The 72,089-nt window shown below is 44.7% G+C and overlaps 2 protein-coding genes and 2 non-coding genes across 4 annotated transcripts; 2 read left to right on the forward strand and 2 right to left on the reverse strand.

Annotated features, from left to right (window-relative positions):
* Nucleotides 1-24,945: 24,945 nt before the first annotated feature.
* LOC123173124 (uncharacterized) lies at nt 24,946-26,067 on the reverse strand. Its single transcript, XM_044589890.1, has one exon. It carries the CDS (start codon nt 25,981-25,983, stop codon nt 25,102-25,104), a length of 882 nt encoding a protein of 293 aa, XP_044445825.1. The 5' UTR covers nt 25,984-26,067; the 3' UTR covers nt 24,946-25,101.
* A 7,109-nt stretch (nt 26,068-33,176) lies between these two features.
* TRNAK-CUU (transfer RNA lysine (anticodon CUU)) lies at nt 33,177-33,249 on the reverse strand. The gene has a single exon. It is a non-coding gene; the product is annotated as a tRNA-Lys (tRNA).
* Nucleotides 33,250-37,027: 3,778 nt separating this feature from the next.
* On the forward strand, nt 37,028-37,100 carry TRNAF-GAA (transfer RNA phenylalanine (anticodon GAA)). Its single transcript has one exon. It is a non-coding gene; the product is annotated as a tRNA-Phe (tRNA).
* A 5,552-nt stretch (nt 37,101-42,652) lies between these two features.
* Nucleotides 42,653-46,324, forward strand: LOC123182668 (BAHD acyltransferase DCR). Its single transcript, XM_044595316.1, has 2 exons — nt 42,653-43,201; nt 45,146-46,324. Exons 1-2 carry the CDS (start codon nt 42,746-42,748, stop codon nt 46,031-46,033), a joined length of 1,344 nt encoding a protein of 447 aa, XP_044451251.1. The 5' UTR covers nt 42,653-42,745; the 3' UTR covers nt 46,034-46,324.
* The last annotated feature ends 25,765 nt before the right edge of the window (nt 46,325-72,089 follow it).

Here is a 72,089-nt window from a genome sequence, read left to right on the forward strand (position 1 = left end):
CCGGTAGCTGTCCTGACAATGGAATTCCTAGGATTCGTTCTGATCCACTCCAAAGAAAACTGATCTTATTAGTTGTTCGTCCCAATCTCCTGTATCCGGGTCCATGAGTTCATCAACAGTATTTAGTAAAATGTTCCCTCTAGGTGTGATGATCTTCCTTGAGGGGCTCTGTGGGATCCAATGATCATTCCAAATATTGATCCTAGCACCAGACCCAACTCTCCATATATGACCTCTTTTAAAGGTTTGAAGACCAGCCACTATGCTTTGCCAAGTGAAAGATGCTCCCTTCTTGGGCCCAGCATTCAGCAAGTTCCCACCTGGATAGTATTTTGCTCTAAGCACTTGTGCACATAATGTCTCGGGATGGGTTATCAATCTCCAACTCTGCTTTGCCAGCATGGAAAGGTTGAAAGCATGTAGGTCTCTAAATCCCATACCACCCTTAGATTTTGGTAGGCACATCCTCCACCATGCAAACCAATGCATGCGTTTTTGCTCCTCAGTGTCTCCCCACCAAAAGCCTGACATTGCATCAGTAATCTCCTTACACACCTTTTTTGGAATTTTAAAAATTGCCATAGCAAAGGCTGGAATGGATTGGATTATTGCTTTCAACAAAATCTCCTTACCTCCCATAGACAGAATTTTTTCTTTCCACCCTTTCAGACGGTCAATGATTCTTTCAACAAGGTACTCAAAGCTTTCACTTTTATCTAACCCCACCATAGAAGGGAGGCCCAAGTATTTGTCAGAAATAGCTTCTGTCGTGATATTTAGCTCATTGCAAATCTCCGCTTTCAACTCAACTGCAACATTGGGACTGAAGAAGATACTACTCTTCCCCACGCTCACCATGTGCCCTGAACTAGCACAATATTCATCCAACACCTGTCTCAATGAGGTTGCATTAACCAAATCCGCTTTCATAAGGATAAGGGAATCATCAGCAAATAGTAAATGAGAAACTGATGGTGCATTTCTGCACACCCGAACACCTTCAATGCCACGGACCTCCTCTTTTTGAGCCAAAGCACTAGATAAACCCTCTGCACAGATCAAGAATAAATAAGGTGATAGTGGATCCCCTTGTCTGAGTCCCCTGCTAGGGATAAAACACTCAGTCTCTTGGTCATTAAATCTGATTTTATATTTAACTGAGTTAACACAAGCCATTAAAAGGTCAACAAACTCGGAATGAAAACCCAACTGTAGCATTATCTTTTCAAGAAACTTCCACTCCACCCTATCATAAGCTTTGTGCATGTCCAGCTTCACAGCACAATAACCAACCTTCCCTTTCTTTATGTTCTTTATTGCATGCAAACTTTCATAGGCCAGAAGAATATTATCAGTGATGAGTCTGCCTGGTACAAAAGCACTCTGAACTGGAGAGATAATATCATCAAGATGGATTTTTAATCTGACTGCTATCATCTTGGATATTATTTTGTAAAGAACATTGCAAAGACTAATTGGCCTATATTGGGTAATCTGCTCGGGTTCATCTACCTTGGGGATAAGTACAATTACTGTATCGTTCCACCCTTCTGGAATAACTTTATCATTGATAGCTTTAAGTACTTCTGCAGTCAGAGCATCGCCAATAATATGCCAACATTTTTTGAAGAAAATTGCATGGAAGCCATCCATACCTGGTGCCTTCATGTCGCCAATTGAGAAAAGAGCCTTCTTAACCTCCTCGGCTAAGTATGGCTTCATAAGCTCATCATTCATAGCCGAAGACACACGTGGCAGCACCTTATTAATAAGGTTCGGATCCGGCTCTCCAACTTCTGTAGTGAAAAGACCCGCAAAGTAATCAGATATGAGTGGGTTTAAATATGCAGTACCCTCACGCCAAACTCCTTGGTTATCTTTCAACCGTTTTATCCGATTTCTCAACCTACGGGTAGAGGCAAAGTAGTGAAAATATGAAGTGTTTTTGTCACCGTATTTCAACCATTGAATTCTGCTCCTCTGGGCCCAGTACATCTCCTCCTGTTCCAAGAGTTTCTCAATTTCTTCGGCAAGTTCCTTCTGACGAGCAACATTTGCTGGCGATAATACATCCTTACTGACTGACTCCATCTCTCTGTGTACTCGTTTCAACTTTTTTGAGGAGTTCCGGAGCACTGTTTTATCCCATAGGTGAAGAGCTTTATGCACATGTGCTAGCTTCCCCGCTAGACCATCATTTTGAATTTCCTGCCCAAGGCCATGCCAAACCTCTTCCACAACCTGCCTAAAATTGGCCTCCTTTAGCCACCGAGGCTCAAACTGGAGCACTGTCGGCCCAGTATGTTCATGAGCCACTTCCTCTACCAAATTGATCAGGAGTGGTCGATGATCAAACTTGTGGTAGTCCAGATGCTCAACCCTCGCTGCAGGAAACATGGAATTCCATGCATCATTTGAAACCGCTCGGTCGAGCCTCTCTCTTATCATTCCTCTATGCCAGGTAAACTTGTCTCCAAAGTAGCCTAGGTCCAATAGATTGCACTCATCTAGGGCGTCCCTGAATGCCGCCATGTACTGAGCTGGTCGGGGATTACCCCCTTCTTTTTCAAAGGAGGACATTATATCATTAAGATCACCAGCCACCATCCATGGCATATCACATACCGCTCTGAGCTCTCTAAGACGCTGCCAAGTCTTGTGTTTATCTGCCCACTTTGGTTCTCCGTAGAGACCCGTGAATCTCCAAAAATTCTCAGCTCCACTTCCCACAAAAACATCTATGAAGTTATTGTTCATGTCCCTTAGAGAGATTATTACCTCCTTCTTCCAAAACAACAATAAACCACCGCTCCGGCCATCACTCCGGATAACATACTTATGACCCATCTTCAATCTTCGACGTAGACATTCTGCTGGGTATTCATCCAAATGACTCTCCATCAAGAACATCACGTCAGGGCTCCTGCACTTTTGAACATGCAACAACGCCCTAACTGTCGCAGCCTGTTGTAGTCCACGGCAATTCCAGCTTAGAATTCTCATTGCGTTCCAGAACTAGCTGATTTAGCACACGAACAAACCTGCCGTAATCAGAATGATACAGAGGGACAGAAAACCGATCACAACACCTTGCAAGGCAACGGAGTTGCGCCGGGACAGACTACCGGCTACGCGAGACGCGCGCCGGGACAGACAATCAGCTTCACGAGACTAAGCAAGTGCCTGATCCTTCAAAACAACCATGTAGCAGACCGCAAGAAAAAACATCCAGGCTAAACCAGCTCTTCTTCTTCTCTCATGAGGCCATCACGTTCGCGATCAGTAGGGGCCCATAGCTCCGCGAGATCAGACGATGGGCAGATGGCCAGGCAAGCGGCACGCGAGGGCAAGCGCCGGGTTTCGCTTCAGCTACTCGCGAAGGCAGACGCCGGGCTGGCGGCCGCCGCCGGCGGCGGCGGCAGTCAAGCCCTAGAGCGCCTGCTAATCGCCCTCCAGGAGGAAAAACGCTGTTATTTCGTGAGGTAAGATCACCTTGGTCGTGAGTTCGATCCTCACCGGGGGCTCAAAATGTCCTTTTCATCTTTTCCTAGCTTTTTATTTAAGTTATTGTTTTTTTAAACTGCAGTTTTTTTGCTTCTTGCTCATTATTGCTCATGTCCCAACGGCGAAGTAATATTACCTTGTTGAAGTTTAGTGAATGTGAAGCATGAATCATAGTAATAATGCAGATGTCATTCCACAGCAATATGCATATATCAATATGGATCACAAAGATGTCTTCTATTAGTACTGGTTTTATCGGTGTTATCTGTATTAGTATTCATGCTTCACAATGTCATTAAGGGTGACGTGGACCTTTCCGTTGGTATTTTCTTCACGGTCTCTCTCCCCAATCAAACTTGAAAACCCCTGCCAATTCGATAGTAGCGTGGCAACACATTCCTCCAAGGTTGTAGTGCTCCCACTCCTCTTGTTCATCGTCCGCAAGATTGCCGTTCAGGTGCTCCTGCCTTTGATTTTGCCATCCCGTGGGATCCCATGAGGGCCTTCGCCAACTGGAATGCCTCTACCGCCCAGACACCTGATGCAAGTGTAGAGGACCATATGTACCTCTTGTGGTAAGTCAGACTGTCGAATCAAACAAGGAGCAGAAAGAATCGGTGCCTGAAAAATAGGTATGAATAACTACAAACCGCTTCCCACAAAAAGAACTACAAAATGCTAGATAGGCTGATAGTAATTTTTTGGCAATATGGATGATTGCAAGTAATTAAATAACAATAAAGTAAACATATTCCATGAATAACAAAATCATTAATTATGTTACGGACAAGCCAATGGTGATTCATATAAAGACTATAGATCATTCTTGAGGACGGCCGGATAGCTAATAGCTGACAAGTTCCATACTCATTTGTTTTTTCTTTACTTTCTGTTTGATCTTCGTCAATGGCTAGAGGCTGAGCTAAACTACTGCAAAAATCAATGGCTCATATGTTCTTATGATTAAACTACCAACAATCAAACCGTGTATTCGTTAAGCATTATTAAGGCAATACTTAACCATAGCTTAAGTTATGGAGTCCCCATCAATCGTGTATGCTACAAATTCTATACTAGGGCCTCCCGTCCTAAATTTGCCATGATTAATGGTCTCCTCTAGACCCATAAATGGCAAAGTAGCAGCAACCAACATTCACATACTACCACTAATGAATTACACACACCATATAATCACATAAACTGATCTTATTGCAAATCCATATTTTTTTGAGGGGTTAAACCAAATTTATTACTCAAAGTCCACATGGTGTGGGATACAAAACGGATCATGGGGTGCGCCAAACCAGACGTGACGCCCCTGATCTAAGGATTGAGCAAATTTGGCTAACCTATCGGCATCCTTGTTCGCGGATCTGCCTTCAAAAGTTATATTACAATTAAAAAGTAATAAACGTTGTCTAATCTCAATAATAATAGCTCCATGAGCTCCTTGGCTTGATTTCTTGATGTCATCTACCACCTGTTTAGAGTCAGAAGCCAGCACAAAGTTTTGTAGCATAAGATCTTGCGCCAGCGACAGTCCTTCGCGACATGCAATTGCCTCCAAGACTGTCGAGTCTGTTATTCCATGTATAACGAGCGCTGAACTTCCAACATAGTTACCAGAGCTGTCCCTACACACAGCAGCAGCTGCTCCCCGGTTATGTAGTTTGGAAACTGCAGCATCAACATGAATCTTTGAGAATCCCGATGGTGGTGCCTTGGGACGAAAAGGTCCTCCTCTGGGCTGGCGGGTAGCTATCTCCAATCTCTTCGGCAGAAGCTCCAGGTCAGCCAAATACCTGGCAATAAACTGATGTGTCGAAGAAGGGCTCTGGTAAATTGCCTAGTGGATTGCCTTGTGAGGAGCCCACCAAGTAGCCCATAAGGTGACTGCTAGACGAACAAACGCTGCATGGGATAGCGTATCGATCATCGAAAACAGCCATTGTTTCGCGCTAGGCTCCGTGGTTTCACATAAGTGTTCTGCCAGTTCTCCGTCCACCATGGCCCATATGCATCTAGACATCGAACACTCAAGCAAGGAGTGCCTCCAGGAGTCCTCTGCACCGCACAAACCACAAGTACTGGATGGCGCCATCTTCCTATGAGCACAAACATCTTCTGTAGGCAAGGAGTGTTTAGCAAGTCTCCATAGAAACATCCAAATCTTTCCCGGGACAGAAGTTTTCCAAAGCATTTTCCAAGAGTCAGCGTCACGTTCACTGCTCGAGGAACCTGCAGTGCCATCAATCCAAGCTTCCCTTCTGTACTTCTTGTCCAGCAGCATCCTATACGCTGATCTTACTGAAAAACAGCCATTTTTCTCGAAGAACCAAGCCCATGTATCCTGTATGTTTGTAGTACACAAAGGTATGTTTAGTATAGCTGGAATATCAATTGGGAGGCAGATTTCCTGTAATCTGTGCATATCCCAAACTGCTGCTGTTTGATCAATAAGGTCTGATACAAGAGCCGGCGGGTTGTTCTGGCGACTTCCATATGGTCTCAACATTTCCTTCCTCGGGATCCAATTGTCCGACCAGATGTTGGTGTTCTCTCCATTGCCTATTCTCCTTATTAGGCCTTGTTTTAGTAAATCACGTCCCTCAATGATCGCACGCCAAATTTGGCTCAGATGGCTCCCCAAGTCTGCATCAAGAATACAAATATTTGGAAAATAGACACTCTTGAGTATTCTAGCACTCAGAGAATCTGGAGATTGAAGAATCCTCCAAGCCTGCTTTGCTAGTAATGCCAGGTTAAATAACTCAAAGTCTTTAAAGCCCAAACCACCCATACTTTTAGGCTGGGTCATTGACTCCCATGACACCCAATTTGGTTTTCGATGACCATCCTTGCTGCCCCACCAAAATTTACGGATTAACATATTCAAATGCTCACACAATCCTCTAGGCAACTTGAAACAGGACATAGAGTAAACTGGTATTGCTTGGGCAACCGATTTGACTAACACTTCTTTACCTGCCGATGATAAAGTTTTCTCAATCCATCCCTGAACTTTGCTCCATAAATAATCCTTCAAATATTTGAAAGCCCCATTCTTTGAAGCCCCTACTTCTGTTGACATCCCAAGATACTTTGCACTCAAAGCCTCATTTGAAACATGCAGCAAGGTTTTTATCTCCTGTCTCACACTATCAGGACAACCCTTACTAAAAAATATTGACGACTTCTCATTGTTTATCCGTTGTCCCGATGCTTGACAATAAGTGTTCAACACCTGGTTGACCTCATTAGCCCCATTAGAGTTAGCCTTGAAAAACAGCAGGCTGTCATCTGCAAAAAGTAAATGGTTTACAGGCGGAGCTGTGTTAGCTACCTGTATCCCATTCAAGTTTGATGACTCATCGATAGATTTTAAAAGGCACGAAAGGCCCTCCGCTGCTATCAAGAATAAATATGGGGAAATTGGGTCTCCCTGACGTATTCCACGTGAAGGTTGGAACTCCTCTAACTTCTTACCATTAAATAACACAGAAAATTTGACTGTCCTCACCAGTCCCATAACAATGTCCACCCATCTTTCTGTGAAACCGAGCTTCAGCATTATAGCTTGTAGATAATCCCATTCGACTCTGTCAAAGGCTTTCATCATATCTAGTTCCAGCGCACAATACCTGTTTCTGGCAGCTTTATTCCTCTTCATAAAATGTAAGCACTCATATGCAGCTATTATGTTATTTGTGATGAGTCTGCCAGGAACAAAGGCTGATTGTTCCTCTATATCAGGTAGTATCACCTTCAATCTGTTGGATATGACCTTGGACGCAATTTTATATAAAACATTGCAGAGGAATATGGGCCTGAACTATGATAAAGAAGATGGGTTTTTTACCTTCGGGATTAGCACCAGCAATGTTTCATTTATGCACTCAGCCGACTCAGTGCCATCAATTATGCGAAGGACCGCAACCGTTACCTCCTGTCCACAAACGTCCCAGTGACGTTGAAAGAAATGGGCCGGGAAACCGTCAGGCCCCGGCGCCTTAGTCGGGAACATCTGAAAAAGAGCCACCTTGACCTCCTCATGTGTATAGGGAGCATTCAACAAATTGTTCATCGCTGGAGTTACTTTGACGGGCACAGTTTGGAGAACCTGATCAATGTTGGTTACACCCTCTGATGTATACAGGTTGCTGTAGAAGTTTGTAGCTAGTCCCTCCATCTCACTTGTATCTTCTGACAAACTCCCGTCTGGCCGCTGAAGCGATTTTATTTGGTTTTTCCGTCGCCGACGACTTGCTCGCAAGTGGAAAAAATAAGTATTTTTGTCGCCGTGGACCAGCCATTCAACTCGCGCTCGTTGCCGCCAGAGGATCTCCTCCCAATGGAACAGCTCGACTAGACAGTCAGCTACCTTAGTTTCCTCCCGGCTCGGTTCAGTTCTTCCTGGGATCTCCCGCAGAATCTTTAATTCATTTTTAAACGAGCTATCTCCCGCCGAACACTGCCGAACTGTGTGCGTTCCCAATGCGACAAGTCGGCCGACAGGCCCTGTAGCTTGGCGCGAACCGCCGGCAGCGAGTCACCATTTGTTTTCTCCCATCCTTCCCTGATCACTGGTGGCAATGATTGATCCCGCTCCCAGCACGCCTCATATTTAAATGGCTTTGGGGACCCACTGCATGCATGCAAACCATCCAAACGTAGGTGCAACGCTACGTGATCTGAGCTCGCCGATGCTTTGTGCTCCAGTTTAGCTGATGGGTAGGAAAACGCCCACTCTGGATTTGCTACACACCTGTCTAATCTCACTCTCGTGAACGTACCTCCAGCAACTTTTTTCTCAAATGTCCAGTCAGTCCATGTGTAACCAATGTCAGATAGACCACATGTATCAAGTGCATCACGGAATCCATCCATTTGCGCCTGGCTTCTGCTACCAACTCCGTCATGTTCGTATCCATGCAAGACCTCGTTGAAATCCCCTATCACCATCCAGGGATCGTTTCCTGTTCCCGCAATTCCTCGGAGCATGTCCCATGTTTTGTATTGTTCAGGGACTTGAGCTTCCCATATACAAAGGTAATGCGAGTTTTTGTGGGTGTTAATTCATTAACCATCACATCAATATGATACTCAGAATAACCAATAATCTCAAGCTTTATTTCCTCATTCCAAAAAATGCCTAATCCTCCGCTCCTACCAGAGCTTCCAACAGCAAAACTTTTATTGAAACCTAAAGTGCCAACCATGTTCTCAACACGAGATCCCTCTATTTGGGTTTCGAGAATGCAAACTATAGAGGGGGCAAGTTGCCTCGTGAAGTTACGAAGCTCACGAACTGTCGCGGGTTTGCCAGCCCCACGGCAGTTCCATACAAGCAGACTCATTGCGCTAGGCGCGACCCCCCTGGGAGGCCCGCCACACGCGCATCAGAGTTTTTGTTGAGGACTAGATTCTTCCCCGTACCACCTTCACTCGCAGTTGGACTTGGCTTGTTCCTCTTCTGTTCCTGTTTAGGCGGAGGACTAGACGGTGACTCCGAAGGGAGAAGCATCAAAGGCGTTGCAGCACCCGCTTTGGTTGGATCCTTCTGGACTTTCTTCGGATCTACTGCCACTACTGCCCCTCTCTTCATGTTCTGTTTTGCATCCTGCATGGGGACATCCTTCCCTGAAAATTCTGTATCTTCATGTTCCTGGCTGCTGTAGGGATTGAACAGCGTGCTACCACGGCCTCCTCCTCTTCTGTTACGGCCCCTGCCACGGCCTCCCCTAGATCCACTTCCTTCTCTAGGCCCTCTTCCCGGTCCTCTGAACCAGTTTGCCTTGAGATCCTTGAAAACCAGCGCCTTGGGAGGGTGGATCCCATCTCCGCACTCCTTGAACAGATGTCCTAAATTACCACATACAGCACACCAATTAGGTAACCTCTCATATTTCACCCTAAACATTACCCGTTCCATTGTGTCTTTCTTCCTGATCACAAGTGAAACAGCATTCTTGAGAGGCTTGGTTACATCAATCCTTACACGAACACGGACAAAATTCCCTTCAAAGTCTTGTAATTTCGGTTCAGCAAATATGAATTCACCCACCATTGCTGATAAGGCCTTAACTTTGGGGAAGAAACCATCAGGAAGATCATGAATTTGTATCCATATTTCAATTTTGTTTAACTCAATAAGGGTAGGCTTCGTGAAACCATCATACGGAGCCATTACCACTGCCTTCCCCTTAAAGGACCATGGTCCCTCCTCCATCACTCTTTCCCAATCACCGAGACATGAAAATTGCATCGAGTAGAGATTCTCCTCGAGCGGTCTGATCTTCACCTCCAGTGCCAAGTCCCAGGCCACTCTCATATTCCTATAGAACCAATACTGGCTATAGGGTTTTTCGGTGTGAACCCTAGCAATCGCCATCCACCGAGTTGCCTCCTCCGGCAGATCGCCTTCGTCCACCACCACATCCTGGAGTTCATCCTCTTTCAGCCCCAGTTCTGCCATCATTGCTTCCAGATCAGAATTGGCCATGCCTGAACTCGACGCAGTCTCCTCCATGATTCTCTTGCCCGAGGTTGTTTGAGCCGCGAGCGGTCTGATCCCTAACTCCGTTACTCAATTCCCACCAAAGCCGAGACCCCCGAGGAGGCCCAGCAATCGCCGGCGGTTTTGGAAGGGCAGGGTAGGTAAGATCTCTACGGGAAGGACGCCGCCATCACCGAGAGTAGAGAAACCCTAACGAGAGGGGAAGGTGGTGGTTGCAACCGTTATTGCAAATCCAGATGAAATATTTCAAATAAATTTATTCATCTTCCAACCCATATGTGTTTCGGCCCACCAAAGGCCTACTAACTTTTATCGAGCCAGCCCAATCTCGTCATCAAGGAAACATAATGAACTCCTCACAAGTCACAAACATCATATGTGTAGGGGCACATGGATATTAAATAGCAATTTGAACATGTAGATCTTATACACCAAATAAACATAATGCATCAACTAATAGGCAACAATTACCATTGGGAAGCGAACTGAGCGTAGCTCATGTCATTATGTTCCTTATGGTGAAACCAACCCACCAGAGTTCAAGTCCTGGACTTGATGATGGTGGTCGCATTTCCTGGATTTATTTCATGCTTTTCCGAAGATGTGCGTTCAGTGGGAGGAGACTTTCTCGTCGACTACAAAAGCGTATGTGGCGACTTCGTCAAACTCTAGATGTCGTGCCGGCTCACTATCTCGGAGGTGCTCATAGGGGTAGGCGTGCATGCTTGCGTCCATAGGGGTTGACTGCATGTGTGTGTATGTAAGCATCTGCGTTTGTACTATGTTCAATAAAAATTACCATCGGGGAGTGATAACATGGATCAGTCTACACTGTGTGGATGAAGATGCGCCCTACGATGCTTTGATTCACTGCCACGAAGAAAAATCACGGTGTTTTTTCTAGACTAACACAAGCTGCCTCCCAGTTGGTTAGAAAAACAGGCTCCTGCTCCTGTCCACTTTATATTTGTATAAGTCACCTTGAGGACCGTCCCATCAGAGCTTAGGATCCACGCAAGTCCAAAGCATGATATTATTGCTACCAGGAGTAGTTGACACAGAACAACTAGTCCCTGCATCCCTACTTAGAGTGTGTCCCCATGTTTTCTGATTTTACTTTGGCCATCAATTGATGAATATCTCATTTGCAGGAGGTGGAGGGCTGGAGGCTGAAAGAACATGCGGTGCCCCCATGTTTGGTTTTGGTAATTGATGACAATCTCTATGGACTAATGGTTGCCTTGAGTTATATTTGAAGGATTTGTCCATAGGCATTTCTTGAAGTTCATGTGTTGGTTTCAAGGAGTTTATGTGGTGATCAAGGTGTTATTAAGGAATTATCCAAAGATTGGTCATGTGAGAGTTGAGCTTATTGCAAGCATGTCTTGGAGAAGAAGATTGTGTGATCATTCATGTATATCTTCAAGACATCATCCAAAAGAAGAGAGTTGAAAATATTCAAGGTTGATCAAGACTAAGTCAAGAGTGAATCAACTTGATCAACTCACAAAGCGTAGAAGATGTACCGAGAGGGATCAAGCGATCCCATGGTGTGGTAAGCATTGTCAATTACGCTTTGTGTACTAACCCATGATCTTCGTGAGAGTTCTTTGTGGGGTTAGGTTGCGGTGTGCAAGTTCAAGTGAAGAATCATGAAAGAGATCAAATGCTTAAAGCTTGCCGTCCATTGTGGTGACAATGGACTTGTGAAGATGTTGCGGTGTGCAAGTTCAAGTGAAGCATCATGAAGAGATCAAATGCTTGAAGCTTGCCGTCCATTGTGGTGACAATGGACTTGTGAAGATGTGCGGAAGAGTGGCTCACCCATAGTGGAGTATGGGGGAGCAATCAACTAGTCTTCATCTAGCCAACGCAACCAAGAAAGGTTGTCCAACTTGAGGGAGTCAAGATCGTCATCATCTAGCTCAAGTGGACCATGTGCAAGGCAAAGGTTTGCCCTTGATAGGTTTTCTATTTTACCGGTCTCGTGATGGTAGTTGGGAGACCGGGTTATAGGATCGATTGCCGTACTATCAAGGGAGGCTCTCGATGAGTAGCTTGATCGTATCATTCGTAGAGAGCTCAAACCATTGCATCCTTGCATCATCTTTCTTGGTTCTTGTTTGGTTCTTCTCTTTGTGAGTTTTGGAGCCTATAGTCATCTTGATGACAAGCTCGAGTTCATCGAAAACGGAGTTCACTCGCATCTTCTATGATGTTTTCGATGTTGGAAGGTTATGGCGGTTCTTCTCGGTTGGAGGTTTTACTCCTCTATTTTGTTGGCATACCTTCCTTCGCTATTTTGATGCTACTCGTCGTCTTGTATCCAACAAGCTTGAGTTTGCTCAATTCGGAGCTCATATGCAGAAGTTATGGTAGTTTTGGTTTCCCGTGGAGTATTCTTGTTTTCGTGGAAGTGGCTTTAGGATGGTCCCAGCGGTAGTACCGCTTAGGGGTCACAAGCGGCAGTACCGCTCCGCAGCGGTAGTACCGCTCCGCAACGGTAGTACCGCTGGTGGGTCCTCAGCAGTAGTACCGCTACGGTACCAGGCCCCTACCGCGTCGACTCGAGGGGTCATTTTTCGTGTCGGATAGTGCGGTTCTTCGCAGCGGCAGTAGGGCGGCAGTACCGCTCACGAGCGGTAGTACCGCCCAATCACCGCGGCAGTACCGCTCGGGTCTGTCACTCTCCTGCCCTCCAGACTCCACGGTAGTACCGCCCGGGGGAGCGGTAGTACCGCTGTGATCAGCGGTAGTACCGCTGCCTCTTGCGGTAGTGCCGCCCTCTGCGAGGCTGTTTTGGGGGTAACGGTTGGATTGTTCCCCCCACTATATAAGGGGGTCTTCTTCCCCATTCTACCTTATCCTTTGAGCTCGTGTTCTTCCCCCATTGTTGACCTTCTTCGAGCTTGCTAACTCTCAATCCCTCCATGGGTTCTTGCTAGTTTTTGAGGGAAAAGAGAGAGGAGATCTAGATCCACATTTCCACCAATCACTTTCTCCTCTATGTGAGGGGAACCCCTTGGATCTAGATCTTGGAGTTCTTGGTGTTCTCCTTCTTGTTCTTCCGCTCATTTTCCTCCCTAGCATTAGTTGCTTCGGTGGGATTTGAGAGAGAAGGACTTGGGCACTCCGTGTGCCCTTGCCATTGCATTTGGTGCATCGGTTTGAGTTCTCCACGGTGATACGTGGAAGTTACAAGTTGAGAAGCTTATTACTCTTGGGTGCTTGGTACCCTTGAGCTTGTTCCTCTTGGGTGCTTGGGCGCCCTAGACGGTTGGTGGTGTTCGGAGCTCAATCATTATGGTGTAAAGCTCCGGGCAAGCGTCGGGGTCTTCAATTAGGTTGTGGAGATCGCCCCGAGCAATTTGACGGGTACCGGTGACCGCCCCAAGGGTTGCCAAAGTGTACGGGTTCGGTGACCGCCCCCAAGGGTTGCCAAAGTGTACGGGTTCGGTGACCGCCCCCAAGGGTTGCCATTTGTACGGGTTCGGTGACCGCCCTCAAGGGTCCCTTAGTGGAATCACAGCATCTTGCATTGTGCGAGGGCGTGAGGAGATTACGGTGGCCCTAGTGGCTCCTTGGGGAGCATTGTGCCTCCACACCGCTCCAAACGGAGATTAGCATCCACAAGGGTGTGAACTTCGGGATACATCATCGTCTACGCGTGCCTCGGTTATCTCTTACCCGAACCCTTTACTTATGCACTTTACTTTGTGATAGCCATATTGTTTCTTGTCATATATCTTGCTATCACTTAGTTGTTTATCTTGCTTAGTATAAGTTGTTGGTGCACATAGGTGAGCCTAGTTGTTGTAGGTTTTGTGCTTGTCAAATTAACCGCTAGGTTTATTCCGCATTTGTTCAAGTCTAAACCGTAATTATTTTAAAGCGCCTATTCAACCCCCCTCTAGGCGACATCCACGATCTTTCAGAGGCGGTATGGCTTTGCCATTGAATGAGCACCAGTGGTTGGGGCGCTACCCTGTGGTGCCGCTTGAGAGGAAGTTGTGCGCACAATTTTATTAAAAAAATACACAGGGTCCTCGCCTTCATCTAAAAAAACAAGTAAAAGAAATTACCGTCGCAGCCTACCAGCGAGCGCCACTTTGTATAGCGCTCCATTTGGAAAAAAATACGTGCGGTCCTCACCTCCATCTAAAAAACAGTTCAAAAAAATCCTCATCTCCATCTAATTTTTTTTATTTCAAAAGCTTTCTCATCGCGGCCAACCAGCTTACGCCACGTGACATAGCTGGTTGGCCGCCCTTCTCTCGACTCTTAATGGGTTTAATTCCGTGCTACCTGATTCAACATCCACGTGCACTACCATTTTCTGATCTCAAGATTTATAGCAAAATCACTTTTTGCCTCTCACACGGATCAGAGTATCCTAGGGTCTTCACCATGGCCTTGGCTCCATCGCTAAGGGTCACTCGGTGTCCCTTGATTGATCTCTTCAAATTCAAGACATGTTTCTCCGTCCGCTTCATATTTGGTAGGACCACCTAGATCATCACTGTTTTGTCCCCATATTCGCCCCCCTCATCTGACGAGGACGACTCCATGAAGTTTTGTAGAAGTACTTGTTGAATCAATCATGTTTGCTTCAAAGTATTAAAGTAAAGAAAAAATTGTCAAAATTTTGCTATGGCATTTGGACAAACACTTGCCAGGCGTGGTATCCACCGTGGACGGCAACCGCAAGGGCGAAGGGTACCTGGGCAGCGGACGGAGTTATTACAAATGGGGCCCACACGTCAACCCTCTTCTTCCTCCTCTCTCTTGCATTTTAACAAACACTTGTGCTGGAGCTCGTCCGGCCGTTTCCGGTGATGGCTGCTCGCGCGGCTAGGCTCACTGGAGAGATCGCAGTGTGCCGCGTCTAAAGATGCAGAGGCTGGTGCTGGGGCGGGCTGTAGTGGCGGTGGCGGCAAGCTCAAACGGCGGCGGAGCTCGGCTGTGCACGGGTGTGAGGTTGCGGTTGGCTAGCGAGCAAACTAAGCGGTACTACGGGTTTCTGGGAACGCTAGGAGCGCACGGATGCAACAGGTTTGAGCAGAGGAACTCTGGAGCATGGAGCTCGTCGGCCATGGCGGCGGCCGGAGCTCGGAGCTCGTGGAACGATGACTATGGAACCAACGCGCCGGCTAGAGCAGAGGGAAAAGATGGGAAAGCTCACAACACATCGTATGGCGTCGGCTTCGAGGTCGGGGAGGCCATGTAGACGACGAATCGAAGGTTTTGGTCGTCGGGTGCCGGCGAGGAAGACGGCTTCATTCGGCTGGTGCAGTGCAGCCGCGGACGAGTTCTTCCGTGGAGATGACCGGCGCGAGGTGACGGATCTTCTGGACATGACAGATGGACGGGGGATGGCCGGTAGCCTCGTCGGCGCGAGGAGGAGAGCTATGGCGCGGCCGCATCTGGAGAGGCGAGCCATAGGGCGGCGGCATGGGCCTCTCCGCGGCACGAAATGCAGGCGCGGCGAGCCACCGGGCGGTGGCCAGGGCATCCCCGTGGCACACAGCCGGCGGCGCGGCCGCCGACGGCCTGGGCAGAGCGGCGCCAGCGGTAAGATTTGGTTAGTTGATGGGTTAGTGGGTAGGTTTAGAGATAGGTTAGTGGTTTGTTAGTATTAGATGGGCCACTGACCACTGGGCTCGCGTGGTTAGATTAGCCTTACTAGCAGTATTTAGTACCGCGTGTTTCTCGGGAAAAAAGGTAATTAGTATGTTCATTAAAAACTCGAGAAATTTTACTAAGACTGACATACGGGCTTCACAATCTAACGGAGTTGACTACTGTTTGCCATGTCGACGCCTACGTGTGGGCCAACTCTGTCATAAATCATCTTTAATTTCGGCCGAAGCAATGACTAGTGTTTTAGAAAAAATAATAATCATAAAGTGGTAGTTTTCGGTACAAATTTGTGAAGTGGCAATTTTTAGACACGGTTGTACGAAATGTAGTAGTTTTTGTTAAATACTCCTTTGTGACATTTCTGTTTTTTTTTCTAGTCCAGTTTATACAAGTTCGTAAAACTCACGCAGTTTTTTTAAATAACCACATCATATACTCTATTTCATTAAACAAATGTATTACAGAGAGTGTACATGTGATCATTACATGAGACATAAATAAATGTCTTGCAATATTGCATCGAAAACTTGACAAGAAGTAAAACTTGAATTTCACTTGGACGGAATCTTGTGCCACGCGAAAACGTCACCCACAATCGTCCTCCTCCGCCGCCGAGGCAACGCCGAAACACACGCAGTTTTCTGAGCCGCAAAAATCACACGGTTACTCTCTCTGAAGCCGGCACGTACGTGCCCCGTGTTGCGCCCGTCGACGTCGACGACGGCAACCAGGACGAGAGCAACGGGCGTGTGCGCCAGCTCCAGCCCTGCCATCCATCCCCGGGGCGCCACCTCGAAGCAATCCGGGACTCGGTCGTACCGATGCACTCCTCCTTTTCGCCGTCCCGATCCCTTTCGACCTCGATCACCAATCCACGTCGAAACCCCTGCAACCAAGGGGAGGGACGAATAAATCGGCGATCGGTAGGTGTCGCCGTGCCGCCGCTCCATTCGTCGAGCATCCGACCGCACCTAGGCTCCCCTGCGTACCGTGCGTAGCATCCGACACGCCACAGGACGTACGTCGACACTCTTTTCTTCGCGGTCGCAGCCTCGAGCTCGAGTGCGTGCCCTCGATCGCTGTCCATCGGCGCGAGGAATGCACACGAAACGCGCGCGCACCGGACAGACTCGCCGATCGTGTGCGTGATATTTCTCCGAATCGTCGGTAGGAACCCGTCATGATTCCCGTCATCACCATGGAGAAGGCGTGTGTGTGGTGGAATCATCCGGCCTCACGGTAATAATAATAACGGACAGTGATCAGTCAAGAGAGAGCAATAATTCGCGGATGCTCGTCTCGCCCACGGCCAGCCATTTGAGTCGCTCCGACTAAATGCGATAGCTTCATCTGTGGTGGTCTTGGAAGTCATGGTGCCGTTTGCTTGCGCCGGTGGTGCAGCTGTAGGTCCGGGAGAACGATCACGGTTGTATATGTCACCCTCGCGATAAAAGCTGGTGAATATGTTGTGATTGTCGATACAGAGAAACGTAACTGTTATCAACTTGGGGGTCGTCACTGCCCAGCTACACTGACTGACACTGATCGAGAAGCCCGGCATGCTGCATGCAACCTCCTTTTCCAAAAATAAATAAAATTGGAAGAACCGTGCCGTGCGTCTACACGATCAAAGCTTTCGTGCGCATCTACCTGCTTATCACTTATCAGGCACTCCTACTGTGTTGCTAGAGTTTGTAGGTTGGAACCGCTTCCTTTTTTAGAAATATTGGAATTACTTTTGTAGACGGACGATCCTTGTAGAGGAAAAGAAGGTGAACAATTGCTCCGATGTCCATTAGTAACAATATAGTATAATGCATATCGTTGTACTCCAATTTACTTTTATTTACTCTGCATATTAGCTTCATCTTTTAAGTTAAACTTCATAGAATTTGACCAAGTTGTACTCCGCATGGAATACAATGGTTAGGATGAAAACCGTGTGAATGACGGTCTTTTAACAACACACAATGGACATGCATCTTCCTCCTTGATGCTAACTATTGCTTTACATGGATTAATATGTGAAATGCTAGTATATACGATTATGACTCCGAGTTAAGCTTTTTCCGAAACTACAGGGCTTGCGTGTAAATCAAAAGATTGTATTACCATCTTGCCGTTAGATACCATGCTAGTTGCTCATGTATTCTTCTCATTTCATACTCTAGTTTAAATTCTGATACAGATTAATTACAAATGTTGTTTTTTGTGGGGAATTGCAAACATTGTTGCTGCCATGGCAATGAACAAATCGATTAGTACGACATCTAGGTTGGGAAATTTGAATTAGACATCGACCTCAGCATCTCGCTATATATCCCCTAGCCATGCTGCTACTATTGCAACTAAGCATGTAATATAAAAAATTTATAGTCACTTCTTATATATGCAATTGACTAGCTTGGTAATAAAAAAAATATGCAAACTTACCTTTTTCATGATCTTCTATTAGTATTAATCATCTCAACGTTGATCAATCCTTCTCAAATAAAAACATGAAAGGAATTAGAGAACAAATAAATTTGTCCCAGAATATAAAATCAAACCAACATTCTAACTCACATGTACATCACAATGAAGATAACAAATTAATAATCTACTATCTATGCATGCATTCTTCTGTGCTCCTTGACGATCCATCAAACCTATTACGTGGTGAGATCTCTAGCATCAGGGCACTACTGCTAGAGAGCACAATGCACAACTGGTCTTGAAAGCACACGATGAATTCGTTGCCATTGGTTCACCATGCGGCAACTCCCTTCTCCTACGACTGTTCAAAAAACTCACTTCTCCTACTCCATCAATATGAATAGTGATCTTGTGGTTCACTTTATGAGTTATTGCTAGTTACATATTGATCAACATGTATTCTTTTCATAAGCTATGTGTTCTAAATAACTCTTATATTGTGTATCTTTTAGACGTATCATTTTTTTTGCATTAATATGTTGTCCTTAAAAAAATCTCCCAAGGAAAACATAAACAACTCCACTAAAATCATGAATCTTAAGCATAATTGTTTAAAACAAGTGTCAAAATATCCATTTTCTAGAATGAGTAAACTAATACATATGGATTCATAATTGAACTTAATCACCAATGGTTAAATCGATCTCGATTAAATTTCACAAACAATTCTTGAATAAATACATCATCAATGTATATAGTTGTAAAATAGTTGGGTTTGATAGTGAGAAGGGTGAGTAAAAAAATAATGAATACTCATTCTTTCAACAAATACATCATGAATACTGTCTAATTTACATGCCAATTATCAACTCAAATTTTCATGGAATTGAAATGCTTAAATGTAAACAAAATTATATATTATCTTAAATATTATTACTCATATTCTCAGTTGGTGGAAAATGTGATGCATATACTTATTACTCATATTCTCTGTTCGACTCTAGTTTATATTTTAAACAGTTGATAAACCATGTGTTTTGTGAATCACTGGTGAGTTAAAATGTTCTCGCCTATTTATATTGATTATTTTTATTTTGTTGTAACTCAATTTGCACTAAATGTTTGTTGTTATCTATTATCTTAAATATTATTTCCAGGCATAAATAATAAAACATGCTCATGTATGTTAAGTTACATATTCGTCACGTTCATCTAACTTACAATTACAAATGCATTTTTAGTGCTAAACTGGAAAAGTATTTTGTTGAATGTTTTTTCATATTCATCTAACACATAATTACAAATGCATTTTCATTGCTTAACCGGAATTGTATTTCATTGAAAAAAGTTTTATATAGTTTGTGTTGTTTGAAAAAATGTCTTGTTGTGATGGATTCACTATAAATCTAACGAACACCAAAATTATTACAATACACATTTATATGCATCCTTTTGATTGGAGTATCCTTACATAGCTGAAATATTTGGTAGAGGGTTTCAATTGAATGAATCTAGCAAATAACCTCGATAGAGATCACTAGAGTATGCTACTGTGAAGTTACGTGGAACTGGATAGATAATTCTAGATTATATAAAGTATCATTGAATAAGTCTTCCACTCTCGCTTGTTAACAATATTCGCTTGGTTAAAAATGTCCTTCTCGCTCATTGGGGGGAGACGACAAGGCAATAGTTAACCATCTGCATGCAGTTCGTTTGATTTAGAATATGTATTAAAAGCTTGCGACATATTATTTTTTAGAATTCAATTTGACTGCCTTAAATTTAGTGGTGTTCACTGGTTTATATATATATATTCTCTCAAAGAAAAAACTAGTGCAATCTATCTAACATGTATTCCTATCCAAAGATATAAAGTACTTAACCTTTTTCCAGCTCGCCCAAAATGAAACCAATCATCTTGAAACCAACATAATAAAATCTGGACCATATATTTCCCAACAAATTATGGATGTAAACTCAACTACATTACCAGCATCGAGCCTCAACTTCAACACTGATTTTTTAAAGGAATGGTCAAACCTAAGGAAAATCAAGGTCTGCTTATGGGTGAAGTTTTTTTAATGACACCTGGCTTGGTTATCATTTCCCATATGCGGCGTTCACCCTCATCGAAACATGGTTACTTCGTGAGAATGCTCGTTGTTCCCAATGGAAGTGAATTCCTGAAGACATTATTTGCTGGATTGCATAATGGCATGCTGAGTTTCATCCCGCTCGACATAAAGGTCAGGACATGCAAAACCTTTGTTTGTTTGCGGCAAGTAAGTTTTTCTAGTATGATTTAATCAAGGTAATGGCAATATTGCTAGTCATAAATTCTCTCCCGGTGAGTGGCAATATTGTCATTTTCACCCATATTTAAAATGAATATTTTTAGATATTTTTATATTATCATTTCAATTTGCTCGTTACTGACTAATAAATGCAAAATTTACAGATCTAATTGTTTATTTTGTTCCTTGCAGAAATGGGTATTTGAGGTAGAAACTCAAGTCGTATATGAGATAATCTCACTAGTAGAAAAAGGCCCATTTGTCCCGGTTCTAGAGGGCCTTTAGTCCCGGTTCGACTAAAGGGTCGGTACTAAAGGCCCCCCCTTTAGTCCCGGTTCTTATACGAACCAGGACTAAAGGCCCTCCACGTGGCCGCTGTCTGGAGCTCCACCTTTAGTCCCAGTTGGTAACACACCAACCGGGACTAAAGGAAATTTTACGATTTTTAATTTTTTTTGTTTTTTTTTATTTTTTTCCCCGATTTTCAAAATTTTGAATTATTTTACAATTTAATCTCTAATCACCCTCATCACTGCTCAATTTAACCTCTAATCTCTAATCATCCCTCATCATTCCAAATCATCTAACTTCCCGGCTAGTCACCCATCCTCTCACTACTCCAGCCTGAGCACGCTTAACTTCCGGGTTCTATTCCCCCTCGTTTCCAAGTCTGCACTTATTGTTTTCCTGACAATAGTGAGATGTCAATCCTATTAACCCTCAGGAGTTTAGCTTGAGCATGAAGTCACATGTTTCGATGTTTGAGTTTGAAACTATTATTCTAAAAAACAATAATTATTTAGTAACACTAATATTTCTTGAATAAGTAGTTTGACCAGATTTGACCAAAATTCAAAAAAACTGAAATAATTATTTAGTAACACTAATATTCTTGAATAATTATTTAGTAACACTAATATTTCTTGAATAAGTAGTTTGACCACAGTTTGACAACATTTGACCAAAATTCAAAAAAACTGAAATAATTATTTAGTAACACTAATATTCTTGAATAATTATTTAGTAACACTAATACTTCTTGAATAAGTAGTTTAACCATAGTTTGAACAGATTTAACCAAAATTAAAAAAAAACTGAAATTTGAGCATAACTTTTTTCCTTTTAGAATTTGAGGATTCTAAAAATTTGCAAACAAGCCGTAGGCGGTCAAAATCGGATGCGGATTTTCGTGCTGAACATTTTGATATATTATACGGTTTTTTCCGACATCGTATGCAAAAGTTATAGCCGTTTTACTTTTTCATAACACTTTTTTGCAAAACATGTCCAAATTTAAGTTTTTTAATTTTCCTAACTAGTACATGTAGTAATATAACTACATCTCGAAGGATTTTATTTTTTGAAGTTTTTATCATTTTCTTTTTTTTTCAAAACTGAAATGGCAATACACGCGCGGGGGGGGGGGGGTGAGAGTTTTAGGCATGAACCCCTTTAGTCCCGGTTTGAGACACGAACCGGGACTAAAGGGCATCGCACCCTTTAGTCCCGGTTCATGTCTCAAACCGGGACTAAAGGTCTAATCTTTAGTCCCCGTTTGAGATACGAACCGGGAGTAAAGGGCATCGCACCCTTTAGTCCCGGTTCGTGTCTCAAACAGGGACTAAAGGTCTTATTTGAACCGGGATTAATGCCTTTAACCGCTCGAACCGGGACTAATGCTCACATTAGCCCCGGTTCGTATGCAACCGGGACTAATGTGTATATTGAGCTGTGACCAAAGCCCTGTTTTCTACTAGTGTCTATAGTACACGATCATTTCCATACAATTGGGTGCGCACCATAAGAAACAGGAGAGAAGATGGTGTGCGGTAAGATCACCACTGCTCGTACTAGCGGTCATACTAGGTGCCACCAACTTCATTGATGACATCTAACAACATTCATGAAGGGGCCCTGGCCAAATTCGCATCAGAGAAACTCAGAAACCCTATTCCACCTGTCTGTATTATATAAAGGAGAGGAAGGCATGACTGCAAATCTCTTTGAATTACTGCTTCACCCTTCGACGCATCCATCTACGTAGCCACCATGTAGTCGTCATCAACATCACTTATCCATTGCCATCTATTGGAAATATGCCCTAGAGGCAATAATATTTGTATTATTATATTTTCATATTCATAATTGAGAGTTTATATTCTATTTTATAACTGCTATGATCCTGGAATATGCAATTTTGTGGAAAACTCATATGCATGTGTGGAATGATAAACGGCATAAAAAATACTGGAGCAAAGAAATACATATTCTGCTGACACTTCCACAAATATATTTGCATGACTCCTGTCCTACTAACACTTAGCAAATCCTGATTGTTTTAAGCTTGTGACCCCGTAGGTTCGGTAACTCATAGACATGAACAAAACCGTGCGTTCAATGACCGGCAGCGGGACCGTGGACGTCCGATATTCAATTTAACTTTTGGTTATCATGTGATGTTCCCTTTGCTTCGCGATACTTCACAGAACCCGGGATGCATCGGTATCCTCCCAAGTCATCACCATGCTCGTTATATCAAAATCCTCATTATCGGTTTTGTTCTTCTTTCTCGTTATTGTGTTCCACCATCCCCGTGACGAAGTCATGTGTGTCTGGCCAGACGATGATTGATGTCACACTAAGAGGGCCCTAAAAATATCTCTCCATCAACGGAGCAGCAAATCCCACTCTTGAACTATCTGGCCACTTGTCAAACTTTCCGATGAACCTATAAGTTGTCATTATGATCACCGTGTTACAGGTGACGTTTGAGCAACCCCAAAGCCCACCGTATGGTAAGAAGTGACCACGATACTCTCGTGGTCTAAGGAGAAACTTCACAAGGTAACACTCCGTGTTATTACAATTGAATGCAGGCGATATTAACTCAATACATAACAAACAAGATTGGGTCGATTCAATACGATCGTTCTTATAACGTCATAATCTCAATGTTGTTTTAGGATCATCACTATACTTAACGATATCCTAAGATCCGGAAAACGTGATCACCAACAACACTTGAGCTAATCTTAGAGGCGAGGCTAGGAACCTTTTATAACGTTTATCATTCCACACGTGCATATGAGCTTTTCCACTGAATCGCATATTCCAAGATCATAGCAGTTATATAATAGAATATAAACTCTCAATTATGAATATGGAAATATAATAATACAAATATTATTGCCTCTAGGGCATATTAAGCCCTTACGAGGAACCCTAGTCGTCCTTCTTTTAGTATCATACATCAATCTTCGGTATCTCATTGACCCCTAGTAGGGATCCAAGTGGGCATCTCATGAAGCCCGGATATAACTCATAGTTAAGCCAATTCTATGTTAAACTCAAATGAAAAAGTGGATTAGGTTGGTTTTGAGTAAACTTGTACTGATGGTTTTCTTCGGCGGGAGCCCTCGTCCCTAGCCCCTAGCCTTGATGTTGTTGCTGTCAACTAAAGGGTAAAATCAAAATTTAGAAAGTTATTTATAAACAAAGGGTAACTTCAAAATTTATAGGAACAATTGACAACTCCAGAATCTCTACCGAAGTTTGAGCAGTTATTAATTATCTCAGCATCATCCAAATGAGAGGGGACAAAACTAAAATCTGAAGCGTTAATAAGCTTGTTCCAACCATTACAAAATCAAACCAACGACATTCCAACGATTCGCATGCATAACGATCTATTATGAATTATGATTACCCGTGCGTGCGTGCGTGCATGGTGTGTACTGTACTGGTGATCTTGCTCCGATCTATGTAACCCAGTGCGTGGGGTGATCCCTACTGGCAAGATAACTAGACTTAACCCTAGCTATTGGCAGGGCAGACTAAGACTACACAGATCCACCTCCGACCAAAGTTCCACCCACCTCACTGACGCCGGAAGGCACCCGGAGATGAGGGGAATTGGCGGTGGCGGAAGCCCTTACGAGGAGCCCAAATCGCCCTTCTTTTTGGAGAGGTGGGAGGCGTATCCATAATAATGTATCCTTTGATATGTATGGCTTCTGCTTCCCAACATTTAAGTACAAATGCACAAACAAAAAATGCAATTGCACACACTAAAAGTGGTGCAAATAGTACCAAAACTGAAGTGTCATTGTATCAAACAAAGATAACTACCAACAAAAATAAAAAAAGAAACGGCAAAGATTAAATGCAATTGCACAAATAAATGTACAATTGTACAAACAGAAGTGCAATCGCAACACATCCGAAGAAAACCACATCTGGAAGTTCATAGGACTGATTGAAACACAAAGGCCAGCGTCGTTTCAGAATTCCAGTCGGATACAGCGCAAATTTGTATCATACATCCATCTCGGTATCTCGTTTGCCCCTCTTGCCTTGATGCTGTTTTTTTTTTTTTTTGAGGGATTGCCTTGATGCTGTTGCTGTCAAGGGTAACATAAAAATTTATAGGAACAGTTGACAATTCCAGAATTTCGACGGAATTTCTACCAGTATTAATTATCACAGCATCATTCCAAATGAGAGTGTGGTGGGGGGGGGGGGGGGGGGGGGGTCAGAGACGCTTGTTCCGCCATGACAAAATCGACCCAACACCATTCCAAGGAAATTACACCTCACATGTACATTACGACTTGCATGCATAACGATCTATTACTATGAATTATCCCCCGCAAAAAAAAACTATTATGATTACTCATGCGTCCATGCGCGCATGCATGGCGTGTACTGTACTGCTGATCTTGCTCCGATCTATCTAACCCGGTGCGTGGCGCGAGCGCGATCCCTCACGGCGGGGCGCTGCTGCTGCTGCTGCATGCGCAGCTGGTCGTGGAACCACACGATGAACTCGTCGGCGCGCCGGTCGACCGCGCCCTTGCGCCCTTCCTCGTCGTCCTCCGCCCTCGCCGCGAACGGCGAGTCCGTGATCCGCACCTGCCGCGGCGCCGGGCCGCGCCCGGCCGGCCAAGGCACCGTCGCGCCCTCCACGTCGTCGTCCTCCTGCTCCTCCACGTCGTCCATCAGCTCGAACAGCGTCTTCACGGCAGGAGCCGACGTGTACTCTGCAAGGTCGCCATGCTGCTGTTGCGGGAGCAGGCTCTGGCCCTGGTGCCGGTGCGCGCGGCGGCGACGCCTGTGCAGCGGCGGGCTGCTGCAGCTGAACTCAACCTCGCGGGGCCGGTACTGGTACTGCTGGTACACGGCCGCGCCGGGGTCCATGGACCGGCACGACAGCGTCGACGAGAGCGAGGACGCGCCGCCCCTGCCACCGTGCGCGCCGCGGCCGCGCGGGTACGGGTGCACCGCGGCGCCCGGATCCATGGACCGACAGGAGAACGCCGCCGCCAGGTACGTCGTGAGCGCCGGTTCCTGGTCCCGCGCCGACGGAAGATGGTGGTGGTGGTGGCGCTTGGACGACGACAGCAGGTGGTGCAGGTTCACGCCGAGCGCCGCGAGCTTGGGCTGGTGCTTGCCGAGGCCCCTGACGAGCACGAGGTGCACGGCGCGCACCATGCGCCACAGCTTATTGGCGCTCAGCGCCGGCGCGGCCGTCGGGACCTGCTCGCCACGGCCGACACCATCCTCCTCCATCCCCGCCGGCTGATAGTGATACGTATCCCCGCTCATGTCCATCGATCGCCCTACCTCTCCTCCTTTCTCGTTCTGTAAAATTCTAGTGCTCTTGGGCGCTTCTTCTTGGCCTAGCAAACTAATGTATCTCTGCATCTGACTGGAGCGGAAGAGTAGCAACCGTGGTATTTAAAGAAGGGTCACGTCGTGTGATGGCCACAGATCACTGGACATTGATGCCACGGAGAATTATTGGTGCAATATAATGGTCTTCAAATTGTTCTTTTTGTGCTCATCTGCTAGCTCACGACGTGGTCAGCTGGGGTTGGCCCATTTAGTTCCACATATATGTGCATCAGTGCATGGGATCTTTGGCAGGAGGTCATAACGGGCTTGCGTGTCATGCCATACATATCAGGCAAGCTCATACGATGTAGATGCATGGAATTAGTAAGCTTTTAAGCCCGCTTTTCCTGATACGCGCGTTCTGGTACACTGACTAAGAGTTTCCACGTTTAGCTTGCGTGATCTGCAGTCGAGAGAGAAAGGCTACAAGGTAGGTTGCTTGAGATGTCGACGTGACCTTCCCCTCGACACTTTTTACCATGAAAAATAGGTTTCTTGATGAAGTAGAAATGAGAGGAAAACCAAGAAATTTGTGCCGAGGTTATGTATCTGTCCGTTCTTGATTCGGTCATTCGATTCTATAACCCTAAACTTTTGGACTAGAAAAACTTTAGCCCTAGGTCTCAGTCAAAAGTGTTACAACCGACGGAATAACGTTACTTCACTGTTGGTTCCTCAATGATATGTCAATCTCTAGATTTGGTCACTGGGTTCTAAGTTCTAACCCTAAACTTTTGACATGGGCAAACTTTAGCGCTAGATACCAGTCAAAGTGTTACAATCACAAGTACACAACCAGGTTAATGACCTAGCCCGCCGCCACCACCAAGAAGCTAAGGTTTTCTGCCTCCCGCCGGTGCCGGTGCCGGTCCGTTCCGTCTCCGGTGGCCTTAGGGCCATGGAGGCGGAGTGGATCTTGGCCCTTGCCGATGGAAGGGCTCCGTTTTTAGATTTTTTTTTCGAGCTTTGTTAGGGTTTGTGTCCTACTCAGGAAGGCAAGACGGCGGCGGCTCCCTGAAGATGGAATAAAGGTCTCCCCGCCTAGCCCCCGTTCCGGTGATGCGTCTAGCATCATCGTTGGGCGTGTGGAGGTGTGCCTCCGGCAGATCTGTCTTTGGTGGATTTGCTCGGATCCGTTCGTCGTTCGTCTTCGTTCGTGTGTATTCAGGTTGGATCCTTTTGATCTACACTCTTCATCTGCGGCGGCTGCTGTTCTGGTGCGTTGATTCTATGGGGCCTTAGCACGACGACTTCCCGACTGTCTACTACAACAACGTTTGCCCGGCTCCAAGGAGGGAGGGGTGATGACAGCGGCGCGCCTTCGGCTTGCTTCAGTACTTGTAGTCGTCGCTAGGTGGTCTACGGATCTGGATGTAATTTTTTTTATCTCTAGTGTTCGTTTGTACTACCATGATTGAAGATGAATAGATTGGAAGTTTTCACGCAAAAAAAAGTGTTACAATCATGCCTGCAAAAGAAAACTATTACAATCGACGGAAAAATGGTGGTTTCTTTTCTTTTTTGCATGAAAAAATTTCAAATCTATTCATCGGACATCATGCCAGTACAAAAAACACGAGAAGTAACAAAAAATGCATCCAAATTTGTAGACCACCTAGAGACGACTACATGCGCTGGAACGTGCCGAAGGCGCGCCGCTGTCATCGCCCTCTCTCATCGGAGCCGCGCAAACCTAAACCTTTGGAAGTGGGTAGAAATGAGAGGAAATTGAAGAAATTCGTGTCGCAGTTATATATCTGTCCATTCTTGATTTGGACATTCGATTCTACAACCCTAAACCTTTGAGACTAGAAAAACTTTAGCCCTAGGTCTCAGTCAAAAGTGTTATAGCTTACGTACAACTGATGGAGTAATGTTACTTCATTGTTGCTTCCTCGATGATACATCGATTTATGGACTTGGTCACTGGGTTCTATGTTCTAACTCTAAACTTTTGACATGGGGAAACTTTAGCGCTAGATATCAGTCGAAGTGTTACAATCGTCACCGCAAAAGAAAACTATTACAATCGATTGAATAGTGGTGGTTTCATACACATAGCAGTCTAGTCAGCACAAAAAGAGAAAGAAAAAAAAGAGTGAATTAGAAGAAGGCAAGCAAAAATATGGAAAAACTCATGAGTCTGGAGAAGGCTAGATCTTCTTGAGCCCTTGGTTGAATATTCATTTGTGTTATTACATTTATTAACATAATACAATCGACGACGCCTCCCACCACTACCATGGCAAGTCTAGCCACCCTGTGACGAGCGACTAGATTGTCCCTCTGGTGTTTCAGTGTTTATGACTACCGATTTTGTCAAATTTTTTTATGTTATCTTGTACTCCCTCCAATCCATATCAATTGTCGCTGATTTGGTGAAACAATTAATATGGATCGGAGGGAGTATAAAAGGCTTAGGTGTTTTTTTTTGCGGGGAATAAAAGGCTTAGGTCACATGTATTCGAATCCAAGACAAAACTCTATGTTCGATATAAGTCCAACTGTAACCCTACAAAAATATTCAACACAAATTTAACATGTTGCGACTTAGAGGGAGTAATATAACTATCTCCATGGTGTCGTCATCTGCTTAAGCTACGTTAAGACAATTAGGAGCTTTCTGGGTGTTAAGATCGTAGGTCGACATGGCAACTTAGCTAGTGAAACCACAATCATTGTGGTCATGCTTGGGACCATCGATAGACATTATGAAGAAAAGGGCATTGATATTTTCATTAACTAGTGTGTCTACTCCATGGAAGGAAATCAGTCAGGAAATTGATGTTGTAGTCAAATCTAAAACACTCAAGACAATCAGTCACAAATTCCAGACCGTATCATACAACAGATTCACATGGAAAAAACCAGTTCTCGCATGAACCGGAAAGGGCTCACTTAATTAGCATGGTAGCACAAAATTGAAATGATGAGTTGTGCGTGGCAAACATGTAGCTAGTAGTATTACTATTAGTGTATCCAAGATAACTGTGTCAATACAAAGTGTTATGATGACGACATCTTAGTACTAATTAAAAAAGGAGGATATGTCGTCCTTGTGCCCTCCATGAATTATGAAAGAAACGAAAGTGGAATTTCGATGTCACCATCTGGACTAGCTAGCCTCAGCCAGCGGGTCACTGTTCATTAATTGGAATGTTTTATGCAATACAGTTTAATACCAGGGATGAGTCCATAAGAAGCAGCAGCAGTCGCTGATAAGCTTGATATCACTGTCCGAGTTTAATGGTACAGCCCACCAATTATACACAGCCGGCCTCTGTCCACCTCAAACAAAACAGCTAACGCCCAACATCACCTGTTAAGTATTTCCGGTGGTGTTTAGTATGCAACCTGTGGTCTAAGTAGGCTCACATACGTGTCTAAGATCTCTTAGAAAGAATATGTATGCATGCTTAATTTTGGCACCTATTAGTAGTCAGAACACCATGTACTCCCAAAAAGATCCCATGAAGAACACTTTGGTGGAAGTTGCCTGCCCAAACTTGTGTGGTACGCAAGAGAAAATTTGAGGGAATTAGTAGCAGTGATGTGACAAAATGAAGAAGGCGGTTAATCGAGAGCCTCAAAATGGTATGAGACCTTGACCTTCTGCAAAAGTCAGAAATGCGAGCCGCGATCGATCTGAATGCTGACTGTGATTTAGGTAAGTACGGTTTGCCTTTGCAACAAAAATTATTTTTAGGCACAACCAACAGCCTATACACCTTGTGTTCTAAGCATTATCTGGTGTATTAATGGTTGCCTAAATTTTCCGTGGTTCCATGTGGTCCATTGTAAAAATTGAAATAAAATTCATAGACTCTAGAAAAATGGTAGAATTCAGCCCCATGGCGGTCAAATAGTGGCTCCTGCCTTTTTTTAACTTCATACAAAATATTATTAAATGATGGTTACATGCAAAAAAAAAGGTTGCATATTTTATTGAATGGTTGTTGCATACTTCACCAGGATCATAATGAGGAAATCAGGAGGGTCTTCAGGACAGATCTGACCCGATCCCTGTGTATAACCACCTTAGTGAACTCATATAAACCCTTTTATGTCACAATGACAATGTGTATAGGTTGCATGTGAAGGTATTTAGAGTTTATTTGGCTCTCTGAAGAATCGAGTTGTAATTTTCTTCTTTGGGATGTCTTGTATCACTGGAATCTTTAATATAAATCGAGAGCTTCTTCATAAAAAATAATGTCAAGGTATTTAGAAAGCTTCAACCATCCTTGTATATGTGCTCTACCTTCAGTGCAGAGACCTTCAGAGCTAAGGACTTCTTGCACATAAAGCATCAATGTCCACATAAAGATTGCAAACCAATCTATATGACTGGGAGGATACTATCTCCAATAGCTTTTGTTTGAACCGATCAACTACTAAGAGTGTTGACGATTGCACGATTCCATGCCACAAGAAAGTTTCCTTGCTCATCCCAGATAACACATATAACCAACCACAAATGGTCTATCACAACCAATTAGTTGCAATGAATACCAAATATTGCAATATCTAAATAGTGACAAAACTATAAATATTGTGCAATATAATTTAGTTATTGACACAATTACTTATTTCATGGCAATAGTACATTTTTTTATTGCCAAAATGTTTAGCCATGGCTGCATTCTGAATTCATTCGCCATAAATAGCTCACTATTGCCAAATTTCTTAATTTGTGGAAATAATTAGTATATTTCATGACGATTCTGACTGTTCCGAGACTTAAAATTTCTTTGCACAATAGTCAGCATGTTGCAACAGATAAAAGAAGTTGGTAATAGTTATGTACTTTGGAATGACTATGATGATTGCAAGAATTTAGTTTTTCTTGCAATACATTGTACAAATTACAATGAAAAAAAAGTAACATCATGGTAATAGTTGCATCGTGTTGCAATGATAATAGTTGGAGTTTGCTGGCAAGTAATCGGTGCTGCAACAAAACAGTCACTAATGTTTCAGTGAAAAATTGCGCTATTGAAATTTATAAAGCGTGATGCAAAAATATTTGAATCTCTAAAAATATGTGTTTGTGGATGCCTATTTTATTAAACCAATCTTGATTATTTTGGATGTTGTGGCCATGGCATAAAGTAAGAGGAAGGGTTTAAAATGTCCTTATAGACTTTAAATTCTATGAAAATATGTCTTTTACGGTATAATTTTATATTAATAGAAAATATGTACAGGGTAATATAAAAAGATGTACGAAAATAATTCACCAACCTTGTATTGCAGTGTACTCTCAATCGATTTTTTAGGTGATGTATTCTCAAACAAATAAGTGCACTTTTGAAAGAAAAAAAAGCAGTAGAAAGAAAATAGAGTAGTGGGAAATTGGGCTAGCCTAACTGGCCCATCCAACTACCCACGGAGGGCAGCAGTTTATTTATTTATTTATTACTTCTTTTGAGATGAGGGCAGCAGTTTGTTTTTTGTTTTTTTAGGGGAAGGGCAGCAGTTTGTTAGGAGAAGGTGTCTAGTGCAAATCTTGGGGTGCATCTGATGTTACGTGCATGTGACCCTCGTCGAACAATTAGTCCCACATCGCTAGTTGACCAACACAAGCACCTGTCTAAAAGGCAGCCCTCTCGGACGCTCCGTCAGCCTGGCGTGGTCGCGCGCGCCTGTAACTCCAGCGCATCGGAGGGCTAAAGAGTTTGTGAACCGGATTTGTGGTCTCGAGATCTTTGCATTGGGAGCCAGATGTTGCTGCTACGCCCCATTCCCCCCTCACCCGGTAGAACGGAGCCTCTGGCAATACCATGTACGGCTTTAGGCCACAAACAAGCTTAGTCACGGCATCCCGCAGAGGGGTGTGTTGCTGGTGCCGGGGGTGTACATCCCCAGCTTGAAAGCTCAGTGGCCGCCTTGTTTGGGCCCGTCGGTGCAAGGATTCGACCATTAACCCATTTACATATTCTTTTTCTAGTTTGGAAAATTATTCTATTTTTCTATGCCAAAATATAAGAATGAAAAACTTAGTACCAACCGCACGGGATACCGCCACACGTCACAGCACCCCCGCCCCGCTTCGATCCACCACGCCCCGCTCCATCGGGCATGAAAGGGGGAGGGAGGAGCCCCGCCATCGCCACCGCCGGCCAGACTTTGTCGGAGGCGGGGATGTGGTCGGGGGCTGAATGCGCACTAGGGTTCTCCTAGTCTTTCGCGGAAGAGACGCGGGCGAAGAGGGGAAAGTTTTTCTCCGCTTAGTTGCATACAACAAGTCATAGTCCAGTCATCTGATGCTGCGGCGTGCAGTTTTGGCTGTAACTTTTGCATACAACCTCAGATGAAGATGATCCAAAATATCAAAATCGTCCATTTCAACGATACAAAGACCTTTCATGTTGAAACCTTTTACATTTGATGCTATCTTAACTGCATTTGCTGCCATGCTAAAATATGGCGTCAACAACGTACTCACGGTTGCCGGGCAGTTCCGGGTGCACCTACAGGCTGCCGATCCTGGGGGAGAACGTGGCCGTCCTGTCGTCCGGCATCAAAGAGGCGAGGACAAACCTCTGAACATTCAGTTTTAAGCTACAGGCATTGTTCTGGGTAACCCGTAAAACCTTTCAGAGAACGGAGCCTGACGATGATGAACGGTACGTGAAGGTGTAGCTGTAGTAGAGTCCGCACTGGATGCTGTACTTCGTCGGCTCAGGTACTGTACAAATACAAGCGCGGCTTCGATCGAATTACATCATTGAAATGTTGGGCAGCACAGCTGAGTGTTTCTTTCGCACGCACGCCGACGTTTTTACGTAATGTTCGTAGCCATCCTGGTGGTGACGCCGCTGAGCGAGCTGCTCGGGTACTGCTGCGCCGCCACCGGAGGCAGCCGTGCAGGAGCTGCCAGCGCCGCGGAACAGACGACGGCCTCGCTGCGACGCCAGGAGGGACTGCTTACGTGTTCTGCCGTGGGAAAAAGTTTGTTTGGCTGCTGGATATGGAGTAGATCATGGGCATTTGAGCTGGCCGTTCAGCCGGAGGAAGCTGAAGAAGGTGAGGGATCTTCTTCATATGAACGAGACGATGGACATTTCTGATTGTGAGGGCCGGGAAAAAAAAGGCGGACACTGTGATCTACATAAATAGCAACATGTCGCCCACCGTGGGGCTCGAACCCACGACCACAAGGTTAAGAGCCTTGCGCTCTACCAACTGAGCTAGACGGGCTTGGTGCATATTATCTAATTATAGCTTATATGGTGAGAGTTCATAATGTAACGAGCGAGGGATGTATTAAGCATTTTTTATGGTATTTTTTATTTAACACAGTACCGATGCAAATGCTCATAAATTTATCCATATGAACGCACGTACGTACGTCCTACCTCTATGAGCATATCGAAGAGACTGAACCGACACATCATTTTAATATTGGCGAAGTCGCCACCAACGACTTTGTAGTCGACGGGAATGTCTCCCCCCACTGAATGCACATCGCCATAAGACCTGAAATAAATCGACACATCATATTAGGATTGGCGAAGTCACCACAAACGACTTCGTAGTCGTTGGGAATGTCTCCCCCCACTGAATGCACATCGCCATAAGACTTGAAATAAATCCAATAATATTCGAGCACCATTGTCAAGCCGGAGCCCATGGACCTTGCGATTTGCAAGTGCATCTTTGACCTGTTTGGGGAGGCGTCGGGACTGCACATTAACATGGGCAAATCGGTGGCATTGCCGATACGCTGCTCGGACCAAAGCATCAATATGGCTAGCACGGAGCTGGGGTGTCCATTGGCCTCCTTTCTGGTTCGATATCTTGGACTTCCGTTGTCCCTAAGAAAGCAATCATCTACACAACTTCAATATCTGGTAGACCAGATGGCGAACCGTTTGCCGAAGTGGAAGGCTTCTCTCATGCCAAAGAGTGGTAGGCTTACTTTGGTGCACTCTGTCTTGTGTGCAATGCCCATACACGCTATGATGGTCTTGGATCTCCCTATCAAGACGATCGCCGCAATGAACAAGGTGTGCATGGGATTTCTGTGGTGTTGAAAAGCCGAAGCAAATGGTGGTAACTGTACAGTGGCATGGGAGGTTGTGTGCGCTCCAAAATGGGCAGGAGGTCTAGGTCGGCCCAATATGAGGTGGCTGAACATAGCTATGCAGGCCAGGTGGCCATGGCTACAACAGACGGATAGTAGCAGACCTTGGAGTGAGTTCTCAATCAAAGTGCCTGACGAATCGATGAAACTATTCCAAGGGGCCACTAGATGCAATGCACAGAATGGAATGAACACTCCCTTCTGGAAAGATCGATGGATCGACGGGAGGAGGATACAGGAGCTTGCACCAGCCATCTATGACTTGGTGCCATGCCGTGTTTGAAGGACAAGCATGCTTGGGCAGGTGGTGGAGAACGGGATGTGGGATACGAGTGTTGGCCCCAACTTGGGTGCGGAAGCTCTACAGGAATTCCTACAGCTTTGGCAGAGGATTCCGAATTGGGAACCAACGAACAATGCCCCGGACAGCTTCTCTTGGTCTTGGGAGACGAGTGGAAAGACTGTGAGGTCGGCATATGCAGCCAGGTTTTGGGGCAGAGAGATCATACCCACTGTGGGCCTCACTTGGAAATCGAGAGCTCCGACACAATGCAATTTTTTCACGTGGCTAGCCCTCCACAATAGATGTTGGACATCCGATCGACTTGCCAGGAGGGGACTACCGCATCAAGACAAGTGCCCCCTTTGCGATCAAGAGGAAGAAACAATTGAACATGTGATGTTAACTTGTGCCTTCGCCAGAACGGTGTGGGCAGGGTTATGTCAGGCTTTGGAGAAGCTGGACTGGACACCTACTCCAGAAGATTCCCTCCAGCATTGGCTTTGCAGTAAACAAGGGTTATCCACCATAACTAAGAAGGACCTCCACACGCTACTACTACTGACGATGTGGGAACTGTGGAAGCACAGGAATGTGGTCGTGTTTGACGGTGCCTCGCCTTCGGTTGGTGCTCTTTGCATAAAATCTCATCGGAAGGCAGAACTTGGTCGCTGGCTGGACTGATCAAAGGGAACGTAGATTATGTGTTTGCAGGTCTAATACAGTGGAGCATTGGCGAGGAGTAGCCTAGGTGTAGGGTGGAGTGGAGTTGTATTTGTATCTGTGAGTTGTATCACGATGAGTTGTAAATGACCGGTGGAGGCGTTCTTCGCCTTTCTTATTTAATATATTATATGCACACTCGTGCATATTCGAGAAAAATGACTTGAATTCTGATGGGCTGGGATACCACTGTCCACCTAGCCAACCAACCATAGGTTCGCGTTATCAATATTTTTTATTATGGGCATTGTCTTGTTCTTTTTCGATTGTGGGCATTATCAGTTTCTTTCTCCCCATGAAAAAAGGCATCTACGATTTCGTTTCACTTCTCCCACAAGGTCGTCGTTCCCACCCACCTCCGGTCACTATCCAGAGGCGGATGAGAACTCGGCAGCATCGACAACACATTATCCCGCAAAAAAATGACAACACATTGATGGAATAAGTGCCTCCATCCTTCTCCCCTTCCCAATGGTATTTGCTTCAACGCCGGTGGCAAGCATGTAAATGATTTGCCGCATGGATCTGGACAACCAAAGCTATTAGGTGATGTGTCAGGAGTTTGGTTTCATCAAACTCTTCGCCCAATATGTATGGTGGTAGGCAGTGGCGAATCTAGAAAGAAATGGGGGCTGGGCTGCTTGTGTCGTGCGGACATGTGTTGGGCTGGGCTGGCAAGTGGCTAGGTTGGGCCTTGAGACTATTAGTAAAAAAATTGCAACGTCGGAGGGGGGCTTGAGCCTGTTAAAGCCCCCCTAGTAGATTCGCCACTGGTGGTAGGGGCGGCCCAAGTGATCTTCTTGGAGTGACTTTATTAGGTCAATGATATTTTTTTGCCGGTGGAGGTAAGATGGAAGTGCTAGAAGTACCGACGGCTGTGTCAGATCTAGTTGTGGATGAGGGTACACCTCTGTTTGCTTAATGTTGACGATGGTTAGATCAGTGTCGTCATCTATACTCTTCAGGGGGTGATGACACTACGCCCGCCGACAAACTTAGGATGCAGCCATGCCGATGTTCGATCGACGTTGTCTTTGTTATATCTCTATGGAGGGATTCAGCCGCGGTCTTGAAAACACATTAGGGCATGTACAATGGTGTTATCTTACGAGTGCCACGTAGGATAAATGATGAGATGGAGGAGAGAGAACTCATAAGAAAAGGCTTGTCTTTTGAGAAGACAATAGATGATCACTTAGCACAATATGTCTCACCACGTTTTTAGGAATAGCTAGTTATTGAAGATAATGCTATAGATGACCCATTGTAGACACTTTTTTTTGTCATCTCTAGATTACATGCAAAACTTAAGATAAGACTATCTTATCAACCATTGTACATGCCCTTAGGTGATAGGAGTTTATTAGATCTTATGGTGATTGTTGGTTGCTTTTATATATGTTTCGCAACAATGGATGCTCGCATCATTTTTTTATAGAAGAATGCCGCTCTTTAATGACTATAAAATATCATCACAAAGAGTTTTCCGGATACAGTCCGGAGTTACATTGCGCTAGATAGAATCACCAGAGGAAGCACACACATGCGATAATGTATGAGTCACGACATTGTGATTGTTCCTTGACATGAATCAGATTTCAAATGTCCCGGGGTGCATTCTCTAAACCTAGGGTACCATAAAACTGAACACGTCACTGAGAAAAGATAATGAGAAACATGAGCTCCCAACATTGGCTGTCACACCTCTCAACATATCGTTAATCTATGATCTTTTCTGGAAGACCCTTTGGGTTGTAGATAATGAGAAACATGAACTCCCAATATTAGCAGTGGATAGGGACGATTCATGCACTACAGGGTTGGAAGCAGAACCTGCCATATTCATTAACATACGTTCCTAGAAACTGTAATAAACAAGAAACACACAAGCGGGGATAGCTCAGTTGGGAGAGCGTCAGACTGAAGATCTGAAGGTCGCGTGTTCGATCCACGCTCACCGCATTGTATTTTTCTTTTTTTTTAGTTGAAAACTCTGCAAGTCTCAGAGCGGTCTCTCTGACTAGTGTGATTTCCTTTCTTTTTCTATCAACAACTCTTAGACTGAAGCCTGAATGTAGACTAGAGCCTGAAAAGAGAGAGCAGACCAGTTGTCATGATCATGTACATTGAAACTGAACCAGGAGTGTACCAATATTCCAATATTTTTTCGTTCTTGATCGTCAGACGGCAAGAGACCACAACATCTAACCCTTGTCGCCGCAGAACAAATACAATGCGAGGATCCTCTAAAGTCTGAACATTGCAAGCATCCCCGTCAGAAGCGAAACAGGGATCACATATCATAGCCTTGTACTCTTGTCAGCAGTTTGTGTTTCACATCTCTTGAGTTACAACCATACTGTTATCCTACAACTACCACCCAACCATTTCTACCTTTCTCGTCTCGTCGAGTAACAGTGAGCAGCTGGAACGTGCTCTACTTCAGTACGTTCTCGTCTCTGCCATCTTTTGGTTGACCTGGCTGACGAAGAGCCTCCCGCCAACTGGTTGGATGGAGTGCTTGTATGGCCTGATTTGTCAATTCTCATTTTATTTAGGAGAATTGACTATTGGTTCTGATTTAAATTTTTTAACAAACATTATTAGTAGATACAAAACAAAAATTATATGAACCTCAACGTGAAATTTTGCAAGTTGTGAAATAGTGTCTTTCAAGGATGAAATCTAGAAAAGCTCAAACAACAGCTTATATCCGTAATATGAGAAAATCATTGTCAGGACCAGAAGTTAACAGCAACTGCAAACGACCACTTTGAAGTTTCAATTAGTATTATATCTATCCGTTCCTAAATATAAGTCTTTTTAGAGATTTTCATATAAACTACTTACGGGTGTATATAGACGTATTTTAGATTGTATCATTTTGCTCCGTATGTAGCCCATTTTGTCTCTCAAAAAACTTATATTTAGGAACGGAGGGAGTATAAAACTTGAACCATACGTATCCAACAGTTATATTGCAAGCCCTCATTTTATCTATGGTCCTATGGAAACTTAGCAATTCATATTTTCTTTCTTTCTAATTGATTCAAAATTTGTGCTGATATTTTTACAAAGAGGAAAATAGTAGTGGCATTTCTCTGAATCGACATAACTGGAGTGGCATTTATCTAGTTAACCCCCAAAAGTAAAAATAGCAGGAGTTCCCAAGCTATTCAAGTCTGAGCTTTTTCTGTAGGTTTGTATTCATTATTTGTCAGTACTAGCGCACATGCCAGAAATCAATACCATCAAGAATGTCGAGAAATGTGTAACATAACCCAACAGTAAATAAACTCCTGCTATTTTACTGCTATTCTTCACAATGTTTTGATACATCGTCTGAACTGTATTTTTTATGGTTTAACACCTTACCAACCGTAGTTATAAGTAAGTACTCCCTCCGATTAAAACCACGACACTTATTATGGATCAGAGGATGTATATGAAAATCACTTGAGTCCTAAAATCGGTTCCAACCTGAGATTAGAAGTGATCATGGAATGAAAATATCTTTCTTTGGCTTTTAGGATAATGTTCACAATTTAATATCACATTTATATGTAAATCTATCCTTTTAGTTTACACACTACTTTTATTCCCTGACTAAAACAGTTTCTTTTTTAGAACGAAGGCTCGAGAAGAGCCCGGCTTTGAATTAACAAAGCCATCAACCGGCCAGGAATACACAAGGCCACCAAGCATGAGCGAACAAAAGATACAAGGGAGCTGACTGAGTTACTAAAACAGTTTCTCATGTGCGGAAAAAGGAAAACAAACTCCGGTTCAAGATGAGTTAGAGAGAGGCTAAAGTATAAGAGCCTGTTCGAGCAACGCTTTGATATCCTTTCCCTCTTTGTAGTTTTGCCGCACCTAACTCTACTCCAAAAACTCTTTTAGCAAACTTTAAAGTGCTTATTTGTTTCTAAATATGACTCAACGTCAGGATTTATTTCACAAACATTAATGTCTTCGCTTGTCCCCTTGTGATAGAATATTTGAATAAATAATTATAACATCACATAAAGCCTCCAAATGCATGATTTATCAGCAAGTAAACAATCGATTACCAAGAGAGCTTTGAAGAACTTGTGTGAGCTTTGCTGATTGCTTTAGGGCACATGGGCATTTTTTCTGTGCCAGGGCAAAAATCACATCACCTAAAGTAGAGTGATTTGTTAATATGTTGAGCCTCTTTTAACCTATCTCCCATTGCTTCGGACTGCTCTACTCTTTCACTGCTAGCAAGATCAACGAGCTGTAGACATCCTCTAGAGGTGGATCCAATCTTCATATCCAACCCTGGAACATGCATGGTTAGAATGCTACATGTAATAATATATTTTTGACAAATCCATATTAGAGAGAATAACGATAAATATAATATAAATCTTGTTCATGGTTCAGTCAACCTGTAGGACCGGCTGCTTCTTTCATTTACAGCTCTTGCACCAACTGCTCTATTTGCTAGTCCAATTTCCATCAAGTCTAAAACAATGATGTTGATTCAACTGGATATAAGCTCGCATCAGGTAAAACGAGTCCAATAGGCTGAGAAGTCTAAAACATCAAGTCTTTATTTATGTTAATGAGTACCATTATTACTTTACTATTCTAATAATAAGAATACAATAAAAAAAGGCATGATTGCAAGAAATGTAACGGAAAAATATGTGCAAGAGTATCAAAGGATATTGTTTGTGTGCAATATTGATTGACAGAAGATCACGAATGTGTTCGTTGTACGTCTCAACCATCTGTACCCCCGTCTCGTACGAGAAAATACTTATCCCACTTAGTGAAATATCAAATAGATCATTTAAATCCTTGTAATTGACGACCCAATCTTTCATTGATGTACTGGGTCCCGTTTGGAAAGTGAAAAAAATATAGAAAATAGGGAACTGATAATTATACAGTGTACGACAAAAATTTAACCATGATTCTCAAGACTAGAGTCAGTACCACGGTGTAAGTTTTTCTAGAACCAGTTTGACCATACGCAAAAATACAAACGTTGAATCCACCGAGAACTGGCCAAATCAACGGCTGAGTATCGGTAAAAACATCGACTGTGAATTGGGAAGAAAAATAGCTAGTTAGAGAATTATTATAAAAAAGGAAACTATTATTATAATAAAATTGTACCCTGAGAAGCAAATGAGATATACACTTTGCTAAACTCAACATCCAGTATACATCTTTTCACCCTTTGACAGTGTACATCTTTTCCTCGCTTCAACGGATTTGAAATCAGGAGCTCACTACTTTCACTAATGTAGTTAATAGTAGTTGATTTTTTTATCTTGGCCTGGAAGAAATGGTCTCACACGACAAAATACTCTTATATTGTCTAGGAAAAGAGAATATTTTCAAAAGTGTTCACATATTTAATAAAATATTAATATTTTTCTAAAAAAATAAATACAATCTCATAATTTTAGAAAAAATAAATCATATTTAATAAAATATTCATGTATTATATAAAGTGGTCATGCTTTTCAAAAATGTTATGTAGATTTAAAATGTGTTCACGTGTTTCAATAAAGTTTATGTGTATGCCAAAAGATTAATTTTTGAATAAACTTAAATACAAAAATAGGAATAGAAAATTAACTAGGAGCCTAGTGTTCCCCCAAACAATATTCCTCAAATAGACACTTTTTTAATTATACGTAAATTTTGATAATTCGTGAACATTATTTTAATTACATGAACACAATTTTAAAAGTAAGTTATTTCTGTATGCATATTATTTATGACTCAAGTATATTTGAACTTTTTTATTTCTATTACTATAATTTAGATGCTCTCTCTTTTGCCTTCCCTCTACTAGAGAAGAAAGCAATGTCGAGTATTTTCACTTGAGCAGCGATCCGGTGTCCATACTCATCTGCACCGCGCTGAAGAAAAAAAATTCAAAACAAATAGAAGAAAAATTCATGGTAGATAATTTGACGTGTGACGTCCGCTTCAAATTGCAGATCTGGACATCTGAATAGGTTTTAGCAAAAAAAAAAGTAAACTCGAGGTCTGTAAAAAAGTTTACTGTTCATGTACTGTTCTGACCCAATTTGTCTTTTTGCTGAGAACTACTCATATGTCAAAATGATCTGAAATTTGGAGCGCACGTCACGCAAAAAAATATCTATCATGCAAAAGTAAATTGGATTTTTTTTTGAATTTTTTCTTAACCGGGTGCAGATCAGCCTGGGCACAGGAATGGATATTCGGTATTTTCACTTGCTACTGCTTGGTCTATATTGTAGTACTCGGCATGTTCTGCAGTATTTTCTGAGAGTGACGTTTTGGCACCTAGGAGCATATGCTCCTGGTTTTTAATATGTGTTTTATACGTATTTTGAAATGTCACAAAATTTTGGCAAAATATTTTAGGCATACATCTCGACATTCTACATACTCACAAAGTCGTTTCGTGGAAAACTGATAGTTTTGAGCCACGTGTGAAAAAGATAAAATTTGGTGTTGAAAATGGCTGTTCACTAGATTTTTTTTGTCTTTTTACACAAACCACAAAAATGTCGGTTTTCCGTAAAACTTAGCATGCCCACATAGAATATCGAGATGCACACGTCAATTTTTTGGTGTTGAAATTCTTTGACATTTTAAAATATGTTTCCAATAACAGGAGCATATGCTCCCATGTGCCAAAGTGCATTTCCGCTATTTTCCTAGCTTTGTTACTACCTATTCTGTAGTACTCCCTCCGTCCTATAATATAAGAGTGCCCTTATATTATGGGACGGAGGGAGTAATATTTTAGCCGAAAGTCATCTTTTGATCCCGAGCTCATATGCTCCGCATGAACAGTAAAATCAAAAAAATATCAAAAAATTCCAATTTTTTTTGAAAGAAACATTGACAAAAGTTCTAAGTGCCTGCAAAAATTCATCATGAAATCACATTCCTGTAAGGCGTGGCAAAAAAAAAAACAAATTCAGTGCTTCAAAATGCTTTTGAAAGTAGCTTTTTCAGAGTACTGTTTTTGTTTTTTTTGCCATGCCTTCTAGGAATGTGATTTCACGACGAATTTTTGCAGGCACTTAGAACTTTTGTCAATGTTTCTCCCAAAAAAAAATTGAATTTTTTTGAATTTTTTTGATATTTTTTTGATTTTACTGTTCATGCGGGAGCATATGAGCTCGGGATCAATTCCTCCGCGTCCTATTTTAGCTCGCTACCATCTGTTCACTTGCTGTTACATGTTCTGCACTACATTTTCTCTGGTAGTACTAGTAGTGAAGTCTCCCACCGTGCTACCTTGTCCTTCTTCACACGTCCCGACCGACCGCTGCTCCGGGTGGTTTGGAAGGGCGCGGTGGCGGTCGATCAATTAGCTGGGTGCATCAAGGCCGCCATAAATGTCCCACCACCCTCCCAACGGCCATCGCCTTGGTCCTTCCCTTCCCCCATCAAGATGACAACCAAAGCCTGCACGATCTGCCTCCCCCATCAATGCCCGCACCTCCACCTCCGCCCCTCCTTTATATCACTCCCCTAGAGCAGCTCCCATTCCACGCACAGCACAGCGCAGCCCGCTGGCACTCGCTCGCAGCTTACATCACAGACCAATTAAACAAACAGCAATGGCCGTGGACAACGGAGACGCCGCCGCCATGGCCGTCGCGGTGACCGGCACCCGCACGGTGGCGCCGGCCAAGACCAGGGTCACCCTCGCCACCTTCGACCTGCCCTACATCACCTTCTACTACAACCAGAAGCTGCTCCTCTACCGCCTCCCGCAGGGCGCCGGCGACTTCCAGGACGTCACCGCGCGCATGGCCGACGCGCTCGGGGGCGCGCTCGCCTACTTCTACCCGCTCGCCGGCCGGATCCGCCAGGAGAAGGGCGACGGCGGTGCGCTGTACGTCGATGGGGAGGAGGGCGCGGAGGTCGTCGAGGCCGCCGCCGAGGGCGTCTCCGTGGACCAGCTCGCCGGCGAGGACTGCGGCGAGGAGGCGGAGAAGCTCATGCAGCAGCTCATACCCTACACCGGCGTCATGAACCTCGAGGGGCTCCGCCGCCCGCTGCTCGCTGTCCAGGTATGCACCGCCGGAGCTCCCTACCTTGAGCACTTAGCAACCGTACCTTTGGCATGATGGTGCGGGAAGAAAGGGCGTTCATAGTAGCGGTCCGGGGAACGAAATCCTTCGGCCTCCCATTATTTTCGAAAATACTGATGGGCGAACGTTCACTGGGAGCTCTCTCCCAGTGAACGACCTTAAAGCCATTGGATCATGATCGAATGCATGGCACTTTAAAAATAAAAAATACACTGCATCTCTGGCATTTTTCAGCATGGATACCCAGTCCTGAGTGAAAAAGTTAATGTAACGTTTTCATTAAAGTTATCGTGCAACAAATCAGCAAAACTAAAGTCATTTCGCGTCCCTTCTGACTTACCTACTACTATACCGGAGTGCAAATGATCTCCCTAACACATACACAATGCTTTAACTAATACATGGAAATGCATACCATGGTTTTGAGAGAGCTCTCTCTTATATGTGCACTTTCTATGGGCCTTTTGCTAATAAAACGAAAAGGGAAGAGACGAATTATGTCCGGTAGAACATCTATGTGTAGTTTTTTGTGACCATTTAATTATTATTTTTTACAAATAGAGTTTGAATTAAATTTTTTAGATGATAAAAAAGACCTGGATTTTTCAGAAACTAGTTATTGGGGCTCTCCAAAAAATAATATCAGCAAACAAAATGCTGGCATAAAGTTACTAATCATTGGGAAAAAAGGATAAAAGCAAGGCTTTGTTGTGAAATTTGGGGTTGTTCACTGATGGTGACGAAGCTGCGAGTCATCGAGCATATGTAGCCCCGCCATACGAGCTGGTGACGAACCCTTGCGGCTAAGCCGGTTAGATCATTTTAGTGGTGGCGCCGGGTAAGCGACAATGGTCAACAAGGGGGGAGGTGGACAACAGCGGACAAATTTAGATTTCGCCCTACCTTAAGCATGGTTGCAAGATCTACATATTTGGCGCATTTTTATTGAGTACTACAATGCACTTAAAGCAAGACATGGAGTATAAATTACTAAACTGAGAATTCGCTCGAATTTATCAACACAACTATGCAAGGTTCACTATTTTAAAATATCTGAACAAATATTTCTCATTCCTACAAATGGCATTGTCACACCCATGTCTTGCCGACACGTGCATTCTGGCCTTCTGGCGCCCATATATTGTTGAAGAGGGAATGCCACAAAACACTCAAATTGCTATACGTACCGTTTAAAATGGCAAATCTGGGCCAGTTCTTTTGAGCGGCTTAAAAAATAAGCTGCCTCTCCCCAGCTTAAAAAATAAGCCACCCTCTAAATTTTTGGAGACTTCTAAATTAGTTATCCCATAACTAGTTTAGAAGTCCCAATGAATAAGACATGTGGCTTATTCAAAAAAACTGGGAAGGATATGGCTTATTTTTAAAGTTGTCAAAAATACTGGCCCCAAATGTTGATCCAATTGCTACACTACTGGCTTGGTGACGCAGTATAGCTGTATACTTAAAAAAATCAGGACAGTATACTTTTTATTTCTGAGGAAGGATAACATACTTTTAAGATGATTACATCAACAAACTGCAGAGGTTGTGCACCGACACATTTTCCAGCCGTGCGATGTAAATAAGGGGCAGAATTCTGATTCTGACACATGCATGGTCCGTGTGTAATAAATGTTTCATCAATCCTAAATAAAGTTGTATTAAATTAAAGACACTTATTTTAGGACGGAGTAAGTACGTAGATTTATCGACCGACAAGCAGTAGGCCAGCATTATTGATTGCATAGTAGGTCATTGCGCGTACGCACACTATTTGCTAGTACGAGTAGTATAAGCAGCTATAGACGTTCATCTTTCTGCAATTTAATTTTCATATTGAAATTTGCCATATTCTTCTTCATTTTGTTCAAATTTCCTCAAACTGAAAGTAATATGGACACATACGATGGGGTTGCATTGCAGTTCACGAAGCTCAAGGACGGCATCGCCGTGGGCTGCGCCTTCAACCACGCCGTGCTGGACGGCACCGCCACGTGGCACTTCATGAGCTCCTGGGCGGAGCTCTGCCGCGGCGCCGCCGCCCCGTCGGCGCTCCCGATCCACAACCGCGCCATGGCGCGCTCCGTGCGCGTCGGCCTCACCCTGCCGGCCTCCGCGGAGGCGCACGAGAAGACGGACCCCAACGGGCCCAAGAAGCCGCTCGTGGCCCGCGTCTTCTCCTTCCCGGAGCCCGTCGTGGCCCGCATCAAGGCCGCCGCCAACGCGGCGCTGCCCCCGGGCGCGAAGCCCTTCTCCGCCTTCCAGTCCCTGGGCGCCCACATCTGGCGGTCCGTCTCGCGCGCGCGCGAGCTGGGCCCCGCCGACATCACCGTCTTCGCCGTGTTCGCCGACTGCCGGTCCCGCCTCGACCCGCCTGTGCCGGCGACGTACTTCGGCAACCTCATCCAGGCGGTGTTCACGGGCGTGCCGGCGGGGATGCTACTGGGCGGCCCCCCGGAGCTGGCGGCGGGGATGCTGCAGAAGGCCATCGGCGAGCACGACGCGGCCGCCGTGACGCGGAGGCTGGACGAGTACGAGGCGGCGCCCAAGCTGTTCCACTACAGCGACGCCGGGCCCAACTGCGTGGCCGTGGGCAGCTCGCCGCGCTTCCGCGTGTACGACGTGGACTTCGGGTTCGGCAGGCCGGAGCGCGTCCGCAGCGGCGGGAACAACAAGTTCGACGGGATGGTGTACCTGTACCCGGGCCGCGGCGGCGACAGCGGCGGCATCGACGTGGAGCTGGCGCTGCAGCCGGAGCCCATGCAGAGGCTCGAGAAGGACGAGGAGTTCCTGCAGGTCGCGGCTGCCTGATCACCTGCACGCCGCTGCCTGCAATATTTAGTGAGCTTAATTAAGCAAAGGTTTGTGATTTAGCCACTTTCGTTGATTCGATCTTCACTAGTGCGTGTGTGTTTGCTTGTTACTGCTGCGGATCTGTTCCGGCTAAATAAGGATCGATCGATTAGTTTGTGTAAGATCACCATCCTATTTGTCGTGTCATGTCACACAAATAGCCATGTAATGCCATGTAGTAGCATGTAATCCGCCTACAGGATTTGCATATTTGTTTACACGTACTCGGCTCATCCCTTCTGAATTAAACTATTGTGTTTCCTTTTTAATTTTTTTAGGAGACTCCTTTTTCATATTTCTGAAAAGCGATGCATACATCAAAGATGTTTATGGTACCACGCCAAGCATCATCATCACATTACGTTTTTCTTTTCCCCTAGGTTTTCGCCTAGGGTCTACCTTGTCCTTTGGCGCCGGCGCCGAAGTCCATGTAATCCAACCACCGATCGCCAGGGATTCCTCAAGGTTTGGTGGCTTTGTCACCCGTGAGGAGAGACCACGTTCTGCATGGCGGAACCACATGCGATGAAGGTTAGCAAGGAGGAAAGGAAGATGGGTATGAGCTGCGGGCGTCGGGGGTAGAAGGGAGTCGTGGAAAGGGAGGGATCGACGATTCCTCATATGATCAGTTGATCCATGATGAGAAATTCGGGAAGGCGCAGGCAAGCAGCAACAGAGCATATTGGGAGGATGTTGATGGGGATGAGTGGGATTGCTATGGCCTCGGCCCACATCCGAAGGACGATTTCGATGGACTGAACACCTTCATGGTGAGGAAGAAGAGGATTTGGATCTCTCACAAGAGGTTGAAGAGTTGATCAAGGAGGTAAGGTGGTTGTGGTTGTTTAGGGTTCATACACAACGACCCTTCAGCCATGCCATGTTGCTAAACGCGATGAGGAACGCGTGGGTGTCGGCCCAGGGAGTGACCTTCAACAAAGGTCAATTTGTTCATAGTCTAATGTCATTGCTTGGGTGACTGGTAACGAGTGATGGATGGGGTCCCTTGGCTATTCAGGAAGGATCTCGTGGTTATAGTGGAGTATGATGGCTTCAATAACGTATCTGACTATGCCTATGATAAAATCCAAGTCCGGGCAAGAATCAAGGGACTGCTCGATGGTCTTACAGGGAAGAAGGATTTGGCTAAGAAGGTTGCCACAAATGTGGGAGAACCACCGATCACGGTGGTGGTCAATGAAGGAAAGATTAATCCGTCGAGCTTTCTCCGTGCAAGAGTTTATGTTGATATCAACAAGCCACTAGTGAGATTTGTGCCAATCACTTTTAAAGAGAGGAAGAAATACGATGTTTATTATGAAAAACTTTCAGATTTTTCATCTTCTGCGGGTGTATGGGTCATGTAGTCAAAGAATACAGTGACGGTATTCATGATCCAAACACTTGTAACTGGGGATTGGCTACTCTAGGACCTTGGACCCAGTGGTGGTGGAACGAAAGGAGGTAGAGGGAGAGGTTTTGTGGGTGGTGGGAGAGGGGGAGACAAGTATGGAGGAGGATGGAGGTGAGGACCTAGGGGATCAGGGTGGCAGAGGTGATCCGGTTAAGGTGTGTAGGAGAGATCCATGAATTTTACATTTACTCTTTGCGAATGACACCTTGTTATTGAAGGAAATATGCCCTAAAGGCAATAATAAAGTTGTTATTTTATATTTCCTTATTCATGTTAAAGGTTTATTATTCATGCTAGAATTGTATTGATCGGAAACCTTAATACATGTGTGAATACATAAACAAACAACAAACAACGTGTCCCTAGCAAGCCTCTACTAGACTAGCTCGTTGATCAAAGATGGTTAAGGTTTCCTAATCATGGACATGAGTTTTCATTTGATAACGGGATCACATCATTAGGAGAATGATGTGATCGACAAGACCCATTCGTTAGCTTAGCATTATGATCGTTCAGTTGTATTGCTATTGCTTTCTTTGTGTCAAATACATATTCCTTCGACTATGAGATTATGCAACTCCCGGATACTAGAGGAATGCCTTGTGTGCTAGCAAACGTCACAACGTAACAGGCTGATTATAAAGATGCTCTACAGGTATCTCCGAAGGTGTTTGTTGGGTTGGCATAGATCGAGATTAGGATTTGTCACTCCAAGTATCAGAGAGGTATCTCTGGGTCCTCTTGGTAATGTGCATCATAAGAAGCCTTGCAAGCAAAGTGACTAATGAGTTAGTTGCAGGATGATGCATTACAGAACGAGTAAAGAGACTTGCCGGTAACGAGATTGAACTAGGTATGAAGATACCAACGATCGAATCTCGGGCAAGTAACATACCGTATGTTGTCATAACGGTTCGATTGATAAAGATCTTCGTCGAATATGTAGGATCCAATAGGAGCATCCAGGTTCCGCTATTGGTTATTGACCGGAGAGGTGTCTCGGTCATGTCTACATAGTTCTCGAACCCGTAGGGTCCGCACGCTTAACGTTCGATGACGAATTAGTATTATATGAGTTTTGTGATTTGGTGACCGAATCTTGTTCGGAGTCTCGGATGAGATCACGGACATGACGAGGAGTCTCGAAATGGCCGAGAGGTAAATATTGATATATAGGACGATGGTATTCAGACACCAGAAGTGTTCCGGAGGGTACCGGGTACATATCGGGTCACCGGAAGGGGTTCCGGGCACCCCGACAAAAGATATGGGCCTTATGGGCCAAGAAGGGAAACACATCAGCCACCAGGGGTTGCTGCGCCCCCCATATGGGCCGCACCAGAGGAGAAAGAAAGAGGGGAAGGGAGAAGGAAAGGTGGGATTCGGCCTCCCCCTTCCCTCATCCCTCCTCTTTCCTCCCCCCTCCGGCAAATAAGGAGGGGGGGGGGCAGCCATAGGAAGGCCCCAAGTAGGATTTGGCCTACTTGGGCGCCTCCTTGGCTGCCTCTCCTCTCCACCCCCACCTATATATATGTGGGTGGCACCTCTAGCACACAACAGACTATTGCACAGCCGTGTGCGGCACCCCCCTCCACTGTTTACTCCCACGGTCATATCTTCGTAGTGCTTAGGTGAAGCCCTACGCGGATCACTTCACCATCATCACCACGCCGTCGTGCTGACGTAACTCATCTACTTCCTCGACATCTTTCTGGATCAAGAGGACGAGGGGCGTCATCGAGCTGAACGCGTGCAGAACTCGGAGGTGCCGTACGTTCGGTACTTGGTCGGTCGGAACTAGAAGAAGTTCGACTACATCAACCGCGTTGTCAAACGCTTCTGCTTATGGTTTACGAGGGTATGTAGACACACTCTTGCCCTCTCGTTGCTATGCATTTCCTAGATAGATCTTGTGTCAGCGTAGGATTTTTTTTTGAAATTGCATGCTACGTTTCCCAACAGTGGCATCATGAGCCAGGTCTATGCGTAGATGAGATGGACGAGTACGTAGAACACAAAGAGTTGTGGGTGGTGATAGTCATACTGCTTACCACCAACGTCTTATTTTGATTCGGCGTTATTGTGGGATGAAGCGGCCCGGACCAACCTTACATGTCCATGCACATGAGACAGGTTCCACCGACAGACATGCAACTGGTTTTGCATAAAGGTGGCTGGCGGGTGTCTGTTTCTCCTACTTTAGTTGAATCGAATTTGACTGCGGCAGGTCCTTGAAGAAGGTTAAAACAACAAACTTGACGAAACACCATTGTGGTTTGATGCGTAGGTTGATACGTCCATTTTGCATCATGTTTTCTTACTGTTATTTATGATGTTTTTATGCATAATAATGCTTTTTGGAGTAATTCTAATGCCTTTTCTCTCATAATTTGCAAGGTGCACACCAAGAGGGAGTATTCCGGCAGCTGGAATCTAGACCTGAAAAAGCTATGCCGGGCTACCTATTCTGCACAACTCCAAACAAGCTGAAACTTCACGAAGAATTTTTGTAGAATATTTGATGAATATTGGAGCAAATAAGTACCAGAGGAAGCCCACCAGGTGGGCACAACCCACCTGGGCGCGCCCTGGTGGGTTGTGCTCACCCAGGCCCACCTCCGGTGCCCATCTTCTGGTATATAAGTTATTTTGACCAAGAAAAAAAATAAGGGGAGGACTTTCGGGACGGAGTGCCGCCGCCTCGAGGCAGAACTTGGGCAGGAGCACATTTTCCCTCCCGCGGAGCGATTTCGCCGGGGGAACTTCCCTCCCGGAGGGGGGAAATCATTGTCATCATCATCGCCAACAACTCCCCCATCTTGGGGAGGGCTATCTTCAGCAACATCTTCAACAACACCATCTCATCTCAAACCCTAGTTCATCTCTAGTGTTCAATCTATTTACCGGAACTATAAATTGGTGCTTGTGGGTGACTAGTAGTGTTGATTACATCTTGTAGTTGATTACTATATGGTTTATTTGGTGGAAGATTATATGTTCAGATCCAATATGCTATTTAATACCCCTCTGATCTTGAGCATGATTACCATTTGTGAGTAGTTACTTTCGTTCTTGAGGTCACGGGAGAAATCATGTTGCAAGTAATCATGTGAACTTGATGTGTGTTCGATATTTTGATAATATGTATGTTGTGATTCCCTTAGTGGTGTCATGTGAACGTCGACTACATGACACTTCACCATATTTGGGCCTAAGGGAATGAATTGTGGAGTATTAATTAGATGATGGGTTGCGAGAGTGACAGAAGCTTAAACCCCAGTTTATGCGCTATTCCGTAAGGGACCGCTTGGATCCAAAAGTTTAATGCTATGGCTAGAATTTATTCTTAATACTTTTCCCATAGTTGCGGATGCTTGCGGGAGGGTTAATCATAAGTAGGACGTTTGTTCAAGTAAGAATAGCACCTAAGCACCGATCAACGCATGATGAAAGTGACTAGATGAAATTCCCGTGTACCCTTAAGAACGCTTTTCTCACTATAAGAGACCGTTTTGGCCTGTCCTTTGCCTCAAGGATTGGGCTACCTTGCTGCACCTTTTTTAGCACTTGCAGACATTACAATTTTAGCTCATAACAAACAACTCTGTTACTTACAATTTTAGCACTTGCAGACATTACCTGGCTGAAAACCACTTGTCATTTCCTTCTGCATCTCGTTGGGTTCGACAGTCTTACTTATCGAAAAGAGCTACAATTGATCCCCTATACTTGTGGGTCATCAAGGCTATTTTCTGGCGCCGTTGCCGGGGAGTGAAGCGCCTTTGGTAAGGAAACATTTATATAGTGTGCTGAAATTTATTGTCACTTGTTACTATGGAGAACAATCCTTTGAGGGGGTTGTTCAGGGTATCATCACCTCGAACGGAACCACAATTAGCTACCCCTCAACCTACTGAACCTACTAAAAATATTGAATATGAAATTCCTTCGGGTATGATAGAACAACTGCTAGCTAATCCTTATGCAGGAGACGGAACCGAACATCCTGATATGCACTTGATATATGTGGAACAAATTTGTGGATTGTTTAAGCTTGCAGGTTTACCCGAAGATGAAGTTATGAAGAAGGTTTTCCCTTTATCTTTGAATGGAAAAGCATTGGCATGGTATAGGCTATGTGATGATATTGGAGCTTGGAATTGGAATCGATTGAAATTGGAGTTTCACCAAAAAAATATCCTAGGCATCTAGTTCATAGTGATCGGAATTACATATATAATTTTTGGCCTCGTGAAGGAGAAAGTATCGCTCTAGCTTGGGGGACGCTTAAGTCAATGTTATATTCATGCCCCAATCATGAGCTCTCGAGAGAAATTATTATTCAGAATTATTATGCTCGGCTTTCTCGTGATGATCAATCCATGCTCGATACTTCTTGTACTGGTTCCTTCATGAAGAAGACTATTGAATTCTAGTGGGATCTTTTGGAAAGAATTAAACGCAATTCTGAAGATTGGGAACTCGACGAAGGTAAAGAGTCAGGTATTAAGCTTAAGTATGATTGTGTTAAATCTTTTATGAATTCCGATGCTTTTCAAAACTTTAGCACTAAATATGGACTTGACTCTGAGATAGTAGCCTTCTTTTGTGAATCATTTGCTACTCATGTTGATCTCCCTAAAGAGAAGTGGTTTAAATATCATCCACCTATTAAAGAAGAAGTTAAAGAACTGGTACTAGCTAAAGAGGAAACTATACTTTATAATGTTGATTTAGTTATTCCTACTGCTTATATTGAGAAACCACCTTTCCTTGTTAGGATAAAGGAACATGCTAAGGTTTCAACTGTAGTCAACAAAAGTTATATTAGAACACCTAAACAAGATGAACAAATTAAAGTAGAACCTAGTATTGCTATGGTTAAGGATCTCTTGGAAGAAAATGTAGATGGGCATGTTATTTACTTCTGTGAAGAAGCTGCTAGAATTGCCAAACCTGATTAAAAGGATAAACACATACCTCTTGTTGGCATGCCCGTTGTCTCAGTTAAAATAGGGGATCATTGTTATCATGGTTTATGTGACATAGGTGCTAGCGTGAGTGCTATTCCCTACTCCTTATACCAAGAAATTATGAATGACATAGCGCGCGTAGAGATAGAAGACATAGATGTTACAATTAAACTTGCAAATAGAGACACTATATCACCAATTGGAATTGTTAGAGATGTTGACGTCTTGTGTGGGAAAATAAAATACCCTACTGATTTTCTTGTCCTTGGTTCCCCACAAGATGACTTTTGTCCCATTATCTTTGGTAGACCTTTCTTGAACACCATTAATGCTAGAATTGATTGTGAGAAACAAACTATCGGTGTTAGTTTTGGTGATGAGTCTCATGAATTTAATTTCTCCAAGTTTAGTAGAAAGCTTCATGAAATAGAATTGCCTAGTAAGGATAAAATAGTTGGTCTTGCTTCTATTGCTATGCCTCCTACTGATCCACTAGAACAATATTTGCTAGACCATGGAAATGATTAACATATGCATGAAAGAAATGGTAGATGATACTTTCTTTGAACAACGTCCTCTGCTTAAACACAATTTTCCTGTTGAAACTCTAGGAGGTCCTCCTCCACCTAAGGGTGATCCTGTGTTTGAATTAAAACAATTGGCAGATACTTTGAAATATGCTTATCTTGATGAAAAGAAGATATATCATGTTATTATTAGTTCTAACCTTTCAGAACATGAAGAAGAAAGATTATTGAAAGTTCTAAGGAAGCACCGAGCTGCTATTGGATATACTCTTGATGATTTAAAGGGCATTAGTCCCACTCTATGTCAGCACAAGATTAATATGGAACCTGATGCTAAACCCGCTGTTGATCACCAACGTCGGTTAAATCCGAAGATGAAAGAAGTGGTAAGAACGGAGATATTAAAACTTCTGGAAGCAGGTATAATCTATCCTATAGCTGATAGTAGATGGGTAAGTCTTGTTCATTGTGTCCCTAAGAAAGGAGGTATTACTGTTGTTCCTAATGATAAGAATGAACTTATTCCACAAAGAATTGTTACAGGCTATAGAATGGTAATTGATTTTAGAAAATTAAATAAAGCAACTAGAAAAGATCATTACCCTTTGCCTTTTATTGATTAAATGCTAGAAAGATTATCTAAGCACACACACTTTTGCTTCCTTGATGGATACTCTGTTTTTTCGCAAATACCTATTTCTCAACTGATCAAGAAAAGACCACTTTTACTTGTCCCTTTGGAACTTATGCTTATAGACGTATGCCTTTTGGTTTATGCAATGCACCTGCTACCTTTCAAATATGTATGACTGCTATATTCTCCAACTTTTGTGAAAATATTGTTGAGGTTTTCATGGATGACTTCTCTTTCTATGGAAAGTCTTTTGATGATTGTTTAAGCAATCTTGATCGAGTTTTGCAGAGATGTGAACAAACAAATCTTGTCTTGAATTGGGAGAAGTGCCACTTTATGGTTAATGATGGTATTGTCTTGGGTCATAAGATTTCTGAAAAGGGTATTGAAGTGGAAAAAGCTAAGGTTGATGCAATTGAGAAAACCATGTCCTAAGGATATCAAAGGTATTCGTAGTTTCCTAGGTCATGCTGGTTTCTATAGGGATTTATCAAAGACTTCTCTAAAATTTCTAGGCCTCTTACAAACCTTTTGCAAAAGGATGTCCCTTTTGTTTTTGATGATGATTGTTTTGAAGCATTTGAGACACTCAAGAAAGCCATAATTTCTGCACCTATTGTTCAACCACCTGGTTGGAACTTGCCTTTTGAAATTATGTGTGATGCTAGTGATTATGCTGTTGGTGTTGTTCTAGGACAAAGACTTGATAAGAAACTCAATGTTATTCATTATGCTAGTAAAACTCTAGGCAGTGCTCAAAAGAATTATGCTACTACTGAAAAAAATTCTAGAAGTGGTGTTTGCTTGTGATAAATTTAGATCTTACATTGTTGACTCTAAAGTTATAGTTCACACCCACCATGCTGCTATTAAATATATTATGGAAAAGAAAGATGCTAAACCTAGACTTATTCGATGGGTTCTCTTGCTACAAGAATTTGATTTGCATATTACTGATAGAAAAGGAGCTGAGAACCCCGTAGCTGATAACTTGTCTAGGCTTGAAAATGTGCTTGATGACCCACTACCTATTGATGATAGTTTTCCTGATGAGCAGTTAGCTGCAATAAATGTTACTCATAATACTCCTAGTATGATGATTATGCTAATTACATTGTTGCTAAATATTTACCACCTAGCTTTGCATACCAACAAAAGAAAAAATTCTTCTATGATTTAAGACACTACTTTTGGGATGACCCACATCTTTATAAAGAAGGTGTACATGGTATTATTAGGCGTTGTGTACCTGAGCATGAACAAGGATAAATCCTACGAAAATGTCACTCCGAAGCTTATGGAGGGCATCACGCTGGAGATAGAACTGCTCACAAGGTATTTCAATCCGGATTTTATTGGCCTACTCTCTTCAAGGATGCCCGTAAGTTCGTCTTATCTTGTGATGAATGCCAAAGAATAGGTAATATCGGTAAGTGTCAAGAAATGCCTATGAATTATTCACTTGCCGTTGAACCATTTGATGTTTGGGGATTTGATTACATGGGACCTTTTCCTTCCTCTAATGGGTATACACATATTTTGGTTGCTGTTGATTATGTTACTAAATGGGTAGAAGCTATTCCAACCAGTAGCGCTGATCACAACACCTCTATTAAAATGCTTAAGGAAGTTATTTTCCCAAGGTTTGGAGTCCCTAGATATTTAATGACTGATGGTGGTTCACACTTTATTCATGGTGCTTTCCTTAAAATGCTTGCCAAGTATGATGTTAACTATAGAATTGCATCACCTTATCATCCTCAGTCTAGTGGTCAAGTTGAGCTTAGAAATAGAGAAATAAAGTTAATTTTGCAAAAGAATATCAATAGGTCTAGGAAGAATTTCTCTAAGAAATTAGATGATGCACTTTGGGCTTATATAACAACATCTAAAAATCCTATGGGTGTGTCTCCTTATAAAATGGTTTATGGAAAAGTTTGTCATTTGCCTCTTGAATTAGAACATAAAGCATGTTGGGCAATCAAGGAACTCAACTATGATTTCAAACTTGCCGGTGAAAAGAGGTTATTTGACATTAGCTCATTAGATGAATGGAGAACCCAAGCTTATGAAAATGCCAAGTTGTTTAAAGAAAAGGTTAAAAGATGGCATGATAAGAGAATCCAAACGCGTGAGTTTAAAGTTGGAGAATATGTTCTTTTGTACAACTCTTGTTTCAGGTTCTTTGGAGGAAAACTCCTCTCAAAATGGGAAGGACCCTATGTTATCGAGGTGGTTTATCGGTCCGGAGCTATCAAAATAAATAATGCCGAAGGTTGTTAATGGGCAACGAATAAAACATTACATCTCAGGTACGCCCATTAATGTTGAAAGCAATATTATCCAAACTTTGACACCGGAAGAACACATAAAAGAGTCCTTCCGGAACACTCTAGAATCGTGAAAATAAGGAGGTACGTGATACGGTAAGTAAACGGACTCCGAAAAATCCACAAAAATATTTTTTGTCAGTTTTGGAATATTTAGAAAATTAGGAAAATAAGAAACTTCCAGGAAGCGTACCCTGGTGGGCACAAGACACCAAGGCGCGCCTGGCAAGGTTGGGCCCACCTGGGGCACCTTCCGGACTCCGTTTTTCTTCCGTTTGCTTGTTTCCCAAGATTAAAAATATTATATACCCCCCGAACCTATTGACCACCGTATCGCGGAGAAATCCTCTGTTCTCTTTTCTTGCTATTTTCTGTCAGATCCCATCTACCATGGCTACTTCAAGCTCCTCCAAGGACAAGTTCTTCAAGAAAGTCATCAACCCATACTTGCGGGAGGTAGTGCAGCACCCTCAGGTCATCCAGATGCATGAGGGGGTGCTGCACATCAGTGATATATGTGCAAGGTCCCAAGGGGACGGGAACCATGGAGGCCAGGCTTGAAGCTATGGAGCAGGAAGTCTTCCTGTGCAAGGGGATGGTGGAGCGTGGACTTAATGCCAATCACCTCATGATCATGGACTTTACCCGTGATCTCAAGGTGGATGGCAAGTCCATGAAGGACATCGTCTTCACCTTCAACGAGCAAATCAACTTCCTCCAAAGCCAGATCTATGATCTCCAAAACCAAGTCTTTGAATATGAGGCGAGGTTTAAAGGTATGAGTTTGGCTACTAGTTGCACGACTCGCGAGACTCATTCTTCCTCTTACGATGGTGGACCTCTGCCATGGAAACCCGAGGACAAGATCGCATCTACTTCATCACCACCACCTTCTTCTTCATCACCAAAAGAAAATTGAGTATCGGGTATGGGCACTCCCCTTGGCTTCCGCCAAGATTGGGGGAGGTGCCCCGGTATCGTATCATCCCCGCTATCTTTTGCCTTTACTTATTTTAGTTCGATCCTTTGCTTTAGGAATAAAAGTTTAGTTCGATCCTATCTTTTCGAGAGTTTTCTTAGTGATCTATCCTTGTAATCATTTGCGAGATATATAATAAAGTTAGTTTGAGTTTTTGTTTCCTTTACTTTCATGTTGCAATAAAAAGAAAGGAAATAAATAAAAAGGAAAGGAAATAAATCAAGAAAATCATATGCTAATCCTATGGTAGGTGAAGACACCACATAAGGAAAAGTATAAGTAGAAATTTTTTATTAGAGATTGACAAACATAGCATTGGTCAATGATGAAACTCATGAAAGAATTAATAAGGGAAGAGAAGATTCACATATAAATACACTATCCTAGAAATCTTTTGTGATTGTGAGCCCCCATCAAAATATTATATGCCAAAATTGTTGACGTTGGACAAGGAAGACAAAATAATGATTTATGTTTGTTCATATTCACATAGAAGTCATATTCTCATAGATCTTTTAACATGTTGTGCTTGCCCCTATCTTTGCTAGCCAAAAATTCCGCACCAAGTAGAGATACTACTTGTGCATCCAAAAACCCTTAAACCCAAATCTTATTTTCAAGAGTTCACCATACCTACCTAGGGATTGAGCAAGTTCCCTCAAGTAAGTTGTCATAGGTGCAATAAGGCAATAAAAATTGCTTCTAAAAGTGTGAGATCATTTAGTGTAAGAGAAAATTGAGCGTTGTACGAACTTGTGATGGTGAAGAATAAAAGTGACAGACTGCATAATAAAGGTCGCTATCACAAGGGGCAAGACAACGTGACGTTCTTTTTCACTAAGGGGTTGAGCATACAAACAAATAAGCGCATGGCAACCTCTGCTTCCCTCTGCGAAGAGCCTATCTTTTACTTTTATGCAAGAGTCAAAGTTTTCTCTCTATTCCTTTTTATTTTTCTCCTTTGGCAAGCAGGAGGCACTTCCGGTGGGTCCGAGCTGACAACGGGGGGAACATTTTTTCGCAAAATACGGTGGCCCGTCAGGTGGGTCCCAGCAGTCAGGGGGCAAACGTTTTTTTTTTGCAAAATACGGTGGCCCGTCCAGTGGGTCCCTGCTGTCAGTTGGAGGAATCATTATTTTCCCCGTAATAAGGAGGCACTTACTTGCTGCGGCCGTGGACCCAGCTGAGACTCTCCACGTACAGTATACTTCCGATGGAAGTCGTTCCTTGACCACGTTGACCTCGCCGCGTTCCGTTGCATGCATGCGTCCATGGGCGTGGTGCGTCCCCACTGTCAGCCTCTCACGTACAGTCATCTTCCGATGACTCCTCGGTTGTTGACCACGTTGACCACACCGTGCCGAGCGCACCCAGACTGGAATGACCCGGAGATGGGGAAGACGGGGCAGTGGAGTCGCAGATGGAGAGGAGTGGGAAACTTCACTGGTTCGGGTGCACGGCAGCACAGCCGCGGTGCCGCCCACGGGAGACAGGATCAAGAACAGAGGTTGAAGAAGGAGCACGGCTGTTGGATTAACATCCAACGGTCCCACTGCTAGAATCATTTGTTGATTAAGTTGACAAAGCCGTGCATACACGTCCGCTTAGTAGGCCCACAAGTCAGTCACCAAATCTGACGGGTCCCAGCTGTCAACGGGATGAATATTTTTTTCGCAAAACAAGGAGGCACTTCCTTCCGTGCGAAGATACAGCCAGTGGGTCCCAGCTGTCAGGTGGAGAAATAATTTTTTTCGCAAAACAAGGAGGTTCTTCCTGTAGCTGGTTCGAATCCAAACCTAGACTATGACTATATATGGTGCTATGCTACTCTGCAAGTAATGAAACTGACATATCCAACGTTCGCTTCTCCTCTTCTCTACTTACTCTGCCTAGCATCAGAAGCTCTGGCCGCATCAACCATGTCCGCTGGCTGCTCGTCCACCTGCTCTTCAGCAGGCAACAACCAGATATGCGCCAAGTTGCCACCCGTACCATCGCCTGTGGGTCTCATCACACCCCCGCCGGCACGCGCACCGCAGCCGATTGCGCATCGCAACCCGCTGCCGTTGGTGTGGTGCCACTGCTGCAAATCACGCAGAGTCATCCGTCGCGTCTCAACCACAATCCGCAACCCTGGCCGAGTCTTCTACGAATGCCTGAATCATGGGGCAATAATATGTTTAAGTGTTGTTCTGCTGCTTTCAGTTGCTGATTTTTTTAATAGTCTGGTTGATGATCTTCCAATTTGATTCGTGCAGAAAAGGGAAGATTCGTGTGATTTGTATTTCTGGGAAGTTGCTGATGTGGGGGAATGCAACTACGCTGATTATTTGTTTAGCCAAGGAATCCCAATACCAGCAGGTTGGGGTGTTGGACAAGTAAATGAAGGAACGGCAAAAGAGGAAGATGCAGAGCAGAAGGTTAAAGATGCAGTTCCTCTGATCATGGCCAAGCAACAGCTGCTGAACGGCCTTGACAGCAATGAGGAGATGAAAGAGCTTGTGAAGATAATGGGCAAAATCGATGTGCTATGTAGGATAATTGTCTCTTTATTTGCAGTGTATGTAGCACTCGTGATGTATTCAGTGGCTACGACATGAGCACTTTGCTGAAACTAGTAATGAATGAAACCTGTGTAGTAGGCTGGGCGTAGTGTTGTGAACATCTAATGATTTCTATTAACGGAAATCAGGGGGTATCCCCTTTTGCTGATATAAATAAATAAATAGCAGAGGCCCTGTCGGGTCAGCTTTGTTCTCATTCGAAGACGTCGAGCAAATTGCAGTCCAACAGCAAACTATGTCATCAAATTCAAGTTTCACAGCCAAATATGAGTACAACTAAACAACAATGTCATCATGTTTTAGTTGTCATACAATCACCAAACACAAATCAGCATACATAACAAGTGATGTTCTCACAGCAAAATACTAAACAACATGTTCATCAGGTTTCAGTTGTCATAGCAAACACAATTTCACATAGTAGATAAAAAACGTCTTCTGACAGGCAAATACGACAAAAGCAATGTAATCATCATCCGCAGCAGCAGCGTCAACATCTTCGCCATGTGTATCAGTCTGAATCGTAATTCCCCACGGTGTCATCTTCTTCTTCGTCCTCAACGTCCTCGAACGTTGGCTTCTTCTTGATCAACTCTTGTATGTCCACAACACGACAGGCAATCTTTTCGCCGGCGTCATTGACGTGATGGTTCTCAAAGATATTAGGAACATCTGTGTTATCTTGTACATCAGGAGCAGTGTAAGCATCATCTTGTTGTGCAACTTCATTAAACGAATTCCTCTGCTCAAACCTTTGCAATACTCTCCAGTCATCGCTACGTGCAAATGTGTCTTCCAAGAAAAATATCTGTGTTGCTTGATTTGCCAAAATAAAAGGCTCGTTGGTCTGGTACGCCGCCTTGACATTGATGGATTTGAAATAATCATCAGCTCTGGGTTTTGCGATCCTGGAAAACAGGTTATACCAACGACAGCACAACAGAACCACACACCAATGATCCTCGAAACTGGAGATATACTGCAACTGAACAATGTCTGTTATGTTAGCATACATTTCAGTTGTCTCTTTGTCATACGTATCCGTGCTCATGATGGCACTGTTTTGTGTCTTCCTGCCTTCGTCTCGTGCAAGGGTGTTGTAGCGCACATCTCCAACAACGCAAGATTCATAATGTCTTACCCGAGTATCAGGACCCATTGCTAGTGAGTAAAGGGCATCATCAACTGCCTGCCCATCCTCCCGCATCTTCTTAACCTATGGTTAGAAAATAGACAAGCTGATCATCTTATGTACTCAATATATTAAAAAAACTGACAGTGCACTTCAAAAGCTTACATGGTTCTTGAACCATTTCGCAAATCCTGCCATAACCAGTTTGTCAATGTTTCTTGGATTTTGCGGCAGTAACTCCTCTTTGTAGATGCTGCACAACATAGTGATCGCGTCAAACATCTAAATATATAAGAATGTGCTGCAAGTTTAGTAGATTACGATGTATAAGCTGCAGTACTGCACTTACTTGATATAAGGTAGTATCTCAGGACAGTTATTCAACACATACCAAACCATTTTGTCCAAATCTTTAGGTTTGTCCTCTTGTCGACTCTTCCCTGTAACTCGAACAGAATAATCGAAAACATTGAGCCCGGGATTGTCTTCACCCACCTCTTTGCTAAGCTGATCAGCTGTTTCAATGTATTTTGAGCAGAATGTCAACGCTTCTGTAGCAATGTAGGCCTCTGCAATGGAACCCTCGGGTCTAGCTCTGTTCCTAACATAGCCCTTGAAAGTGCCTAGCCGCCTTTCAATAGGGTACATCCAGCCATACTGTACTGGACCTCTAAGTAGTGCCTCATCAGGTAGATGAACAGCCAAATGCACCATCACATCAAAGAAGGCTGGAGGATATATCTTCTCAAGGTCGCATAGGATAGTTGGTATCTTGTCTCTAAGACGCTCCAAAGCATCTATCCTGATATTCCTACTGCAGAGTTCCCTGAAGAATTGTCCCAACTCTGCAACTGCTCTGTATAAGTCAGGGCGGCCCAATCCTCTAAGGATAACAGGTAAAACCCTTTGAAGTAGGACGTGGCAGTCATGAGTTTTCAACCCTTGTACCTTGTTTCCATCTGCACTGACTCTCCTTTCAGGGTTGGAAGCAAATCCATGTGGGAATCTCACACGTGACAGGACCTCGCAGAATTCTTTTCTTTTTACCTTGTCCAAGACGTACACAGCTGGTGCCATATCCCGTGGTTTACCTTCATCTTGCACCTGCAAATCCTTTCTGATACCCAGGTGTGTCAAATCAATCCTAGATTTTAAGGTATCTTTCGTCTTGCCTTCAATATTAAGAAGTGTGCCGATAATGCTGTCACATATATTTTTCTCGATGTGCATCACATCAAGATTATGCCGCAGATCCAAATCTTTCCAATACTCCAAGTCCCACAAAGTGGACCTGCGGGTAAACAATAATCTCTCTTCTACCCTGCCACGCTTCCTTTTCCCGCTACCATTACCAGGATGGTTTCCTGGTGTAATATGCCTGACCTTCTCTAATTCCACTTGCAACTCATCGGCGGTGAGCCTCTTTGGCGCATCACGGTTTTCATGCTTTGCATTGAACACATGTCTTCGGTATTTTCTAGGATGCGGCTTGTCCTTGGCAAGGAAACGGCGGTGTCCAATGTAACAGATCTTGCTAAGTATTGCGTATGACAGCGGATTCCTGTCACAGCGAACACATGCATTGTAACCATGTGTCGTTCGCCCTGACATAGTGCCCAAAGCCGGATAATCATGGATGCACCAAATTATAACAGCACGCAGAAAGAAATCAGCTGGTGGGCTGCTATATAGGTCTCGAGTGAGAACACCCTTCCATAGCTGTTGAAGTTCCTCCACAAGAGGCTCCATGAACAAATCAAAATCCTTTCCAGGACTTTTTGGACCTGGGATGAGCAAGGCCATCATGTAGTTTGATTCTTTGGTGCAGACATTTGGAGGCATGTTGTAAGGGATAACAAGCACTGGCCACATGCTATATGTGGCGCTCTGGTGGCCAAATGGGTTAAATCCATCTGAAGCTAAGCCAAGTCTAATGTTTCTCGGGTCAGCAGCAAACTCTTTGTGTTTATCATTGAAGCTTTTCCACTCACTACCATGAGATGGATGGCTCATTACATTCTGATCTCTGTACTCCTGGTTCCTAGAATGCCACAGTACATCCTCTCTTGTTTCAGCATCATGAAACAACCTCTGCAATCTTGGTGTAATTGGAAAATGTCTCAGAACATTATGAGGAATCCTCTTCACAGCATCGCCATCTTTCCATCTTGATGATTTGCATTTCGGGCATTCACTTAAGTTGGCATAATCCTTCCGGAACAGAACACAATTATTCTTACAAACATGGATCATATCATATCCAATTCCAACTGCACGAAGGAAATTCTTCATTTTACTGTAGGTGTGTGGCAGCTCAGACGCATCTGGGAAAGATTTGCGGAAAGCAGCCAACATCGCATCGAATGATTTGTTGGTCATCCGCTCAGATGTCTTCACCTGAAGAAAGGTGACCATAGCTGAGAATACTGACAGCTTATTTCCTGGGGTGACAGCAACGTTGCATTGTTCCAACATGCGGGCCCACCGTTTTTCTTCTGCAGGTGAAAGTTCACGGAATGCACGAGCATTTCGTAGCATTGTTTCAATGTTGGTCAAACTCACTGGCTCCGCCACCACCACCTCCTCCTCCTCTTCCACCTGAGCATCAGGCAGATCAAGATGGTGATCTGCTGCTTCCACGTAGTCAATAACATTGACGTTCACAGCTTCACCATGATGAACCCACCTAGTATATGTGACCGACATCCCATACAAGTGTAGATGATTTTGCACAGTTGACTGGGGTCTTGTAACTGAATTCATACAACTGCTACACGGGCAGAGCACATCTGATTTCGGACCACCGTACTCAGCTCTGATAAAGTTCATGAAGTTTTCAACCCCCTCGACATATGCAGCGGAGAATCTTCGAGCAGAAGTTATCCAAGTCCTGTCCATCTGTTAGACATACAAATTAGTTCTTCTACTAGATATTACAGGAAAAACATATATGCTTTTTTATGAAGTCCAGAAAAAATACCTAGGTCGATGTCTAAAGCTATGGCAAGATATTTGGACGAGCAGATCTAAGTAACGAAATATATGTAAAGCTAATTCAGCAAACAGATTTGAGTGCCAAATTATGGCAGGCTGTTTCAGCAGTCAATGAGGCCGAGCACACAGCCATCGAACTATCGAAGGCCATCGCAGCAACAAAGATCGAGTATAAAACGGTGTAGAGCTATTTCACCTAACAGATTGGCTACTAGACCATGGCAATCTACGTCACAATAAATATATGGCAGGATATTTTAGCAACTAATCGGCCTTGGCATGCCATCTCAGCTAAGCAGATTGAGTGCAGAACAGGGCAAGGAAGCTTCTTAAGCAGAGCATATTGACAGTAAACTACTTCGGCAAACAGTGAGATTAACAGCGTCTATCAGCTAACATTCAGCGCTACACCGACATGAACGGGGCCTCAGTCTAGAATGCGCGTACCGTGGGAGAAGCTGACCGCCGTGCGTCTCCACACGAACGTCGCCAGCGGTGGCGGCGCTGACCGCCGTGCGCCTCCACAAGAACGTAGCCAGAGGTGGCGGCGCGGCTAGAGGACGGCAGTCTACGAGAGCGTACTGTGGGAGCGAGAGGATCGCCGAACCGCGGCGCCGACGTATCGGCGCGGCGGGAGGGCGGCTTTGGCGGAGCGAATGGAGTGGAGGGGGACAGGGGGGAGGGGGTTTGGGGAATATTATTGGCTAGTTGGCCGAAGGGCGGTTGAATCGGATTTGGGGGAATTTTTGGGTGTGGGGGGGGGGGGGGAGGATTTTCGCGCGGTGGGCGGGGGGAGTTTGGCGCATGGTCGGTTTCTCCAAGTGCAGTCCCACGTGTCAGTGAAGAGGCAAGCCGAAGCGCGTTCCGTTTGCGTGAGCCGTGTGCAGGACCGAACGTGTGTGGGGTGCAATGCGACCGCGACAGGAGTGCTGTGAGTGTACCGCCTTTTTTCCTTTTAAACTAGGTGCTTCGCCCCTCAAAAAAAATTGTTGCTTCGCGCGATCCATCGATACTACTACTAGTAATCCGGTAATCCCGACTAAAACGGTGCGGCCGGGTCTTTTCCCGCGCGATATGCTGGGAGGTTGGCTTAGTTGGGTTTTTTAGGACGAGTAATGCTACACCTACGTAATCCCAGTTACGTAATTAACGTAATGTGAAACGTGTGAGGTGTTGATTGTAGATTGGGGGAGGGAGGGGCCCACCACCATGAAAATCAGGGGAGGAGAGAGAGAGGCAATTTACGTTAACCCTTTCGTAGGTTCCCGTAGATGTAGAAATATGTGAAATGCGTGAATGTGTAGTGGACGTACTATTGGAGTGCCTAAGATAATTTGTGTATGTATAGACCCTATGTGTTTATTTTACTTCGCATGTTAGATTTGTCTCGGTTCAATAAAAAGCAGAGTTGGTGATGATGGTGTGCCTGTCATCCTGCAATATAGGCCGTCCGATCTATATCTAACGGATAGGAAGGAAACTATGACAATTTACCCGCACTCCTCTCCACATTTGCAGATAAGGCTTTCCCTCGTTCATCCTTTTCTCCCACAAGATCTTGATCTTCCGTGCAACGCACGGGCATCTTGCTAGTACTCCTACAATATGTATATTATTGTGAAAGTTCATATACACCGCCGAGATTAATGCAAACACGGCAGATTTTCATTACATTTCGAACTTTTATAGGACAGAAAAATAAAAGAAACCCGACCCTAAACCTATTCTACGGCGGCGACCGACGTCCTCCATCTGCGATCTCTATGTACGGGGGCGGGGTTCAAGACCCGTGAAGTGAAGGTGCGGTCTCCGGCGAGGAAGAGTAGAACACGGGATACGGACCGGCCAGTTGGCACACCATGCCCTGCCGCCTCCCATGCCCTACTCATCCTCGGAGGAGTCCCCGACCTCGGCGGTCCGGACGTTGGATGGCGGCAAGTGACGCGTGGCTGACGGTGCTCCCGTCGTCGGCCGCCAGCGTGGCCACCGCTTGTGCGGTCGCGTCCGCGTCCGGCTACGCCGCTATTGCGTCGCGAGAGGCGACTTGAGCGATGGTGGTGACCTCGAGCTTCATCCCCGAAGACAAGCTATCCCGCAGAGCGTTCGCGCTTGCGGTCATGGCGGATGTGGTGCCAGGTAGGAGGACGATGCGCTATGGTGTGGAGGTTAGCTGGGCGTTGCCGCTTTAAGTAGCGCATTCCGGTGAGGCCAAGCGTCCGGGTGCGTCATTAAGTCGCCGGAGTTGGTTCCTCGGGCACCGAGCCTCTTAACGACGACATACGAACGGACGGCATGAATGCGGGCAGCTGGCGCCGGCTGGGAACGCACCGCGCGACGGCGCGAGGGACGAGGGTTTTGGTGTGCCAGGGTAGTCAGCTGCGGTCGTGGCAAACGTTGGAGATGCCCTTTGCTCACATGCGATCCCCGCATGTCATTGAAAAAGCAAGACGACCCGGCATGGTCTCAGGTCCAGAGGATGCAGTTGGCCGCGCTACACCACTCCGCGGACGCGTCGCGGCGCCCCGTGCATCCTCGACGAGCCGGGTGTTGGGGTGTGTTTGGATTGTGGCCAAAGTGCACCTTACCAAAATTTTGGTCATGACCCAAAGATTGGTCTTTGTTTGGATGGTTGCCATTTTTTGGCATGCCAATGAACTCTAGCCAACTCTAGTTCATTTTTCTTGCCAATGTCGGCCAAATCATGGGCAACCAATACCTCAACCAAAATTTTGGTCATGACCCAAAGATTGGTCTTTGTTTGGATGGTTGCCATTTCTTTGGCATGCCAATGAACTCTAGCCAACTCTAGTTCATTTTTCTTGCCAATGTCGGCCAAATCATGGGCAACCAATACCTCAACCAAAATTTTGGCTACCCAATGCTTTGATGGGGCAACCTTGGGCACAAACCAAACATACCGTTGGTCGTGCCACAGCACTAACGCCACCCTCGGCACACTGAAACCGACCGTGTCTAGCGACGATATGAGCGTGTCCTCACGCGGTCGCCGTGTCCAGAGGCGGTGCTAGAGCTGCGCCCCGTTGTTGGCCCCAACGACCCACATGAACGGTTGTCGGTGGCGAGGAGGTCGTGGGCCAGCTCCTCCATTGGACTAGTCTGCGCTACGTCGTCCCGACGGGTGTGCCCCACATGTCGGTTTCCCTGTTTTCCCGGCCATATTCGAGCGTCAGTGCTCCGCGTTGCGCATTAGGCCTTTCACTATGTAGGCCAAGCGAGACAACTTATTGTTTATTTGAGCCGTTCAAGTATAATCATGTGGCGTTTGCTTATTTCTCATTCCTCTCCAACCCTCTTCTCCATCGATCATGTCGCCCTCCAGTCGAGTCCATCCTCCCGCATGCCTCATTTGAACATTCCGCCGAGTATCATTCGCATGTACCCACCCTAGTCCTCTTTCAATAGATCTCCGGACCCCGAGATGAAATCGAGAGGGAACGAGTGGGGGCACGTGATACCTAAGGCGGATTCAAAATTTTGAACCGGTGATCATAGCATCCGCAAATCATATATAAAGGGTATTCAATGTTCGTTTCGTTTTTGAACGTACAATATACTCCCCCTATCCTTTCTAGTTTACATATAAGTTTTATGTGTAGTCAAAGTATCTCTACTTTGATCAAAAAGGTATCAACATTCAACAACGCCCAATCAATATTGTTAGATTCGTACGTACTCCTAGATTTGTACTCGAGATGGTTTCCAATTTGACTATTGACAAGATTAATAGTACATGAGATGTATAATGTGAAAATTATATCATTGGAAACTCCTTTCACATACGAATTTGACCGTATGCTTTGTGTAAGTTGCATGTCATATATTATTACTCTAACATTTGGTCAAAGTTAGCCTCGAAAAACGCATTAGACCCTGTATGCTTTGTGTAAGTTGCATGTCATATATTATTACTCTAACATTTGTGTAAGTTGCATGTCATATATTATTACTCTAACATTTGGTCAAAGTAGTATAGTGGAAGTGGATCCTCTGACGTAGGTATCCCTGCCTTACCCTCCTTTCGGTCACTTACTGGCGGACCCCATGCTTGCTAGGCCCGCATGTCAGTTACTCAATGGGTTCGGCCACGTCAGGGGATCCTCATCCGTAGTATACTCCTCTGTTTTTATTTACTCCGCATAAAACGGAGGAGTGGTGGTATAATAAATGACGCGGGCGGGGGAGGGGGAGGGACGTCGGTTTGCTCTCAACTGCGGTCCCACAAGCGAGCGAAAACGCAAGACGAAGCGCGTTCCATTCGGTGAGCGACGTGGAGGGTCCAGCGTGCCGGGCTGCAACGCGAACGCGACAAGAGCGATGTACAGTCAAAACCGATTGACCGGTCGTCACCGGAACCACTATTCACACCAGAACCTTCGCTGCTCGGCCTATGCCAGCCACTGCCCTAAAACCACACCAAATCTCCAGCCCATTCCCCACCTTTCGATCCCTAGCCCGCATCAAGCGTCCCCTAGTTCGCCGGAAAGCCATGGTGCGCCGCAAGATCACTTACTACAAGATGCTGACGCGGAGCGCGCGCAGAAATCGCAGGCAGCGGTCGGCGCCACAGACCTCCGTTCCCAAGCTCGCTTTGCGGCGGGCCATCCCGAGTTCTCTGGAGCCAAGCTACGAGGAGGAGGAAGCCGATCCAATGTTCATGGCGGAGGTCGCGGCGCAGAAGGCCCCCGATGGGTATGAGACGATGGACGTCGACTTCGTGCCGGCGTCCGAGTCCCCCATGGTGCAGGCGGACCAGCGGTTCAAATGGCGATACTAAAGGAGGACCGGGAGGCAAAGGCTCAACTCGACGCGGAGCGCGTGCATGCCGCTGCCATCGAGGCTCTCCTGCAGGCGGAACCGGATGTCGTGGATGTGAACCGGGCGGCGGAGGCTCAACTTGAGGCGGAGCGCGCGGATGCCGCTGCTATCGAGGCCTCCTGCAGGCGGAACCGGACGTCCTGGACTTGAACCGGGCGGCAGAGGCTCGATTCGACGCAGAGCGCACGGATGCCGCTCTCATCGACGCCCTCCTGCAAGCGGAACCGGACGTCCTGGACTTGAACCGGGCGGTGGAGGCTCGACTCGACGCGGAGCGCGCGGATGTCGCTGCCATCGAGGCCCTCCTGCAGGCGGAATCGGACGTCCTCGACTTGAAACCGGGCTGTGCTCTCGTCCGTGCAGACGCCCGCACGCTCCGCTTGAACGAGTAGCTAGAGGCCGAGGACAACCACGGTGCGGAGACACATGTCGGCAGCGACGGCTGGTTCGCGCCGGCAGCCAAAGACGACGAGGCCGTATCTTTTCGCGAGTAGTGATAGTTTTTCTTTATGTTGTTGTTTTTATGGATCTTTTGCTGTGTAAAAACATATATTTGTTATGCAAGTCGCCTGACTTGGGTCAGTCTACCATTTCAGGCGGTTGGATGATATCCTACGTCTCCTAACCCTTCTTTCCTTCTTCCTCACCTCTTCTTCTTCCCAACAGACCACCGCACGGGCCGTACGGATACTCCCCAACATGCGGTTGGATAAACATACTCTATGAACGAAAATTATGTGTCAGCGATAGGATGGCTGAGTTTGGTTTGTTCACATGCGACACACGTGTCAGTGAGGGTGCGTTCCCTTGGTTGGGTTTGCGGCGTGCAGGAGCGACTGTGTGAGGGTGCGGTGCGACCGCGGCGTGCAGGAGCGACCGTGTGAGGGTGCGGTGCGACCGCGACAGCCGTGCGCAAGTGTACCTCCTTCTCATTTTGAAAACTTTAGGCAAGCTTGGCAAAAATGTGTGGCGAAGTTTGGCAATGCAAGGCCTAGACCCAAACAGGATAAGTACGTACATACTAGGAGTACTAGTGTTAAAAAAGAAAGGCGGGGTTTTCCTTTGCGGGATTTAATCGATACAAATCCTCGTTTCACGTGTCAATTAATGCGTATTTTTTTCTCCAAAGACCAAAGAGCTAACCATCTCACTCCTCATCGCTTGATTAATGCAGCACCATGCAAACCAACCTTCTCACTTCCGCATGCATGCAGGGGATATTAATGTCCTTGGTTGCTAACCCCATCAATTTTGCCTCGATTAGTGTTAGTGACCCTTTGCAAATTGTAATTTTGATATACTGGCCTTGTGTACAAAAAAATGGAGGTAGTAACTATATTTGACTTCCTTCCCCATTGTGGTGACGTTGACGCTATCTTTTTTTGGGTGGTTTGGCGAAGTGCGTTTGACGGAGAACACCATTGAGGGAGACCACAGTAAGTCGTTCGCAAGTGCCGCCTGCAAGCCGAGACAACCGCCTTATTTGCATCCAGGAAGTTCTTTACTAGTACTACTAGGAGTACTAGTGCGGTGAGATGGTTTCTCGAAGAAGACGATGGAGAAGCGGAGTCAGCGAAGAGTGAAATGATGGTTGCTTCGTCCGTGCTTTTGTGATTTGACACCTCACTGCTTTGTTATTTGTGATAGAAGGGACAGGGGAGTAGACTCTGTGCTCTATACTGTACTACATGCGTCCAAGCATGGGAGAAAGAGGAGAGACGTTGCATTTTTCTATTCCTTCAATCAATCAATCAGGGAGCTTCGGTTCCATCTTTTTGGCTTTGGCAACACCGTCCACAATGGTTCCCACGATGCCAAAAGCTATTTTCACATTTGGCTACACACTGTGGATGCCCATAACCGTACCACTTGGTTTTGCTCCTGTGTGCTATCTATACAAATCTCAATTATATTGATCTAAAAAATTATAGAATCAAGATTAGTAAAAAGGAGGTGATTTTGCCGCGCGGATGGCGGGGGAGGTTTCTTATTTGAGCAATGCTACATCCACGTAATGGTTTACGTAAAGTTATGAACTGATGTGATGTGGGACTATTTGATTGGATTAAAGGAGAGGATTAGGCCCACCCCACCTAAAAATCAGGGGGGCATATATAGATTAGATGGGAAGTATACGTAGCAGCTACGTAGCCCTTTGTAAGTCTAGGATTAGGCTTCTTATTTTCGGAGGACGTTGTCCTGGCGCTTTGCTAACATGCGGTCCCACGTGTCAGTGCTTTACCAAGCCGATCCGCGTCCCACATGAGGCAGAACAACGACAGAAGCAACACGTGGTTAAGTTGAAGAAGATGAGGGAGAAGCGGATTCAGCAACGAGTGAAATGATGGTTGCTTCGTCCCTCCAACTTAACTGCGGGAAAGGTGCAGCTTGTGATTTGACGCCTCATTGCTCATTACTACACCGGCGCCATGAGTGGGGTGCTTCACCCCGGCTGCTCTGCACTGTATTCCGGTATGGCACGTGGACCCGGTAGCTTGATGTCCCACATGTCGGCGAAAGGGACTAGAAGATTTATGAAAGCGAGCGCTCCACTCATACGACGGAGGAGTAGACAACACGACGGCCCAGTGAACTGTCACTTGGAGTACTGTATAGTACTATAGTTTTGCTGTTTCGCACGATCCATCGATACAAACCCGATTAAATAGGAAAGAGCGGGATTTTTCCCGCGCGGTAGATGATACTGGCCATACATTTGAAAGGCAATTTTAATGTATGCCAACTGAATAATTATAAGTAACAATATGATATCTAGTAAAACTAAAAACACATATGATTTATTGTGTTAGAGTGTAGTAGTAGTGCTGTATTGCATAGTTGTTAGATGTAACATGCGAGAACGTGTAGAGATGTAGTTTTGGAGGGCCTACAGAGATAAAAGCGTAATACGGTCACCGAACTTCAGAATAAGCTGATTACAGTCACTATATACGTTTTGCGGTGATTATACGGTCACTTGCTCATAGTTCAGCATCGGATTGCACTCTGTTGACCAGCCAAATAGTCTGCGTGGCGCCATGTTGACTAGTTAAATTGACCACGTTCCTTGTGGGTCCCACCTCTCAGTTCGCATAGGCAAAAGGTCAGATAAACACAAATTTACGCAGGCGCGACAAGGCTCCAACCCGTGCGCGGGAATCACCTGGTTGTGTACGTATCTGTCAGGGCCTGATGTGTGCGCATGCACGTGTAGGTTGAGCACTTGAGCGTGAGAGTGTGTGTTGGTCGTGTGGTGTACTGGTGTGTGCATGCATGCGTGCGTGCGTGTGTGCGTGGCTGCGTGTGTACGTGTGAGTGTTGCGTGCGTGCATGGGTTTGTGTGAGTGTTGCGTGGATGCAGTTCGTCTGCATGCGTGCGTGTGTGCATAATCACCACACCAGCTCCTGTGTGTTAAAACAGACGGCCCAGCATACCAATACAAGGCCACCTTGTCCGCTGTGCCCGCGGTCATGACTTCGAACCACCGTCCAAATATTTTTTTGTCGTTTGTTTTCATTCTTACTAGCAAGATGCCCGTGCGTTGCACGTAACATCAAGATGCATTTTTATGACTTGTTTATCTTGTGAGAGAAAAGGATGAACGAGGGAAGGCCTTATTTGCAAATGTGG

Source organism: Triticum aestivum, chromosome 1D (assembly GCF_018294505.1).
Source record: "Triticum aestivum cultivar Chinese Spring chromosome 1D, IWGSC CS RefSeq v2.1, whole genome shotgun sequence".
Classification (NCBI taxonomy): Eukaryota; Viridiplantae; Streptophyta; class Magnoliopsida; order Poales; family Poaceae; genus Triticum; species Triticum aestivum.

Coding starts and splice junctions, on each gene's coding strand:
- LOC123173124 (XM_044589890.1), bottom strand. CDS start 25,983: ATGGACATGAGCGGGGATACGTATCACTATCAGCCGGCGGGGATGGAG.
- LOC123182668 (XM_044595316.1), top strand. CDS start 42,746: ATGGCCGTGGACAACGGAGACGCCGCCGCCATGGCCGTCGCGGTGACC. Junction 43,202..45,145: donor GCCCGCTGCTCGCTGTCCAG/GTATGCACCGCC, acceptor GTTGCATTGCAG/TTCACGAAGCTCAAGGACGG.